At 53.3% G+C, this 67,886-nt stretch overlaps 3 protein-coding genes across 8 annotated transcripts; 2 read left to right on the top strand and 1 right to left on the bottom strand.

Moving 5' to 3' along the window:
• The first annotated feature begins 18,956 nt into the window (after positions 1 to 18,956).
• Positions 18,957 to 41,604, top strand: PDE4C (phosphodiesterase 4C). 4 transcript variants are annotated; one of them, XM_025367217.1, is made up of 15 exons: positions 18,957 to 20,010; positions 30,682 to 30,873; positions 31,679 to 31,715; positions 31,798 to 31,871; positions 32,095 to 32,147; positions 32,507 to 32,619; positions 32,703 to 32,796; positions 33,621 to 33,784; positions 33,964 to 34,062; positions 34,500 to 34,664; positions 34,750 to 34,849; positions 36,156 to 36,310; positions 39,277 to 39,399; positions 40,221 to 40,403; positions 40,887 to 41,604. In XM_025367217.1, the coding sequence occupies exons 1-15, from the start codon at positions 19,769 to 19,771 to the stop codon at positions 41,232 to 41,234; spliced, it is 2,142 nt and encodes a 713-aa protein (XP_025223002.1). In that variant the 5' UTR covers positions 18,957 to 19,768; the 3' UTR covers positions 41,235 to 41,604. The 4 variants fall into 4 exon arrangements, with proteins under 4 accessions (XP_025223002.1, XP_025223003.1, XP_025223006.1 ...); XM_025367218.1 differs by lacking the exon at positions 18,957 to 20,010 and adding an exon at positions 26,821 to 27,020; XM_025367220.1 differs by lacking the exons at positions 18,957 to 20,010; positions 30,682 to 30,873; positions 31,679 to 31,715; positions 32,095 to 32,147 and having other exon boundaries at positions 31,815 to 31,871.
• Positions 41,605 to 47,908: 6,304 nt separating this feature from the next.
• RAB3A (RAB3A, member RAS oncogene family) lies at positions 47,909 to 55,173 on the top strand. Of its 2 annotated transcripts, none has more exons than XM_025368202.1 (5): positions 47,909 to 48,088; positions 49,221 to 49,448; positions 51,492 to 51,610; positions 53,154 to 53,278; positions 54,321 to 55,173. In XM_025368202.1, exons 2-5 carry the CDS (start codon positions 49,221 to 49,223, stop codon positions 54,509 to 54,511), a joined length of 663 nt encoding a protein of 220 aa, XP_025223987.1. In that variant the 5' UTR covers positions 47,909 to 48,088; the 3' UTR covers positions 54,512 to 55,173. The 2 variants fall into 2 exon arrangements, with proteins under 2 accessions (XP_025223987.1, XP_025223989.1); XM_025368204.1 differs by lacking the exon at positions 47,909 to 48,088 and adding an exon at positions 48,341 to 48,506.
• Positions 55,174 to 55,229: 56 nt separating this feature from the next.
• MPV17L2 (MPV17 mitochondrial inner membrane protein like 2) lies at positions 55,230 to 58,709 on the bottom strand. Of its 2 annotated transcripts, none has more exons than XM_025368206.1 (5): positions 58,421 to 58,709; positions 57,861 to 58,031; positions 56,842 to 56,918; positions 56,605 to 56,737; positions 55,230 to 55,976 (listed from the first exon to the last, which is right to left on the bottom strand). In XM_025368206.1, the coding sequence occupies exons 1-5, from the start codon at positions 58,605 to 58,607 to the stop codon at positions 55,963 to 55,965; spliced, it is 582 nt and encodes a 193-aa protein (XP_025223991.1). In that variant the 5' UTR covers positions 58,608 to 58,709; the 3' UTR covers positions 55,230 to 55,962. The 2 variants fall into 2 exon arrangements, with proteins under 2 accessions (XP_025223991.1, XP_025223990.1); XM_025368205.1 differs by having other exon boundaries at positions 55,230 to 55,978; positions 56,609 to 56,737.
• Positions 58,710 to 67,886: the final 9,177 nt, after the last annotated feature.

Genomic DNA, 67,886 nt, shown 5'->3' with positions numbered 1-67,886 from the left:
GGCTCAAGTGATCCTCCTGCCTCAGCCTCCTGAGTAGCTGGGACTACAGGGGGACAGTATGACTGGCTAATTAAAAAAAAAAAAAAGGCCGGGCGCGGTGGCTCAAGCCTGTAATCCCAGCACTTTGGGAGGCCGAGACAGGCGGATCACGAGGTCGGGAGATCGAGACCATCCTGGCTAACACGGTGAAACCCCGTCTCTACTAAAAAAAAAAATACAAAAAACTAGCCGGGCGAGGTGGCGGGCGCCTGTAGTCCCAGCTACTCGGGAGGCTGAGGCAGGAGAATGGCGTGAACCCGGGAGGCGGAGCTTGCAGTGAACCGAGATCCGGCCACTGCACTCCAGCCTGGGCCACAGAGCGAGACTCCGTCTCAAAACAAAAAAACAAAAAAACAAACAAACAAAAAAATTGGGGCCGGGTGTGGTGGCTTATGCCTGTAATCCTGGTACTTTGGAAGGCCAAGGTAGGTGGATCATTTGAGGTCAGGAGTTCAAGACCAGCCTGGCCAACATGGTGAAACCCCATCTTTACTAAAAATACAAAAATTGCCTGGTGTGGTGGTGGGCGCCTGTAATCCTAGCTACTAGGGAGGATGAGGCAGGAGAATTGCTTGAGCCTGGGAGGCAGAGGTTGCGGTGAGCCGAGATTGCACCGCTGCACTCCAGTCGAGGCAACAGAGTAAGACTCTGTCTCAAAACAAACAAACAAAACTTGGAAGCTGGGCATGGTGGCTTACCACTGTAATCCCAGTACTTTGAGAAGCTGAGGTGGGCAAATTGCTTGACCTTGGTAGTATGAGATCAGATGGGGCAATGTGGCAGAACTCGATCTCTTTCTCTTTTTTTCTTTCTTTCTTTTTTTTTTTTTGAGGCGAAGTCTCCCTCTGTCGCCCAGGTTGGAGTGCAGTGGCGCGATCTGGGCTCACTGCAAGCTCCGCCTCCCGGGTTCACGTCATTCTCCTGCCTCAGCCTCCCGAGTAGCTGGGACTACAGGCGCCCGCCACCGCGCCCGGCTAATTTTTTATACTTTTAGTAGAGACGGGGTTTCACCATGTTAGCCAGGATTGTCTCGATCTCCTGACCTTGTGATCCGCCCACCTCGGCCTCCCAAAGTGCTGGGATTACAGGCGTGAGCCACAGCGCCCGGCTTTTTTTTTTTTTTTTTGAGATGGAGTCTCGCTGTCTCATCCAGGCTGGAGTGCAATGGCGCGATCTCAGCTCACTGCAAGCTCCGCCTCCTGGGTTCACGCCATTTTCCTGCCTCAGCTTCCCAAGAAGCTGGGACTACAGGCGCCTGTCACCACACCCAGCTAATTTTTTTGTATTTTTAGTAGAGACGGGGTTTCACCGTGTTCGCCAGGATGGTCTCGATCTCCTGACCTCGTGATCCGCCTGCCTCGGCCTCCCAAAGTGCTGTGATTACAGGCGTGAGCCACCGCGCCCGGCCTCTTTTTTTCTTTTTTGAGACAGTTTCCCTCTGTCACCTAGGCTGGAGTGCAGTAGTGCAATCTTGGCTCACTGTAGCCTCTGACTCCTGGGTTCAAGCCATTCTTTTTTTTTTTTTTTTTTTTTTGTGAGATGGAGTCTCGCTCTGTCGCCCAGGCTGGAGTACAGTGGTGCAATCTCGGCTCACTGCAAGCTCCACCTCCCAGGTTCATGCCATTCCCCTGCCTCAGCCTCCCGAGTAGCTGGGACTACAGGTGCCTGCCACCACTCCCGGCTAATTTTTTGTATTTTTTTTAGTAGAGACGGGGTTTCACCGTGGTCTCGATCTCCTGACCTCGTGATCTGCCCGTCTCGGCCTCCCAAAGTGCTGGGATTACAGGCGTGGGCCACCATGCCCGGCCTTTTTTTCTTTTTTTTTTTTAATGAGACGGAGTCTCACTCTTGTTGCCCACGCTGGAGTGCAGTGGCGCAATCTCGGCTCACTGCAACCTCTGCCTCCCGGGTTCAAACGGTTCTTCTGCCTCAGCCTCCCAAGTAGCTGGGATTACAGGCGCCTGCCACCACACCCAGCTAATTTTTTTGTATTTTTAGTAGAAACGGGGTTTCACCATGTTGGTCAGGCTGGTCTCAAACTCCAGACCTCAGGTGACCCACCCACCTTGGCCTCCCAAAGTGCTGGGATTACAGGCATGAGCCACAGCGCCTGGCCCCAAGTCATTCTTGTGCCTCAGCCCCCTGAGTAGCTGGGACTACAGGTATGCGCCACCATGCCCAGTTAATTTTTGTATTTTTACTGTATTAGCCAGGCTAATATGGTAACGTGGTCTTGAACTCCTGGCCTCAAGTGATTCACCCATCTCAGCCTCCCAAAGTGTTGGGATTACAGGCGTGAGCCACTGTGCCCACGCCCTGTCCAGACTTTTTCATCAGAAGGGGGACACGGAGGCTCAGTGCTGGGTGTCAGTTGTGTGCCTTGTCCTGGGAGGTGCCCCCAAGCCGTCTCCCCGACTCCAGCCTGGAGCTGCCCCCGAAATGGACATTCAGAGAGGCCACGGGGTCCAGGTCACCCAGCACAGAGGGGCAAACGCTGGCTTGAGGCTGGGTCATGCTTTGATATCTTTGGAGGGGAGACGCTGTCGGGGCCTCCTGGGCAGCTGGCGATGCTGGGGAAACATTAACTCACAGCAGCTCTGGAGGCCAACAGTCCCACACATCAGCCCCTTTCCCCTGGCCACAGCCCCCTCCCACCTCCTACCCCACCCATCACCCTCCTGGGGGCCCCATTTCTAGCTGCATCTGCAGCCCCAACAGTTTGTGGATAGGGGGTCAACCAGAGAGGGTCTTTGGTCTGCCTCGGGCGGCACAGTGCAGTGGGCAGCTTTCGTGGAGCCCCCAAGCTCCCTAGGCTACACTCCATGGGCTCTGCTTGGAAGCACATATACTAGACCCTAAGTTGATAAAATCCCCCCATTCCCAGAGCTGCTGGTCCCCTACCACCGTCTTCCTTTGCGCACCCCCCGCCATCATATGCAAACACATGAACAATTAAACTTAACACCTCTCAGGCGGGGCTCACACCTGTAATCCTAGCACTTTGGGAGGCTGAGGCGGGTAGATCACAAAGTCAGGAGTTCGAGACCAGCCTGACCAATATGGTGAAACTCCATCTCTACTAAAAAAAAAAGAAAATACAAAAATTAGCTGGGCGTGGTGGCAGGCACCTGTAATCTCAGCTACTCAGGAGGCTGAGGCAGGAGAATCGCATGAACCTGGGGGGCAGAGCTTGCAGTCAGCCAAGATCATGCCACTACACTCCAGCCTGGGTGACAGAGTGAGACTCTGTCTCAAAATAAATAAATAAATAAACTTAACACCTCTCACCCAGCCTCCTTACTCCTACGCCTCCCTTCCCTCCTTTCCCACCCCCTTCCTCTGCCCTCCCCCACCCCTCCCCCTCCACACCCGGTCACCCTCTTGGCCACTCTCTCTTGCCCCCTCAGGCCCTCTTGGACACTCTGCCCTCCACCCACTGGGAGCCTCACCCAAGGAAAGTGTGTGGGTTATGTCCTGGCCTGGTGCCCAGACAGTTAAGGGGCTCCGCTGAGTGGGTGTTGGGGGAGCCTTGGACCTCCCTCTTGGCCAGGTCAGGTTCTCCTCTCCTTCCCTCACTCCCCGGGAGGTCATGGGACCCAGCAGTGGTGGTGAGTGCCAGACCTACCCGGGCCTTGTGTAGCAAGCTTACGTGAGCTTGAGGGGTTCTCAGGAGAGGGGCCGGGGTCTCGTAATCCCCCTGAAGCCATCAAAGCCGCTCTGGGAGTTGAATGTGTCTCCCATGGGTCTGGGGCCAGGAGACCTTGTTTCGCCGGTCCTGATGCCCCCACCCAGGCTGCTGAACCTGGACGGGTGTGGGGAGGGGCTTTGGGTACCTGGCTGCTGTCCCTGGATAGGGATCACTGCAAGGTCCAGGGGGTTCCTCACACTGGTGCCTGTGGTGTGGTCCATGCCGCCTTGATTTAATGTCCTTGGGATTCAAGGGAGGGTGCAGAGAGTGTGGGAGGGAGCTCCTGTCTAGGGGAGCTAGACTAGGGAATGTCCCACAGGGCCGTACCTGGGCTCCCAGGGGTCTGGAGGTCTCACAACCATCTCCGCAGGGCCAGAGACGCCGGCAGCATGAGGCACAGCCGGACAGCACTCTCCTTCCTGCTGAGCAAGGTGAGTAGTGGGTAGGGGTGGCCCAGGCCATGGGGGAGGAGATCCCACTACTCAGAAACACCCAGAGCTGGCCAGGCGCGGTGGCTCACGCCTGCAATCCTAGCACTTTGGGAGACCAAGGCAGGCAGATAACTTGAGGTCAGGAGTTCAAGACCAACCTGACCAACATGGAGAAACCCCATCTCTACTAGACACACAGAAAGATTAGCCGGGCATGGTGGCTCATGCCTGTAGTCCAGCTACTGGGAGGCTGAGGCAGGAGAATCGCTTGAAGCTGGGAGGTGGAGGTTGCAGTGAGCCAAGATCGTGCCACTGCACTCCAGCCTGGGAGACAGAGCAAGACTCCGTCCCACGCCCCCACCCCACCAAAAAAGGAAACATGTAGAGCTGCCTGGGGACCAACTCACAGGGGCCCACTGAAGCCCAGAGAGGCCACCAGGGAATTGGGGACCTGATCCAAGTGTCCAGCCCAGCGCTGTGGCCACTGCTTTTGGGAGCAGGAGACCCCTTGTGCCTAGACACAAGGTTTTGATTCACCCAAGAAAAGGGGACCTGGCTACCCCCAGGCCAGGGCAGTGGGTTATGAGGCCACAACTTCGGATCACGGCCAATGCCCCTATTCTGGGAAACTGAGCCAAGAGGAAAACCCTGCAGGGGCTGGATTCAAATTCCAGGTCTGTCACCTGAGTGGCTGGTAACCTCTCTAGGACTCTGGTTTCTGTTGTTGTTGTTTTGTTTTGTTTTTTAGATAGGGTCTCACTCTGTTGCCCAGGCTGGAGTGCAGTGATGTGATCTCTGCTCTGCAACCTCTGCTTCCCGGGTTTAAGTGATTTTCCTCCCTCAGCTTCCTGAGTAGCTGGAGTTACAGGCACAAGTCTCCACGCCCAGCTGATTTTTGTAGTTTTAGTAGAGACGGGTTTCTCCATGTTGGCCGGGCTGGTCTTGAACCCTTGACTTTAAGTGATCCACCCACCTCGGCCTCCCAAAGTGCTGGGATTACAGGCATGAGCCACCACACCTGGCCAGAACTCAGCACTTTGTTGTGTTAAAAAACTGGGCTAACATTGTGTGGAATGAGGGTGCTCAGGGTGAGCCTCAGGTAGGGCAGGCATATGCCTTAATGTTTATTTATCCACACTCCAGCCATCTGCAGAAGAGGAGAGGAAAAGGGTAGTCTGGGCGCGGTGGCTCACACCTGTAATCTCAGTGCTTTGGGAGGCTGAGGCAGGCGGATCATTTGGGCCCAGGAGTTCAAGACCATCCTAGGTAACATAGTAAGCCCGTATCGCTACAAAAAAAAAAAAAAAAGAAAAAAAAGAAAAAAAAGAAAAAAAATTAGCCACGCATGGTGGTGTATGCCTGAGGTCCCAGTTACTTGGGAGGCTGAGGTAGGAGGACTGTTTGAGCGTGGGAGGTCGAGGCTGCAGTGAACTGTGATCATGCCACTGCACTCCAGCCTGGGAGACTAAATGAGATCCTGTCTCAAAAACAAACAAACAAACAAAAAAAGGCCAGACGGAGTGGCTCATGCCTGTAATCCCGGCACTTTGGGAGGCCAAGGCAGGCGGATTGCCAGATTGCTTGAGGTCGGGAGTTTGAGACCAGCCTGGCCAACATAGCGAAACCCCATCTCTACTAAAAGTACAAAACTTAGCCAGGTGTGGTAGCAGGTGCCTGCAATCCCAGCTACTCAGGAGGCTGAGGCAGGAGAATTGCTTGAACCTGGGAGGCAGAGAAAGCGACAGGCCCCAAAATGACAGGGCTCATGAGACAGATGTTAAGCCAAGAAAAAAGAGAAAATGTGGGGGTGGGTGAGGGCTCATGAGACTGCCCAGGCTGGGCAGGAAGGACTTCTCTGGGGAGTTGACATTTTAGCTGAAGAATGGATAAAAGCAAGCAACCAGCCATTTCAAGAACTGGGGGAAGGATGTTCCTGGCAGAGGGCACAGCACGTGCAAAGGCCCTGAGGCAGGTTTAAGGAACTGTGAAGGAGGCTGGTGGGTGAGGCATGGTGAGCCAAGGGAAATGGAGGGAGGTGAGAGTTGGTGGTGGGCAGGGGCCAGGACACACTAGGTCCTGGGGGTTGAGCGAAGGGGGTGTGGATTTTGTTCTAGGGGTGCTAGGAGCTACAGGAAGGTTGGGAACAGGCGAGGGACAGATTTAGGGTGTTTCTTAGAGGAGGGACTTGGGGTCAAGGCCAGAGGCAGCATGCTGCGGAGTCCCGCTGATGGTGGAGCTCTAGGCCATGCGCCGTGGCTCACGCTTGTAATCCCAGCACTTTGGAAGGCTGAGGCGGGTGGATCATCTGAGATCAAGAGTTCAAGACCAGCCTGGCCAACGTGGTGAAACCCCATCTCTACTAAAAATACAAAAATTAGCCTGGCGTGGTGGCGGGTGCCTGTAATCCCAGCTACTTGGGAGGCTGAGGCAGGAGGATCACTTGAACCCGGGAGGCAGAGGTTGCAGTGAACCAAGATCACGTCACTGCACTCCAGCCTGATGACAGAATAAGACTCTGTCTCAAAAAAAAAGAAAAGAAAAGAAACTAGCTGGGCATGGTGGCAGGTGCCTGTAATCCCACCTACTCGGGAGGCTGCGGCAGTAGAATCGTTTGAACCTGGGAGGTGAAGTTTGCAGTGAGCTGAAATTGCGCCACTGCACTCCAGCCTGGGCGACAGAGCGAGACTCCGTCTCAAAAAATAATGATAATAATCAATAAATAAAGTAAGGACCTTCCGATGGCCTCTCCCACACTCAGCTCACAGCATCAGTCATTTCGCCTGCACATGGCACCCGCTGTGTGCCAGGCCCCATGCTGAGTGTGTAGGACACAGAACTGAAGTGACAGGTCCCGAAATGACAGGGCTCATGAGGCAAGAAAAGAAGAAAATGTGGGGGTGGGTGAGCGCTCATGAGACTGCTGGAGCTGGGCAGGAGGGCCTTCTCCGGGTAGTTGACATTTTAGCTGAAGTATGAATAAGAACAAGCAGTTAGCCATTTCAACAGTGGGGGGGAAGGGTGTTCCTGGCAGATGGCGCAGCACGTGCAAAGGCCCCGAGGCAGGTTTAAGAAGCAGCAAAGAAGCCAGGCACAGTGGCTCACACATGGAATCCCAGCACTTTGGGAGGCTGAGGTGGGTGGATCACCTGAGGACAGCAGTTAGAGACCAGCCTCGCCAACATGGAGAAACGCTCTCTCTGCTAAAAATACAAAAAATAAGCTGGGTGTTGTGACAGGCACCTGTAATCCTAGCTACTTGGGAGGCTGAAGCAGGAGAATTGGTTGAACCCAGGAGGTGGAGGTTGCAGTGAGCCAAGATTGTGCCCCTGCACTCCAGCCTGGGCAACAAAGCTAGACTCTGTCTCAAACAAACAAACAAAACACCAACAACAGGCTGGGCGCGGTGGCTTATGCCTGTAATCCCAACACTTTGGGAGGCCGAGGCAGGTGGATCATGAGGTCAAGAGATCGAGACCATCCTGGCCAACATGGTGAAACCCTGTCTCTACTACAAATACAAAAAATTAGCAGTGCATGGTGGCGCATGCCTGCAGTCCCAGCTACTCGGGAGGCTGAGTCAGGAAGGTCACCTGAACTTGGGAGGCAGAGGTTGCATTGAGCCAATATCGCGCCACTGCACTCCAGCCTGGGCAACAGAGCGAGACTCCATCTCAACAGAAAAAGAAAAAGAAAAAAAAAGGCTGGTCACTCTGGCTCATGCCTGTAATCCCAGCAGTGTGGGAGGCTGGGCAGGTGGATCACCTGAGGTCGTGAGTTTGAGACCAGCCCAACCAACATGGAGAAACCCCATCTCTACTAACAATACAAAATTACCTGGGTGTGGTAGTGCATGACTGTAATCCCACCTATTCGGGAGGCTGAGGCAGGAGGATCACTTGAATCCGGGAGGTGGAGGTTGTGGTGAGCCAAGATTGCATCATTGTACTCCAGGCTGGGTGACAAGAGCGAAACTCTGTCTCAAAAAACAAAACAAAACAGACAAACAAAAAACCAAAATAACAACGATAAAAAACAACAAAAGGGAGCTCTCAGCTGGGTGTGGTGGCGCCTGCCTATAATCTCAGAACTTTGGGAGGCTGAGGTGGGAGGCTTGCTTGAGCCCAGGGGGCCGAGGCTGCAGTGAGCTGTGACTGCGCCACTGCACTCCAGCGTGGGTGACAGAGTGAGACTTTGTCTCAAAAATAAAAAATGAGGCCCGGCGCGGTGGCTCAAGCCTGTAATCCCAGCACTTTGGGAGGCCGAAACAGGTGGATCACGAGGTCAGGAGATCGAGACCATCCTGGCTAACACGGTGAAACCCCGTCTCTACTAAAAAATACAAAAAAACTAGCTGGGCGAGGTGGTGGGCGCCTGTAGTCCTGGCTACTCGGGAGTCTGAGGCAGGAGAATGGCGTGAACCCGGGAGGCGGAGCTTGCAGTGAGCTGAGATCTGGCCACTGCACTCCAGCCTGGGCGACAGAGCGAGACTCTGTCTCAAAAATAAATAAATAAATAAAAATAAAAATAAAAAATAAAAAAATAAAAAATGAAAAATCAGGAATGGCAGGTTGATGTGTGCTGCAGCCGAGACCAGAGGACAACCCTCTATTCCCCATCCCTGGTTCCTGGGAGACCCATCCTTACCCCCACCCCACTCCAGATGGGGGAGGGATAGCCAGCTGGGTCCCAGGAATCAGGGCTCTCGGGAGCAGCCCCGCATCTCACCAACAGCCAGATGCTGGCAACTGCCCCCAGACCTATTAGGTCTGTTTCACCTTCAAATGAGCCAGGTCCCCCATAATTCCAGATCCAAACATTCAGCTGCCTCCACTGGCTCCCTCTGGGACTCGTGATGCTCCAGCGAAATTGGAACCCACCCACAGCCTGGTGCTTTCCCCTCAATTTTCCCCATGCAAGTAATGGCAGCCCCATTCCCCAGGTAACTGTGTGACTCCTGGCTTTCTGAAAAACAAATAATCATGCTTAATAATCACCAGTCACTGCTGGGTGTGGTGGCTCACGCCTGTAATCCTAGCACTTTCGGAGGCCTAGGTGGGTGGATCACCTGATGTCAGGAGTTTGAGACCAGCCTGGCTAACATAGCAAAATCCCATCTCTACTGAAAATACAAAAATTAATTGGGCATGGTGGTGGGCGCCTGTAATCCCAGCTACTTGGAAGACTGAGGCGGGAGAATTGCTTGAAAATGAGAGGCAGAGGTTGCAGTGAGATTGCGCCATTACTCTCCAGCCTGGACGACAACAGCGAAACTCTGTCTCAAAAAAAAAAAATCACCAGGCACCCTTGAATCTTCTGTTTCTCACACCCTGTGACTATGACCTGTCCTTCAGCCCCCAAAACATATCTCAGATCCACTCACAGGCCCCGCTCTGGTCCATATCTCACCTGGACACTGTTCTAGCCTCTGCCCCAGGGACAGGCCCTGCTCCCCAAGTCCGCCACAGGAGGTTTCCTATAATCCCCAAGTAGATCACATTCCTCAAAGCCTCAACATTCTCCCAGAATCAAATCCCAAGTCCTCACCCAGCCCCTGAAGCAACGAACTTCCCTCCACTCTGGCCCTTGGCTCTCAGCTGCCATTCTTTTTTTTTTTTTTTTTTTTGAGATGAAAGTCTTGCTCTGTGGCCCAGGCTGGAGTGCAGCGGTGCAATCTTGGCTCACTGTAACCTCTACCTCCCTGATTCAAGCAATTCCCCTGCATCAGCCTCCCGAGTAGCTGGGATTACAGCCCCATGCCACCACACCTGGCTACTTTGTATTTTTAGTAGAGACAGGGTTTCACTATGCTAGCCAGGTTGGTCTCGAACTCCTGACCTCAGGCAATCCACCCGCCTCAGCCTCCCAAAATGCTGGGATTACAGATGTGAGCCACTGGGCCTGGCTCTTTTTTTTTTTTTTTTTTTTTTTTTTTTTTTTTGAGATGGAGTCTCCCTTTGTCGCCCAGGCAGGAGTGCAATGGTGCAGTCTCGGCTCACTGTAGCCTCCGCCTCCCAGTCTTAAACAATTATCTTGCCTCAGCCTCCCGAGTAGCTGGGCTTACAGGCACGCACCACCATACCCAGGTAATTTTTGTATTTTTGTAGAGACAGGGGTTTCACCATGTTGGCCAGGCTGGTCTCGAACTCCTGACCTCAGGCAATCCGCCCGCCTCAGCCTCCCAAAGTGCTGGGATTACAGGCGTGAGCCACTGCACCTGGCTTACCAACTCCTGTTCCTTAAACCTACCAACTTTTTGCCACTTCCGGGCCTTCGCAAGTGCTGTTCCTTCTGCCTGTTATTCTTTTCCCCTAACTTTCTCCTGGCAGGCTCATTCTCCTCTTTCAGGTCTTGCCTCAAAGTCACCTGCTCAGAAAATTCCCTAACTCATGCCAGCAACATGATCCACTCCCTCATTCCCAGGCCCTTGTCCAGTTTTCTTTTCTTTCTAACACGAGGTGAATTATTTTTTTACATTTGTTCAATGAATACATGAACAAATAGAAATGTGTGCAGGGAGTTCTCCCATCTGGAACCTTGTTTTCCCAGCAGGAAAATGGGCAGACAAGCTCGGCTTCCATGGCTCGAGCCTGGAATCCCAGCACGTTGGGAGGCTGAGGCTTGTGGATCACTTGAGGCCAGGGTTTCAAGACCAGCCTGGGCAGCATAGTGAGATCCTGTCTCTACAAAAAATACAAAAATTACCTGGGAGTTGTGGTGTGTGCCTGTAGTCTCAGTTACTTGGGAGGCTGAGGTTGGAGGATCCTTGAGCTTGGGAGGTCGAAGCTGCAGTGAGTTAAGACTGCACCACTGCATACTCCAGCCTGGGTGACAGAGAAAGACCCTGTCTTGGCCGGGCGCGGTGGCTCATGCCTGTAATCCCAGCACTTTGGGAGGCCGAGGCGGACGGATCATGAGGTTAGGAGATCGAGACCATCGTGGCTAACACGGTGAAACCATGTCTCTACTAAAAATACAAAAAAATTAGCTGGGTGTGGTGGCGGGCGCCTGTAGTCCCAGCTACTCGGGAGGCTGAGGCAGGAGAATGGTGTGAACCCGGGAGGAGGAGCTTACAGTGAGCTGAGATTGCGCCACTGCCCTCCAGCCTGGGAGACACAGAGACTCCATCTCAAGATAGAAAGAAAGAAAGAAAGAAAAAGAAAGAAAGAAAGAAAGAAAGAAAGAAAGAAAGAAAGAAAGAAAGAAAGAAAGAAAGAAAGAAAGAAAGAAAGAAAAGAGAAAGGAAGGAACGGGAAGGAAGGAAGGAAGGAAGGAAGGAAGGAAGGAAGGAAGGAAGGAAGGAAGGAGAGAGAAAAGAAAATGAGCAGCTGACATCTCAGGGGCCTCCCATCTGGGAGGTGCTCACTGTTCCCTCACACTCCACCCTCTTCCTTCCCGACACACCCTCCCAGCTACCAGGGACTCTCCCGAGGGAGACCTCTTATAGAGCACTTACATTTCTGCCTTCAAATTCAGGTGCCCCTGGGAGAGGGTGGGGACGAATTGTGCTCAGATGTGGGGACCAGTCCTAGAAGGATGAGGTCTGAGCGGGGCTCAAGCCCCCAGCTGTGTGACTCCCAGCAAGCAGGTCATTTTCTCTCCAAGCTTTGATGTCTTCCTCCGCAACACAAGAGTCAGAGGATCCCCTACTCATAGGCAAGGAAATGAGTTATGCTGCATCCCCTACACACACAGAAGTTCAAGTTCAACTCACATCCATTCTCCTCACCCTCTTCCTCCCAACCCGCTTTGCCCTGGCTCTGGTCCTGATTAGTGGCATGGTCTTGGACCTCAGTTTCCCCATTTTTTTTGAGACCTAGTCTTGCTCCGTCACCAGGCTGGAGTGCAGTGGCATGATCTGGGCTCACTGCAACCTCTACCTCCGGGTTTCAAGCAATTCTCCTGCCTCAGTCTCCTGAATAGCTGGGACTACAGGTGTGCACCACCAGCCCAGCTAATTTTTGTATTTTCAGTAGAGATGGGGTTTCAGCATGTTGGCTGGTCTCGATCTCTTGACCTCGTGATCCACCCACCTCAGCCTCCCAAAGTGCTGAAGTTCTGGGATTATAGGCGTGAACCACCGTGCCCAGCCCCATTTTTTTTTTGGATAGAGTTTCCCTCTGTAACCCAGGCTGAAGAGCAGTGGTGCAATCATAGCTCACTGCAGTCTCAACCTCCTGGGCTCAAGCGATCCTTCTGCTTCAGCCTCCTTGGGAGCTGGAACTACAGGCACATGTACCACTACACCTGGCTAATTTTAAAAATGTTTTGTAGGGACAGGGTGCCCAGGCTGGTTTTTGAACTCACTTTTGGCCTCAGCCTCACAAAGTGCTGGGACTATAGGCATTAGCCACCACGTCTGGCAGTTTCCCAGCTTTTTAATTTTAATTTTTACTTTTTTATTTTTTGAGATGGGGATTACGTGCCTGTGGTCCCAGCTACTCGGGAGGCTGAGGCAGGAGAATCACTTGAACCCAGTAGGCAGAGGTTGCAGTGAGTGGAGACCACACCATTGCACTCCAGCCTGAGTGCTGTTGCCCAGATCTGGTGCCCAGATTGTTCCACTGCAACCTCCACCTCCTGGGTTCAAACAATTCTTCCTCAGCCTCCCAAGTAGCTGGGATTACAGGTGCAAAGTGCCATGCTCGGCTAATTTTTGTATTTTTAGTAGAGACAGGGTTTTGCCATGTTGGTCAGGCTGGTCTTGAACTCCTGACCTTAAGCGATCCGCCTGCCTCAGCCTCCCAAAGTGCTGGGTTTACAGGCGTGAGCCACCGCGCCTGGCCAGTTTCCCAGTTTTAATTCTCAGTCTGGTGGTGGAGATAGGCTCATTGGTGAGGCTCAGGAGTACAGCCGGGGAAGGCTGGGCCATCTCTTTGAACCCCAACTCTCCCATCTCCACATTTGTCTTCTCTGATTCCCTTACCCCAAAGCTGTGAGTTCCAGTTTCATGCCCCATTCTGGGGTCAGCACCGCGGACAGCACACAGCCTGTGTCTGGCGCACGTGGGTCCCGTTGTTCTATCATCAACACCTCTGAGGTATCATACCCCTTTCATCTCCATTTCCCAGATGCTCAAACTGAGGCCCCCTTGCCCTAGACCACGTGGCCTGGATTGAACCCAGATCTGTTGCGCTGAAGAGCTCACTCCCAAAGAATCTGTTCAGCCTGATTCTGCCTGTTCTTAAAATGTATCCAGCATTTATCCAGAGCCTGCTGGGAAACAGCATCTCATTTAATTTCTCATTCAGTCCTTCCTTCAAGGAACTCGGCACTGAAGCTCAGAATTGCGTTTATTTATGAATTGCAACCCTGGGCTCTAGTTACTTAACCTCTGAGCCTTCATTTCCTCTTTCGTTAAATGGAAATAATGGTGCTAAATGGCTTCATTATGCCTTCATGAGCCCATCCACGTACTATTGGAACCGCATTTATATAGAGTGATTGTGCAGAAAATGTTAGCCATTAGTACTATCATTATTATTCATTTGCTTATTTACTGCATGTTTTACTGTTTTACTTTTTTTTTTTTTTTTTTGAGACAGAGTCTTGCTCTGTCACCCAGGCTGGAGTGAATGGTGTGGTCTCCGCTCACTGCAACCTCCACCTCCTGGGTTCAAGTGATTCTCCTGCCTCAGCCTCCTGAGTAGCTGGGACTACAGGTACGTGCCACCACACTCAGCTAATTTTCATATTTTTAGTAGAGACAGGGTTTCACTATGTTGGCCAGGCTAGTCTCGAACTCCTGACCTCATGATCCACCTGCCTTGGCCTCCCAAACTGTTGGGATTACAGGCATGAGCCACCGTGCCCAGCCTTACTTTTATATTTTAATAAATAATATATTGGGATCTCAAATGTAAGAAAAAAATAAATGATAGAATATCATTATGGTGCATAGCATTATAATAAATAACATTATATAGCATATGTTATAAAAATAAACATTATTTTATTTATTTTTATTTTTAGAGACAGGGTCTCAGCTGGGCACAGTGGCTTATGCCTGTAATCCCCACACTTTGGGAGTCCGAGGTGGGCAGATCACTTGAGGTCAGGAGTTCAAGACCAGCCTGGCCAACATGGTGAAAACCCCTCTCTACTAAAAATACAAAAAAATTAGCCAGGCCTGGTGGCAGGCACCTGTAATCCCAGCTACTCAGGAGGCTGATGTAGGAGAATCACTTGAACCCGGGAAGCGGAGGTTGCAGTAAGGCAAGATTGTTCCAGTGCACTCCAATGTGGTTGACAGAGTGAGACTCCATCTCAAAGAAAAAGAGAGAGAGAGAGAGAGAGAGAGATACAGGGTCTCACTCTGCCACCCAAACTAAAGTACAGTGGCATGATCTTGTCTCACTACAGCCTTGCCCTTCTGGGCTGAAGCAGCCCTCCCACCTCAGCCTCCTGAGTAGCTGAGGTTACAGGCGCACACCACAATGCCTGGCTAATCTTGTTTATTTTTTGTAGAGATAGGGTCTCAATATGTTACTCAGGCTTGTCGAGGACTCCTGGGGTCAAACGACCCTTTCAAAGTATTGGGATTACGGGCGTGAGCCACCGTGCCCTACTGAGCATGCTATTATTAGTTAATAAATAAATATTTCTGCAATGTCCACTGTGGACCAGGCCCTTTTTTTTTTTTTTTTTTTTTTTTTTTTTTTTTTTTTGAGACGGAGTCTCACTCTGTCACCCAGGCTGGAGTGCAGTGGCCCGATCTCAGCTCACTACAATTTCCACCTCCCGGATTCATGCCATTCTCCTGCGCCCGCCACCACGCCCGGCTAATGTTTTTGTATTTTTAGTAGAGATGGCGTTTCACCGTGTTAGCCACGATGGTCTCAATCTCCTGACCTCGTGATCTACCTGCCTCGGCCTCCCAAAGTGCTGAGATTACAGGCGTGAGCCACCGCGCCCAGCTGGACCAGGCACTATTTATTTATTTATATCTTTTATTTTTATTTTTATTTATTTATTTAGTGTTTTGAGATGGAGTTTCGCTCTTGTTGCCCAGACTGGAGTGCAATGGCATGATCTCGACTCACCGCAACCTCTGCCTCTGAGGTTCAAGCTATTCTCCTGCCTCAGCCTCCCTAGTAGCTGGGATTATAGGCATGTGCCAGCACGCCTAGCCAATTTTGTATTTTTAGTAAAGACAGTATTTCTCCATGTTGGTCAGGCTGGTCTAGAACTCCCAACCTCAGGTGATCCACCCGCCTCGGCCTCCCAAAGTGCTGGGATTACATGTGTGAGCCCACCACGCCTGGCTTATTTTTTTATATTTGAGATGGAATTTCGCTCTTGTTGCCCAGGCTGGAGTGCAATGGCACAGTCTGTGCTCTGCCTCCCAGGTTCAAACAATTCCTCTGCTTCAGCCTCTTGAGTAGCTCGAATTACAGGCATGCACCACCACGCCCAGCTAACGTATTTTTCGCAGAGGTGGGGTTTCTCCATGTTGGTCAAGCTGGTCTCAAACTCCCGAACTCAGGTGATCTACCTGCCTTGGCCTTCCAAAGTGCTGGGATTACAGGCATGAGCCACAGCACCTGGCCTGGACTAGGCACTATTTATATACCCCCACGTTTGAGATCCCTACTTCACGGATGAGGAAACTGAGACTCAGAGACGTAAGTTCCCTCAGGAGAGTGGGATTGAGACACAGCTCTCTAGGCCAGTCCAGGTGTCTGGGTGAGGGCATTTCAGGGTCCTAGAGAGGTCCCGTGACCAAGAACTTGCTCACGTCTTTCTGGTTTCTTCCAGTGGATCTGGGAGTTGGTGGATTCTGGCTTGGCCCCTTTGAGCCTCCCTTGGTGGTGGTATCATCCGGAGAGGCTTCTCGGGGACCCCATTGCTGCCATCGCTGCCGAGTCGCCTTGTGCCACCTGGAGAAGTCGAGCCCAGTACCCATGTGGTGTTCACCACCGAGGCTCAAGGGACAGAGAAAAGACAGAGTGGTCCCAGGTAGGTGAGAAGGCTGATGGGGATTAAAGGGGCCGGCCCCAGGAGAGGAAGAGCAGTTTGTCCATCTGAACCCTTCTTGACCTCATCCAGAAAGCATTTATAAAGTTAGCACCCACTGTGTGCCAGGCCCTGTACTGGGCACACAGTAGGCACACAGCCATGCACAAGGAGGTGCCCATAGGCTGATGGTGGAGACAGATCATACCAGAGACAGGACAAAGTAATCATGCCGTGATGGAGAAGACCAGAGGAGCCCAGAGGAGGCTCCTGACCCCGCATGGAGGGGGCTCAGGGAGGACTACCTGGAGGAAGAGGCATTTAAACTTAGCCTGAGGGCCTGGGTGTGGTGGCTGATGCCTGTAATCCCAGCACTTTGGGAGGCCGAGGCCGGTCTATCACTTGAGGTCAGGAGTTCGAGACCAGCCTGGCCAACATGGTGAAACCCTGTCTCTACTAAAAATACAAAAATTAGTTGTGGTGCACACCTGTAGTCCCAGCTACTCAGGAGCAGAATTGTTTGAACCCGAGAGGTGGAGGTTGCAGTGAGCCAAGATTGCACCACTGCACTCCAGCCTGGGTGACAGAGCAAGACACCATCTTAAAAAAATAAAAACAGACTGGGCGTGGTGACTCACACCTGTAATGCCAGCACTTTGGGAGGCCGAGGCGAGTGGATCATGAAGTCAGGAGATCGAGACCATCCTCGCTAACACGGTGAAACCCCGTTTCTGCTAAAAATACAAAAAAATTAGCCAGGTATGATGGCGGGTGCCTGTAGTCCCAGCTACTCGGGATACTGAGACAGGAGAATGGCATGAACCAGGGAGGCGGAGCTTGCAATGAGCTGAGATCGCACCACTGCACTCCAGCCTGGGCAGCCGAGCAAGACTCTGTCTCAAAACAAAACAAAACAAAACAAACAAACAAACAAAAAACAGTAAAATAAATCCTTAGCCTGAGGGATGAAGAGAAGTCAACCAGTGGGAGTGCAGGGAAGGGCATTCCAAGCAGAAGTAAAGCCTCAGACTCAAGAGGATCAGGTGTGTGAGGAGCTGAAAACAGATCAGTGTGGCTGGAGGGTGGGAGGGGAGGCCCAGGAAGTGGGCAGGAGCTGAAACCACATACAAGACCTCATGGGGTACCCTGGAGAGTAAGAGGTGTGTTTTCCAGAGAGATAGTTGGTCAATATTGGCATTTAAAAAATTCCCTGTGGTTGCTGTTGGGGAGCATTGACTGTCAGGGATAGGAGTGGAAGGAGACCAAGGAGACTAGGAAGGAGCCTTGGGCAGGAGATACTGGTGCTTGGACCAGGGTGGGAGCCATGGGCTGGAGAGAAGTGAGGAGATTTGGATGACATTTACAAAGTAGACACACCACCAGGGCTGGGTGCGGTGGCTCACGCCTGTAATCCCAGCACTTTTGGAGGCCGAGGCGGGTGGATTTCCTGAGGTCAGGAGCTCGAGACCAGCCTGGACAACATGGTGAAACTGCGTCTCTACTAAAAATACAAAAATTAGCTGGGTGTGGTCGTGGGTGCTTGTAATCCCAGCTACTTGGGAGACTGAGGCAGGATAATCACTTGAACCTGGGAGGCAGAGGTTGCAGTGAGCCGAGATTGCACCATTGCACTCCAGCCTGGGCAACACAGACTCTGTGTCAAACAAACCAACCAACTAGACACACCAGTTGTTGGTGGATGCTAGCAGGAGCTGGGGAGAGGGGGCACTGGTATGCACAGCTCCTGGTCTCAGACTCTTTATATCTGGCATCACTTTTAGTCCTCGCAATGATACCGAGAGTCGGAGACACCATTATTATCCCTCTTTTCCAGAATATTAAAAAAAAAAAAAAGGCTTTGGGTGGGGAAGTGACAGAGCCAGCCAGTGACCATGTACCTCACCAGTGAGCCAAGTTGTCTCCCACAGTCAGTTCTTGGGGGTGGTGTAGGGGTGGAGAACAGGGACTGAACCACAGAAGCATAAAACAGAGAGGGAGTCATTTGTCATGCGTCACACAGCAAGACATGATGGTACTGGGCTTGAATTCAGTCTTTCTGACATCCTGGTCTCAACATTTTCCTTTTCTCCAGGCTGGGGACATGGCTGGGGTCACTGGGAGATGGTCTCCATGGGGAAGACCCTGTAGAGTGCTTCTGAGACTTCCAAAAACATCGGGGCTCTTCCCAAATCTGCTGCAGTAAGTGGCACCCTAATGGCCCCAAATTACTCCTTGCCCAAGCCCAGAGCCCACAGGAGGCCTCCACCGAGTCATGACCCTGGGACTATGAAATCTTACCTCTTTCTGCACCACACTCACCGGCCCAGCCCTGCTGCTGTTCGTGCCTACTTCAGTTAACCATGATGGAAAATGTTCTTACCCATCCTTGCACTTCCCAGGAAATTACCCCTGAGACTAAGATGCCTGGTGGGTGGGGACTTGAGTTTCCAGAACTGGGAGGGAGGGGCAGGCCTGGGGTTTGAGGGCAGGAATCGTGGCTGTGAGGTGGGGCCTGGGACTTTCTCAGGGCGAATGAGATCCTGCCATTTCCGCTGAGGGTCTGAGTGTTGCTGCGGCTTTAAAAGCATGAGAGTCTCAGAGATACTCCTCCTGCCTGTCCTGAGCTTCCACAAAAGGTGGGTTTTCTGCCAGTCCTCCCCCAACTGAGCTGCACCATGGCTTTGGGGTGGGGAGGGTCTTAGAAGCAGAACTAGAATGTTTCTTAGAGAGACCTGACTTCCCCTCTTTGCCCTTCCCTACTGGTAGCTGTTTGGAGCTCCAGCCAGAGGTAGCCTCTGTGTGCCCATCCCAGACATGGGAGGCCCCGTCACACCCTTGCCAATTTCCTTGTCCTTCTCAGATCCCTGCCTGGCATGGGTGGGGGTTTTAGGGCTCCAAAGAGACCCCTTCTGGGGCTGAACCGCGGAGCCTACCTTCATGGGCTTGGCAGAAAGACCGCTATTTGTACGTACCTCCAAAGACCAGACCCTTAACTCTGCTTCCAGACTCCTTGTTGCCATTGTTGCTGGGGAAGGTTGAGGGCCCGTCACTGCTCAGGTTTCAGCACCTCCTGGGTGGATGACGCCCTGGTCTGGGGGGTGCTTCTGAACCCCTATCTCCCTCCCCTTCCCTCAGCACCATCAGGTCGCGGACAGCTCCTCGCCGTCTCATCCACCCACAGCCCCTAAAGCTACCTTTTTCTCTTTCAGCACGGTGCGAGGGACAGCGTCTCGGCCCTGGGGGTCTCCTGAGACCCTGTCTCCCTGCTCTCCATTTAGCAGCGATCAGTGGACAATTTCTGTCTTCTCCACTCCAAGTCCTTGTCTTGGTTCTTTCCCATGCAGCGCTAGAGGGAACGGCAGACGGTTCTCAGGGCTGGGGTGGGGGGTCTCTTCAGCCCCTAGCTTCAACACCCCTCGCCACGTTATTTTTCCCTGTTCTACCCTTCAGCACCATCTGGGCATCGACAGCTCCTCGGCTTCGGCCCCACCTTGAGCCCCCGTTCCACCTTCTCCCGCTTCAGCACCTCCGGCGCGGACAGCTCCTCGCTGTCGCCTCCACTCCCGGCCCTGGGCCGGACCCGAGAGCAGACGCTCCTCGGCGCCCGCTCACGGGGACGACTCCTGCTCCCTGCTATCCCAAACCCCTTTCTCTGGCCATGGAGACCCTGGGGGTCAGCGAAGGGGCAGAGGTGTGCAGCAGGTTGAGTCGCTCTCGCGGCCGCCACAGCATGACCAGAGCCCCAAAGCACCTGTGGCGGCAACCCCGGCGCCCCATCCGCATCCAACAGCGCTTCTATTCGGATCCGGACAAGTCCGCGGGCCGCCGCGAGCGGGACCTGAGCCCGCGGCCCGGGCTCGGGAAGTCGCGGCTTTCCTGGCCCATTTCCTCCTGCAGGCGGTAGGTGGCCGGGGCACGGGCCTCCTGCAGCGCGGGGGAGGGGCGCGCGGGGCCTGGCGGGAGTGGGGGAGGGTCCTTGCTTCTCCAGGGGGCGGGGGTCTCTGCTGCTTGGTTGAGGCTGGCGCTTGGAAGGAAAAAGCTATTTCTACGTAGGGGTGGAGCTGAGGGTGCTGGTGTCATCATGGCTTGTGGGTCTGTGTGACCGGGTGTGCCCACGTGCGGTTGGGACCGAAAGACTCTGTGCGTGTGTGTGTGTGTGCGCGCGCTCGTGCGTGAGACTGGGGTGACCAGATGTGTTTGGGGTGCTCCTGTGCCTACATGCTTGGATATGATTTCATGTGTCCCAGGTAGTTGTGGATGTGCCGGTGTGTCTCCCCTTGTGGTGCCTGTTGGTGTGTGACTGACTGTGACTGTCCTTGCGCTAACACGGCTGGGGGTCCGAAGGTTTTCAGGATTGTGGAATGTCCGCAGGCCTGTGGGGGAGGTTTGTGATCACCTCAAGCACCCGAGGTAACCCTAGGGTGCTTGGATATAAATACACACACACACACACACACGTTTTTATTTTTGAGACAGAGTCTCATTCTGTCGCCCAGGTAGAAGTGCAGTGTCTTGATCACGGCTCACTGCAACTTCTGCCTCCCAGGCTCAAGCTATCCTCCCACCTCAGTCTCCAGTAGCTGGGACTACAGGGGCATATTACCACGCCTGGCTAATTTTTGTATTTTTTGCTAGAGATGGGGTTTTGCCACGTTGCCCAGGCTGGTCTTGAATTCTTGGCCTCAAGTGATCCTCCTGCCTTAGTCTCTCAAAGTACTAGGATTACATGTGTAAGCCACTGCACTCAGCCTATTTCATATATTATAGATATATAAGGGCCAGGGCAGGCTGCCATCAGTGTTGCGGGGAGGAGCCTCCTCTTGCTACCTCCTCCGCCCCCGCTCCATCACCCCACCCGGCTCCCCTGTAGGAGGAAGGGAAGTCCCTTGGGAAGCTTGTGCACCGGAGATTTCTTTCGTTTAAGGAGGGGCTGCTTCTCCTGTTTCGTGTAAGCTGAGTGGGGTGGGGTTAGGACAGAGACAGAAGAAGAGACTCATGGAAAAATAATGTGGAATCCTCAGGAGGCCTGACATAAGGGTCTCCAGCTACCAGGTGGAGGCTCCAGGGCCAGGGAGGAGGGTCCAGGAACTCCAAGCCCTCCTTAGGTTGGAGGGAGAACCAAGTCAGCGGGACCAGCATCCCAGGTTTCAGTCCAGGCTGGGTGGCCTTGAAAGTGTTCCTTCCCTACCCTGGAGCTTGGCTTTCTCGCGTTCTGGTGCATAGATCCCCTAGGGGCCACTGGCTTCTGACTCCATCAGCAAGCCTGGCCTCTCGCCCCCAGCCTGGCCCTCCAGCATCTTGGGAGGCATGTCAGGTAGATGGTTCCCACAGCCCAGAGGGGTTGGAGCTGTTCTCAGGTGACCCAGGAGCCCCTTCTCCCGCCCCGGCTTCTAGCTCCTGCTGCCCCATCCCTTCTGGTGACTCATGATTTTCCATTTTCAAGAAAGAACAAACAGAGCCTTGGTATGAGCTCTTCTGGGGGAAGCCCCCGCTTGGCTCTGGGAGGCAGGAGTGGTGGATTGGGTGTCCCTGTGCACGTGTGTGTGTGCACACACATGTCGTTCTGCGCATCATGTGCACTGCAGTCACCCATATGTGGGTGGGCATGCATGTGGCCCACTGTGCTTCTCTGTGCTGATATGAGAAGGGTTCACCCCAGGGGGAAGCCCAGAGAAACTGAGTTCAAGGCCAGGCCCCAAGGCCAACCTGCTGTGTGGTGTTGAGCAAGCGGTGGTGCCTCCCAGAGCCTCAGCGTCCTCATCAGTGAGATGAACATTCTGCGCCTGAGCCTGGTACACATTGGGTCCCCAGCTTGTAGCTCTTTTCACAACCCTAGAAACTGTTGGAGGACTGTGCTTCCCCAGAGCCTCAGATGGATCACAGGGGTATGGGAGGGTCCAAGCATTTGGTTCAGAAGGCATTTAAGCACTTAATGGATGGAAGGCCCTGTGTTGGAGACACAACCATGGACAAGAAGCTGTGTCCCCTAAGGCTTATGGTGGAGACACTCACACCAAGTGGAGAAGGCACAGGGTGATGGAGAAAGATCAGAGAACAAGCACAGAAGAGGCTCCAGACTCAGCAGTGGAGTGGGAGTCAGGGAGGACTGCTTGGGAGAAGTAACATTTAAGCTTAGCCTGCAGGAGAAAAGAGGTCAGCCAGGGTGAGTGCAAGAAGGGCATTCTAAGTAGAAGGAACAGAATGTGCAAAGCCTCAGACTCAAGAGGATCAGGCGTGTGAGGAGCTGAAAACGTATCACTGTGGCTGGAGGATGGAAGGAGAGGCTCTCTGTTTATGCTACAAGCATTTATTTATTTATTATTTTTTAGACGGCGTCTCTCACTCTGTTGCCCAGGCTGGGTGCAGTGGCACAACCTTGCCTCACTGCAACCTCTGCCTCCTGGGTTCGAGCGATTCTCCTACCTCAGCCTCCCCAGTAGCTGGGATTACAGGTGCTCACCACCACACCTGGCTAATATTTGTATTTTTAGTACAGACAACATTTCACCCTGTTGGCCAGACTGGTCTCAAACTCTTGATCTCAAGTGATCCACACACCTTGGCCTCCCAGAGTGTGGGATTACAGGCAAGAGCCACCACATCCGGCCGCTACAAGCGTTTATTGAGCATCTACTAAGTGCCAAGTACTGAGAGAACAGCAGGGAACAAGGCAGACCTGGCCTTGCTCTCCAGGGACTCACAGGCAAATAATCATGACAATAAATGTGAAGTTGTACCTATGGCTGGAGGGTGCTCTGAGGCACTTACCTGGCTAGTCAGGGAGGACTTCTCGGAGGAGGTGACTCTCTGACTGTAACCCAAAAGACAAAGCATCAGCAGGCGGCAAGCATTCAGGTAAGCGCCATGGGGTGGAAATAAGCCTGGCTGATTCAGGCCAACAGTGAGGAGTGGGGAGAGACTGGAACAGCGTAAGCCTAGAGAAGTGAGGCGGGGATGGGCCACATGGGACCTCTGGGGAGGTGTGAATTCAGATCTGAGGGCAATGGGGGGTCATGGGAGGGTCCGGAGCAAAGGAGTGTGTGATTTGACTCATGTGAGCATCTACACATGCGACTTGGCCCCCACCCTCCTCGTTCTGCTTGACTTCTCCATGGGGACTTGGGCAAGTTATCTTCCCTCTCCACGTCTCAGTTTACTTATCTGTAAAATGGGCAAAAACACCCATTTAAAAAAACTCTCTGGGGCCACCTGGTGGCCGTGGGGAAAAGTGCCTGCCCAGAGAAGGGACATTCAAATAGGGGAAATTGAGGCAGTAGCGTGCTAAAGGCATCAGAGTGGGCGTGGTGGCTCACACCTGTAATTCCAGTACTTTGGGAGACTGAGGTGGGCGGATCACCTGAGGTCAGGAGTTCAAGACCAGCCTGGCCAACATGGTGAAACCCTGTCTCTACTATAAATACGAAAATTAGCTCCGCATGGCAGCAGATGCCTGTAATCCCGGCTACTCGGGAAGTTGAGGCAGAAGAATCGCTTGAACCTGGGAGGCGGAGGTTACAGTGAGCCAAGATTGCGCCACTGAACTCCACCCTGGGTGACAGAGTGAAACTGTGTCTCAAAAAAGTAAGGCCAGGGACAGTGGCTCACACCTGTAATCCCAGCACTTTGGGAGTCCGAGGCAGGTGGATCACTTAAAGTCAGGAGTTCAAGATCAGCGTGACCAACATGGTGAACTACTAACTACCAAAAAAAAAAAAAAAAAATTAGCTGGGCATGGTGGCACATGTCTGTAATCCCAGCTACTTGGGAGGCTGAGGCAGGAGAATTGCTTGAGCCCAGGAAGTGGAGGTTTCAGTGAGCCGAGATTGCCCCATTGCACTCCAGCCTGGGCAACAGGAGTAAAACTCTGTCTCAAAAATAATAATAATAATAAATTAAATTAAAAATAAAAATAGGCCGGGCGCGGTGGCTCAAGCCTGTAATCCCAGCACTTTGGGAGGCCGAGACGGGCGAATCACGAGGTCAGGAGATCGAGACCATCCTGGCTAACACAGTGAAACCCCGTCTCTACTAAAAAAATACAAAAAACTAGCCGGGCGCGGTGGCAGGCGCCTGTAGTCCCAGCTACTCGGGAGGCTGAGGCAGGAGAATGGTGTAAACCCGGGAGGCGGAGCTTGCAGTGAGCCGAAATCTGGCCACTGCACTCCAGCCTGGGCGACAGAGCGAGACTCCGTCTCAAAAAAAAAAAAATAAAATAAAATAAAAAAATAAAAAAATAAAAATAAAGGCACCAGAGACTACTGGGCACCTCTACAGGTCATGCAGTCATGCAGGGACGGAGTCAGGGTGGGGGTGCTTCTGTCCAAACCTCTTTCAGCTTTTGTCCCTTACCCAGCGGGGCTTGGAGAGTCTCCCAGGGTCAGGTAGGAGCCAGACTCTGAATGCTGAGTCCTGGCTCTGTGGCCACCCCTTGCTGTGACTCTTTCTCCATCCAAACAGCTATTAATTAACACCTTCTTGTTAGCACTGTTAATAAAATATTTAAAATTAAATCTATGAATGAAACATTAATAGTAAAACTATTGATAAAATATTAATGTGGGAGTCGCCCCTGGGACTACAGAGGGGATGAAGTGAGTTAACACATCCAGTGTGGGAGAACCCAGGCTGGGAAGAACAGCGCCTCTCCGGGTTCAAATGACCCCAGTCTTGCACCTTATGGCTGTGTGTCCTTGGGCAAATGACTGTGCCTCTCTGTGCCTCAGTAGCCCCATCCTCGAAATGGGAACAGTAGTCCACATTTTGCAGGTTTCGTCTGAAAATCCAATGATTTTTCCCTTCACTGCTGTTGGCTGAGTGCTGCATGTTTTTGAGGCACTCAGTTTATATCATTTTGTTTAGTCTTAGCCTCCTATTTTATATCTGTGACTTTGGGGGAGGGGCTGAATCTCTGTGCCTTGGTTTCTCCTTGGGGACATGTAACTATTGTCACGTCTCTCACAGTGGCGGGGAGGTGGTGTCAAGACTGCTCAGACCTTGGCTCCAGTGTCCCCACTAGGACAATCCTAGCAGCCTCTGTCCCCTAGGGATGGCTATAATTAGGTCTGGCCCCAGCAGCCACGATGGTATTTTTGTCTTGGGGACAGTGAGGTCTGGTTCCCACCAGGTGTCTGGTTGCAAAGCTGTGGGGGTTAGGGGGGCTTCCTGGCCAGATACCTGAGGCTCTCTGTCTTTCTGGGCTGTGTGTCTCCTCCTCTGAGCCTCTGTTTTCTCATCTGTAGAATGGGGAGAATCTCATGTATCTGGCCTTAGCATGGTTGCCTCAGGATCTCCTATAGGAGCCCTGATCAATGGGCTTCTCTAGGACTGCCAGAAACGTGGGTACCATGTCTGGGGACACCAAGACTGAGGCAGCCTCCCCAGGGGGAAGGCCCAGGCTGAGAGCCAGAGGTCATTCCACAGCAAGGGCCATGGTCAGGCCTCAGTTGCTGGGAGGTCCCTTGGGCCTCTGCCCGTAACATGGTTGTTTCTAGGTCCCTCCTTCTTGTGTGACACATGCTAAGCCTTGGTTTCCTTTTCTGTAGAGTGGAACAGGGCCAGCCTGACTCCAGCATTCCAACGGTAGAGCACCTGGTACAGACTCTGGGAATCCTCCCAGACACTGACCAGAGGCCCCCCCAAGTCCTGGGACAGTGAGGTCCTCCGAGGGCAGGGGTGGGCGGCTGAGGCTTCACAGGACGGAAGACTTGGCAGAAGTGGTGTGCGGATGTTTGTCTAGGAGGAGACAGCAGGAGAAGCGAAGGCATCCAGAGACAGGGCCTGGGGAATGTCAGAGCAGGTGGGGGATCACGTGGGGACTCGTGTGGAGGGGTGCTGGGAGAGGGGACCTGAGTTTGAGTCTCGCTGCCCTGTAACAAAGACCTATGCCTGTGACCACTTCCATGGAAGCCTCAGTTTCCCCACTTGGCAAAGGATTAAGGGTTTGTAGTTTCTGGTGGGCTGTTGGGTGGCACTGGGCCTCAGTTTCTCCATCTGGAAAATGGGTAGAGGAGGATTAGAAACATTGAGTGGGATCGGACATTGGCAAACTCTATACCTTGGTGACGACCTCATAATGGAAGGTAGGATAGCTGTTTCTCTGGGCACCTTGCTTTCTGACTCCCTCATTCTACACTTTTTAGCAGTTATTGGCCCAGCAAGCTACACTAACCAGGGGCGTGCAGAGGAAGGCTGAGTAAGATCCAGGCTCTGAGATCTTAGGGGCAGCCCCCTAAAGAAGTGCAGTTGGGCCAGGCGCAATGGCTCACACCTGTAAGCCCAGCACTTTGCGAGGCTGAGGCAGAAGGATCACTTGAGTCCAGGAGTTTGAGACCAGCCTGGGCAACATAAGGAGACTCCCCCCAACTCTCCAGAAAATACATTAGCCCGGGCGTAGTGGTGTGCATCTGTAGTCTCAGCTACTGGGGAGGCTGAGGTAGGAGGATCCCTTGAGCCCAGGAGGTTGAGGCTGCAGTGAGCTAGGACTGTGCCACTGCATTCCAACTTAGGCAACACATGGAGATCCTGTCTCAAAAAAAAAAAAAAAAAAAAGAAAAGAAAAAGAAAAGAAAAAGAAAGGAGCGGAGAGTTGCGTCTGACTCTGTGCCTCGGTTTCCCCGTTTGTCTCGGGGGTCGTCAGGGAGCCGCCCGTCGCGAGGCGGGGCGGATGCGCCCTTTGCCCCCTCCCCGCTGGGCCCCGCCCCCGCAGCTGTCCAGAAAAGGTCCCGCGCAGCCGGCGCTCGGTCCAGCCTCCACGCGGTCCTGGCGATGCAGGGCCCCCCCGCGCCCGCCCCGGCCCCGGGGCCCAGCTCCCCTCGGGGATCCCCGCGCGGCTCTCCCGGGCTCTTCAGGAAGCTTTTGGTGAATCAGAGCATCCGCCTGCAGCGGCGCTTCACGGTGGCCCATCCGCTGTGGTGAGGCGGGACAGAGGGCCTGGCGGGGTCACCGGGACGCCCGGTGTGGAGGTGGGAAGGGCAGGGACAGGGACAAGGGCAGGGACAGCTGGGGCCAGGGCCGGAGTCAGGGCATGGACGCTCTGCCTCTCCCTCGCTTTCTCTGTATCTCTCTCCCCCTACCCTACTCTACTTTTGTCTCGCAGTTGGTGACTCTGTCTCTCTCTGTCTCTGTCTGTCTCCACCCGCCGCCTGGATATAGGCCCAGGGGACCAGCCGTCTGTCTCCTTCCAGCTGTGAGGCCCAGAGTGGGACGGGCTGAGGCTCACGTCTCCTCCTGACCCTCGCCGGCCTAGGGCAGGCAGGCTGTGCGTCCTGGCAATGGGAGGAAGGGGAAGGGGCACTTCTCCCCTTGGCGCCCCCTCCCACCACCATTCCGTCCCAGTGCCAGCAAAGAGATGCCCTGGGGGCCTCACAATGAACTCTGGGTGTCCACGGAGGAAGACCTGAATTGAGGGGGTTTTCGAGGCAGGGCGTTCGGGAGTCCCAGGATGAGCGCGCGCCCGTGCCCCGCAGCTGCTTGCGCTGCATCCTCTAAGCACTCGGTCCACCCCTCCTCTGGGTTCGAATCCCTGCCTTTCCAGAAACGACTGTGACCTCGTGGGGAGGGGTGGGGGCGAGGCTGGGGTCCGGAGTGGGGCTTGTGGGCGCCGACTGTGACTGGCATCCTGCGCTCGGTCCGCGCCGAATTGGCACCCGCTTGGTAAGTCTGGCATCCAAAGGCTGAGAGGGGAGGGAGGTCCCTCTGCAAGGTCATAGCTGGGGTTGGAGGGAGAAGGCATGATCGTGGTTCCTGGTGGTTTCATTTCAGCCAGGGAGTGGGGGAGTGGGGGTTCTGTGTCCTGGAGAGCGACCTCGGGGCACCGAACACGAGGGAAGCACGGTCACTTCTGAAGGCGCTGGAAAGAGCGCAAGGACGTCGAGGGCGCGTCACGGGTACCCAGAAGTGAAGATGAACGAGGGCGGGCTCCGCGCAGGCCGGACCCGAACCCAAGTCCGAGCCTCTCAGGCTCAGTTTACCCCCCTGGCCAATGGGCAGCCGCGCCGTTCCCACAGCCGGGGGGCCCTACCCCCGCGCCGCCCGCGTCATGGAACCACAGCCTGACCCCGCCGCTCCTGGCTAAGTTTAGAGCAGAAAGAAAAACAGCCTCCCCCGCCCCAAGAAAACCCGGGCCCAGCTCTTAACCCTCTGCGCCCGGGATCCGGATTTGCACACCCTGTGGCCGCTCCTGGCCTCAGTTTCCCTATTTGTCCATAGACGCGCTTTTCTGGAATCCTTGGGGAGAGGCGAGAGGGGTAGGGGGCCGCAACCCGCATGCCTGCCCCTCGAAGGGCAGATTTGGGGTATCCGCCGTCTCCAGCCCTCCCCTAAGAGCGTCTCCCATTGCGCCACAGCGCCCACGGCGCACCCCAAACCGGCCAGGGAAGGGTTAAGAAGCCCCGCCCCCTCGGCTGGCCGGGGGATCATCCCAGTCCCGCTAAACCCGCTGGAGTCGGACGGAACTGGCCGAGCGCGGCCGGTCTTAGTCGGAGATGCCCGAACTAGCCCCCGTGTAGCCGGACGTGACCGAACATGCCGACCCGGCCCCGAGCGTCACCCGGACTTGTTCGAAGCAGACCGAGCGTAACCGGACTTAGACGAACAAGATCGAATTTATCCGAACTCTCCCGAGCTTAATCGGACGTAGCCGAATTCTCCCGAACTCATCAAACAAACTCTGCGGGACGAAGTCCAATTCGATGTGATCAGACCCAATTCAGACCTGGTCATACTTGACCAAATGCTGCCGAATCCCTCACCTCTACCCAGATCTGAGCCTACGCGGGGGTGCTGACCCAGCCCGTGGACGGGGATAGGGTGACCTTTGACCCAAAAGTCATGGCCGGGACCAGCTGGACACTGGCCCTCGGCCGGGAGCTGCGAGTCTCGGGCGGTCCCCGTTGTCTTCCTGTCGGTGCTGCTTCCGCCCGCCCTTCTTGAAAACCCTACCCCCAGATCACCATCTTTTCTTGGGCCTCAGTACTTGCCCTACGCCCTTTCTCTGACCTGTGACCCCAAAGAGGAGGGGCTAGAGGGTGTGGCCAGAGGGAAAGACAGGGTTTGAGGATAGAACGGGACAAGTAGTGTGGAGAAGGAGGAGAGTGCTCCGGGCAGAGGGCACGGCCTGTGCAAAGACCCGGAGGTGCAAGAGAACAGGCGGAAGGTTCAGGCTGAAGATGAAGTGGAGGAGTGGGGGAGCCTAGGGCAGGACCTGGTTAGCTGGGGGCGTGGTCGACGGCCGTGGGGCGGAGCCTTATGGGCTGAGGGTGGAGCCTGGAACGCTGGGGGCGTGGCAGGTGGCCAAGGGTGTGGTCAAGTTGGCTGGGAGTAGGGTCTCTCTAGACTAAGGCGCACGCAGGAGCTAGGCAGAACCCCGGCCTTCTCCAGGTAGAAGAGTCCAAGAAGCTGTTTCCAGTCCACGTGTTCACCATGTGAGCTAGATCTCAGTTTGTTCCTTTGCAATATGGTCATCCTGTCCCAGTCGTTGGATGTTCGGTTGTAACTCCCTCAAAGAGCTCTTGGGGATGGGCTACATCACGCACATGTTAGAAACAGGGGAGGCCGGGTGCAGTGGCTCATGCCTGTAATCTCAGTACTTTGGAAGGCCCAGGCAGGCAGATCACGAGGTCAGGAGTTCAAGAACAGCCTGGCCAACATGGTGAAACCCCGTGTCTAGTAAAAATACAAAAATTAGCCAGGCGTGGTGGTGTGCACCTGTAATCCCAGCTACTTGGGAGGCTGAGGCAAGAGAATTGCGTGAACCCGGGAGGCGGAGGTTGCAGTGAGCTGCGATTGTGCCCCCACTGCACTCCAGCGTGGACAACTGCACTCCAGCGCCGGCAACAGAGCGATACTTCATCTCAAAAACCCCTCAAAAAACAGAATGAAAAGAAACAGGGGAGGCCTGGTGCAGTGGCTCACTCCTGTAATCCCAGCACTTTGGGAGGCAGAGGTGGCAGGATTATTTGAGGCCAGAAGTTCAAGACCAGCCTGGGCAAAATAGTGAGACCTGGTCTCTACAAAAAATTTAAAAATTACCCGGGTGTTGGGGCGTGCTCCTGTAGTCTCAGCTACTCAGGAGGCTGAGGCTGGAGGATGGCTTGAGCTTAGGAGATTGAGACTGCAGTGAGCTAGGATCATACCACTGCACTGCAGCCTGGGTGACAGAGTGGGGCCCTGTCAAAAAAAAGAAAAGAAAAGAAAGAAAGAAAGAGTGAGAGAGAGAGAGAGAGAGAGAGAGAGAGAGAGAGAAAGAATGAGAAAGAGAAAAAAGAAAGAAAGAGAGAAAAATAAAAGACACAGGGTGGTTGAGGTCCAGAGAAAGTCAGTACCTGTCTATGACCACACAGCCACTTTGAGGAAGATCTGGAACTGAGGTCCTGGAGTCCAGTGTAGACTCAAAGACCAAAGTGTGAGGGGTGCAGTCTCCTGAGGGTGCAGCTGGGGTCAGGTGAACAAGCTGGAAACCACACTTGCCTGACTGCCAAGTAGCCTCAGGGAGGATGCACCAGACAAGGTGGCCACGACCCGGCACCCAATTGTCATGACCCTCGTCTCTGACCATGTCTTCTCTCCTTTCAGCTTCGACCTGGAAAATGGGCTCTCATGCGGGAGGAGGGCCCTGGACCCTCAGTCCAGCCCTGGGCTGGGCCGGGTCATGCAGGCTCCAGTCTCGCACAGCCAGCGGCGCGAGTCCTTCCTGTACCGCTCAGATAGTGACTATGAACTCTCACCCAAGGCCGTGTCTCGGAACTCCTCTGTGGCCAGCGACCTGTGAGTCTGGGGCTGGTGGAATGACACCTCCTCTACGCTCCCTCCTTCCTTTGTTCCTCTATTCAGCAAGTTCCTTCAAGTAGCCATTTAAGGAAGGTTTTGAAGTTCAGGTAGGAGTTTGCCAGGCAGCTCATTTATTCAATCAAGTGTGTAGAGAACTCGGCCTTTTGCTGGGGTGGGGGTGGTAATCCAAAAACATTAAGGTCGGCCGGGCACGGTGGCTCACGCCTGTAATCCCAACACTTTGGGAGGCCGAGGTCGGCGGATCACTTGAGGTCAGGAGTTCAGGACCAGCCTGGCTAACATGGCGAAACCCCGTCACTACTAAAAAATACAAAAATTAGCCAGGTGTGGTGGTGCGTGCCTGTAGTCCCAGCTACTCAGGAGGCTGAGGCACAAGAATCGCTTGAACCCAGGAGGTGAAGGTTGTAGTGAGCCGACATGGTACCACTGCACTCCAGCCTGGGCGAAAGAGCAAGACTATGCCTCAAAAAACAAACACATTAAGGCTAATTAGCAGCAAATGAAGAAATACTTTGACCTTCCTAGTGGGCATAATGAAAAGGGAAATACCTCCTTGCCCCTGGGACTCAGTTTCCCCATTTATGAGATGCCGATAAAGTGAGTGAATGGTTGGAGGGGCTGTGGTGGGTCTCAGGGAGAGTTGCATGAAGGGAGCCCAGGGACTAAGAAGGCGCCCGGAGGAGAAGTCCTGAGAACAGGAACCCCTCAGCTGAGGGTATATGGTGTGGGTAAAAGCTGGAAGATGGGAGAGAACTCTTCCTGATGGCACGTCTCCTCGCAGACATGGAGAGGACATGATTGTGACGCCCTTTGCCCAGGTGGGTGTCCCCCGCCCTCCCTGCCCTGACCCCCTCCGGATCTGGCCTCTCCTTCCCACCGCCTACCACCTCCTCCCAACAGGTCCTGGCCAGTCTGCGGACGGTTCGGAGCAACGTGGCGGCCCTTGCCCGCCTGCAATGCCTAGGAGCAGCCAAGTAGGTAGAGGGCGGGGCGGGGCGGGGGCGGGGCCGGCAGAGACAAGGTGGGCGGGGCGGGGCGGGGCCAGCAGACGACGGAGGCGGGGCCTGGCGGAAAGCGGGCTGCAAATTGAGGCTGGGACTCCGGCGCCTAAGGGTGGGCTTAAGGGGCGGGGCCTGGAGGACTTGGGGGCGGTGCGAGATGGGCGGAGCAGCCACGCCTGAGGCTGCTGTACCGCAGGCAGGGACCCGTCGGAAACCCTTCATCCAGCAATCAGCCCCCTCCGCCTGCAGGTAAAGTACCTGTTCCTTCCCTCCCCTGCTGAGGACAGCTGGGAGCTTCCTTTCCATAGTGACCTCCCCAGTCCATGAGCCCTTAGACTGGGGCTAATTGTAGCCCCGCCCCTGCAAAAACAAACAATAACGCCCTCGGGGATGGACCCCACCACACCCATATTACAGATGAGGAGGCTGAGGCCCAGAGATCTCATGGTCACACAGCCACTCGGGGGACAGATCTGGAACTTGGGTCCAGGAGTCGTGGGTGGCCCCTGTGGGAACAGTTTCAGGGTCCAGATGCAGAGACGAAAGCGTGAGAGGCGTGGGGTCCCTGAGCGGGGGTGGGGCAGGCCCCTGACTGCCTCGGCTCCCAGAGGACACGGGGCAGAAGCTGGCATTGGAGACGCTAGACGAGCTGGACTGGTGCCTGGATCAGTTGGAGACGCTGCAGACCCGGCACTCGGTGGGGGAGATGGCCTCCAACAAGGTGAGGTGGGGCAGATCGCTGAGCTTACCTGCCTCGGCCCACGGTACCCCATCATCACTGTCTTCACGTTCCGTCCGCCCCAGTTCAAGCGGATCCTAAACCGGGAGTTGACCCACCTGTCCGAAACCAGCCGCTCGGGGAACCAGGTGTCCGAGTACATCTCCCGGACCTTCCTGGGTGAGCTTTGTTGAGTCACTGCCTGGACGATATTATAGGAGTACTAAGAAGAAAGACAAATATTTCTATTATAGACCTCAGTCCAGGGGAGATACAGCCTGACACAGACACCTTCAGCCCCATGAGTCAGGGCTGGATCAGAGAGAGGAACAAGGGGAACTTCTAGGGGCAGGGGACATTAAAGCTAGGGTTTTGAAGCATGAGTAGAAATTTGCCTAGGAGGAGATGGAGGGAACCAGACACCAGCTTGGGAGATGGAAAGGACACTAGGCTGTTAGGGGGGAAATGCTGAGCCCTGGGCACCACGGGGCCATGCCTAGCAGAAGAGTTTACTGAAATCAGCTGTGAACAGAGGAGAGGGGTAGGTAGCTACAGGCAAGACGGGATTTTTTTTTTTTTTTGATACAGTTTCACTTTGTTGCCCAGGCAGGAGTGCAGTGGTGCAATCTCAGCCACTGCAACCTCTGCCTCCTGGGTTCAAGCAATTCTCCTGCCTCAGCCTCCCGAGTAGCTGGGGTTACAGGTGCCCGCCACCATACCTGGCTAATTTTTGTATTTTTAGTAGTGATGGGGTTTCACCATATTGCTCAGACTGGTCTTGAACTCCTGACCTCAAGTGATCCGCCCACCTCGACCTCCCAAAGCACTGAGATTACAGGTGTGAGCCACTGCATCCGGCCGACAGGGTCTTTACCCCGAACTTACTTTGGTTCCTGTAGAAAGGGAAATAGGTTGATCCTGGGGTTTGGCAAAGTTCAGGTCCTGAGGCCAGGCCCCAACAGGCGAAATTGGCTTCTGTAAGCCTCACCCTGGCCCATCTGCAGACCAGCAGACTGAGGTGGAGCTGCCCAAGGTGACCGCTGAGGAGGCCCCGCAGCCCATGTCCCGGATCAGTGGCCTACATGGGCTCTGCCATGGTGCCAGCCTCTCCTCAGCCACTGTCCCACGCTTTGGGGTCCAGACTGACCAGGAGGAACAGCTGGCCAAGGTGGGTCCTCAACCACAATGCCAAGATCAAGGTTTGGTCCTTGACTCTGTCTGCCTGTTTGCCCACCTATATACTGGGCAGTTGGGGCTCACTGTGGAACCTGGGGTGGAAGGATGGAGGCTCTAGAGTCTGGGGAAGTTGGGCTGGGGTTAATTAAGCTCCAGTCCTTCACATCTTAGGAGCTAGAAGACACCAACAGGTGGGGACTTGACGTGTTCAAGGTGGCGGAGCTAAGTGGGAACCGGCCCCTTACAGCTATCATATTCAGCATTTTTCAGGTACCTACCCTGCCCTTGGCTTCCAAGGAAAAACTCCTGGGGTTTCCTTCACCACTTCCTACCCTAGACCTCTGGGACACTCATTTTTGAAATCCTTTCTGACATTTCTGAAGGGGATAATTTGAGCAGGGTATTGAAGGATGAATAGGAGTTCACACAGATGAACAGTTCATTGTCCAGAAGCCTCAGCCCTGGCCCCTGGCCCTGAAGAGGAGAGAAATCTGGAGAGAAGAGCTGGACACAGACATCCCCAGTCCTGTAGGGTCAGGGATGGACCACCAAAGAACACAGAGTGGAGGAGTTCAGGAGAGCAGGGAGGGCGTCTCAGAGGAGTGGGTGCTTGAGGCATGGATAGGAGTTCAGAAGAGAGGAGTAGGAACAGCGTGTGCTGCAGCCCCAAGACCAAGGCCCTGAGGCCAGGATCTGTGATGGACCAGGAGCGGGACCTGCTGAAGACATTCCAGATCCCAGCAGACACACTGGCCACCTACCTGCTGATGCTGGAGGGTCACTACCATGCCGATGTGGCCTATCACAACAGCCTACATGCCGCCGATGTGGCCCAGTCCACGCATGTGCTGCTGGCTACACCTGCCCTTGAGGTACTGCGCTACCACTGCAGGCAGGCGGGCGGGTGTAGGGCCCAGAGAACCCGCCCCTCATCACCTGTGCTCTCTGCCTGCTCAGGCTGTGTTCACAGACTTGGAAATCCTGGCTGCCCTCTTCGCAAGCGCCATCCATGATGTGGACCATCCTGGGGTCTCCAACCAGTTTCTGATTAACACCAGTAAGTAGGAGTGGGAAGTGGGTGCAGGAGGTGAGGCAGACCCCGCCTCCACCCTGTCTACCAGGTGATCTCAGGGGGTTCCCATCTATCCTGAGCCCAGTCTCCCTGTCTATGAAATGACTATCACAGTCTTCCCTCCCTTCAGGGGCTTAGAGCAGGTCTGGGTGCACAGTAGGTGCTCAATAAATGACAGAATAATGAGCTGTGGCAGAGCTGATCTGGTTCCACCAAGGTCTTTATTTATTTATTTTTTAAGACAGGGTCTTGCTCTGTCACCCAGGCTGGAGTGCAGTGGTGCGATTTCGGCTCTCTGCAACCTCTACATCCCAGGTTCAAGCGATTCTCTAGCCTCAGACTCCCGGAGTAGCTGGGATTACAGGTGCGCGCTACCATGTCCGGCTAAGTTTTGTATTTTTCATAGATACAAGGTTTCGCTATGTTGCCCAGGCTGGTTTCAAACTCCTGGCATCAAGCGATCTGCCTGCCTCGGCCTCCCAAAGTGCTGGGATTACAGTCATAAGTCACCACGCCTGGCCATTTCCACCAAGATCTTAACGTTTAGGATCGTATGAGGAATCTGAAAAACTCAGTCGACAGGCAATTATTGGGCACCTTCTGTGTATAAGCCCTGGAGTGCTGGGGGTGAGAGTGGAGGCCCCTCACTCAAAGGGCCTAGAGTCCAATAAGACAAAGACTCAGTTGTTTATTTAACCAGCACTGAGAGACTGGGCATCATAGCTCACACCTGTAATCCCAACACTGTGGGAGGCCAAGACGGGAGGATTGCTTGAGTTCAGGAGTTCAAGACCAACCTGGGCAATACAGTGAGACCCTGTCTCTCCAAAAAATTAAAAAAAAAAAATTAGCCAAGTGTGGTGGCACACACCTGTAATCCCAATTACTCAGGAGGCTGAGATGGGAGGATCACTTGAGGCCGGGAGGTTGAGGCTGCAGGGAGCCGTGATTGCACCACTGTGCTCCAGCCTGGGTGACAGCAAGACCCTGTCTCTAAAAAACAAACAAACAAACAAACAAACAAAAAACATTACTGAGTACTCACTGTCTCTGGCCATAGTGGGTCCGTGAGGAGCCTTCCCAGTCTTGGGTAGGCAGAGCCAAACACAGATACCCCTGGCCCTGCAGTCAGGGAAGGGCCAGGGACATGGATGGTTTCTTACAGGAGGGCATGCTGGAGTTGGGCCTTCAATGCATGGGTAGGAGTTTGCTAAGGATTTCCGAAAGCTGCTTTTGGGTAGAGTGGGTGGGGCGGGTGGATCTTGGGGCTCTCAGTCCCATATCCCCGCAGACTCAGAGCTGGCGCTTATGTACAATGATGCCTCCGTGCTGGAGAACCACCACCTGGCTGTGGGCTTCAAGCTGCTGCAGGCAAAGAACTGCGATATCTTCCAGAACCTCAGCACCAAGCAGCGACTGAGTCTGCGCAGGATGGTCATTGACATGGTGAGGCTAGGGCAGTAACAGGGGTGGGAGGGGCAGAGGGGAGGGGGGCATCCTTCTCATCTGCCAACAGCAGGGTGGGGTAATATTAGCATGGCCGGCGGTTCATCCAGACCCAGGCATGTCCTCACTCTGAGTCTGAGCTTCCTCATCTGTGAAATGGAACAGTGGGGCCAGGAGCGGTGGCTCATGCCTGTAATCCTAGCACTTTGGGAAGCAGAGGCAGGCAGGTCACGAGTTTGAGACCAGCCTGGCCAACATGGTGAAACCTCGTCTGTACTAAAAATACAAAAATTAGCTGGGCATGGTGGTGCGCACCTGTAATCCCAGCTACTCGGGAGACTGAGGCAGGAGAATTGCTAGAACCCAGGAGGCAGAGGCTGCAGTGAGCTAGTGAGCTGAGATCGTGCCACTGCACTTCAGTGTCAGCAACAGAGTGAGACTCCATCTCAAAAAAAAAAAAGGGACAGTAACTGCCCAAACCCCAGGCCCTCTGCTGGGCTCAGCAGATCCTGGTGATATGGAAACTGTTTCTGGGGTCTCAAGTGCAACTTTGCTGAGCCTTAAATTTGGCATATATCTGGGTTGGGCACAGGCTCACGCCTGTAATCCCAGCATTTTGGGAGGCTGAAGCGGGCAGATCACTTGAGGTCAAGAGTTCGAGACCAGCCTGACAAACATGGTGAAACCCCCGTCTCTACTAAAAATACCAAAATTAGCCAGGCGTGGTGGTGGGCACCTGTGATCCCAGTTACTTGGGAGGCTAAGGCAGGAGAGTCGCTTGAACCCAGGAGGTGGAGGTCGCAGTGAGCTGAGATTGCACCACGGCACTCCAGCCTCAGTAACAGAGTGAGACTCTGTCTCAAAAAAAGGAAAAATCATTAAGCAGCCAGGCACGGTGGCTCAGGCCTGTAATCCCAGCACTTTGGGAGGCTGAGGCAGGTGGATCATGAGGTCAAGAGATCAAGACCATCCTGGCCAACATGGTGAAACCCCGTCTCTACTAAAAATACAAAAATTAGCCAGGCGTGGTGGCACGCGCCTGTAATCCCAGATACTCAGGAGGCTGAGTCAGGAGAATCACCTGAACTTGGGAGGCAGAGGTTGCAGTGAGTGGAGATAGCGCCACTGCACTCCAGCCTGGCGACACAGCAAGACTCCGTCTCAAAAAAAAAAAAAAAAAAAAAAAAAAAAATTAAGCACATCTGTCCATTTGATTTTTTTTTTTTTTAAGTAGGGGCACATCAGTAGGTTTTGGGGTCTCATGCCTCATTAATGCACTTAACAAGCATTTATTGAGCACCTATTATGTGCTTGATCTGTGCAAAGACAGTTCCGGCCTTTATGAAATTCATGATCTGTAGGGCAGATGGCCACAGAGGTGGTAGCTGTGACTAGGGACCTGCAGGCAGAGCAGTGAGGAGGGAGGTTCAAGGTGCTTTCAGAGCCCAGACCAGCCAAAGAGATCAGAGAGGGGTTCCTGGAGAGGGAACATTAAAGCCAGGATGCGCAGAATGAGGAAGACTACGGGATGGGGAACTGTGTTCCCAGGGGTGGGAACCACATGTGAGGACTACAGGCGCGCACCTCCATGCCCAGCTAATTTTTGTATTTTTAGTAGAGATGAGGTTTCACCATGTTGGCCAGGCTGGTCTCGAACTCCTGACCTCATGATCCACCCACCTCAGCCTCCCAAAGTTCTGGGATTACAGGCGTGAGCCACCGCGCCTGGCGGTCATTCTGGTTTTTAAACATCTGTGCCCAGAGTTAAAAACAGCCCTCCAAGGCTGGGCATGGTGGATCACGCCTGTAATCCCAGCACTTTGGGAGGCCACGGCAGGTAGATCACGAGGTCAGGAGATCGAGACCATCCTGGCTAACATGGTGAAACCCCGTCTCTACCAAAAATACAAAAAATTATCTGGGCACAGTGACACGCACCTGTAATCACAGCTACTCGGGAGGCTGAAGCAGGAGAATCACTTGAACCCAGGAGGCAAAGGTTGCAGTGAGCCGAGATCACAACACTGCACTTCAACCTGGGTGACAGAGCAAGACTCCATCTCACAAAAATAAAATAAAATAAAATAAAAATAAAATATAAAATAAAATAAAATAAAATGGAAAGAAAAAAGAAAGAAATAGCTCTCCAGGGCACACGGCAGCCACATGGAAGTTTGAGGGGTATGAAGTCACATCCCTCCCCACAGTGAGCTGCAAACTCCCTTGCAGCTTTGGACAAGGTCCTCCAGCTGCCAGAGGCCCTCAACCTCCTCGGTCTCACCTCCATCTCTCTTGAGCTCACTTCTTCCAGCCACAACCACCCCTTCTAGGTTCCTCTTATGTACTCAACTCTTCCAGTCCCTTTGCACAGACCTCATCCTCCACGCTGTCCTCAGGTACAACTCACCTTAGCACGTAAGCAGCCCTGTGGGATCAGAATTGGGGTTGGAGGAGGCTGGAAGGGTCAACAGAGGCATCCTAGAGGATGGATTATTTGAAAAGGGTTTTGAGGGATGAGTAGGAGTTGGGAAGTGGCATTCCAGGCAGAGGGAAAAACCTGGCTAAAGATCTGGAGACTGTATTGGTTCTAGGGTTTGCTGTGACACACTGAATGCCTACCTGACCCACTCACCCCACAGGTGGATTTCATTGATTACATTGCCCACCCACTGTGGGAGACCTGGGCTCACAAGTCCCAGACGCACAGGTTTGGTCACCTCCCCCCACACCCTGTCACACATGTAGAATTCATGGCCAACCCAAACAACCTCCCAGAAGGGGCCCCTGACTCAGCCCCTCTTGTGAGCAGGGTTTGCAGTGAATGCAGTTCCATCCTCCCATTTCACAGATGAGTATGCTGAGGCCCAGAAGGCTGATTCTGAGCCGGAGTGGCATCTGGGAGTTGGGAGTGAGGGTCGGGGTGGGCAGGGTCCTTGCACCTGTCACCTTCCCTTGACTGCCCCCAGGTGCTGGCCACAGACATGTCCAAACACATGAACCTCCTGGCCGACCTTAAGACCATGGTGGAGACCAAGAAGGTGACAAGCCTCGGCGTCCTCCTCCTGGACAACTATTCCGACCGAATCCAGGTGTGTAGCTGGGCGGGCCCCGGGGCCTCCTTTTTATATTTTGGTTTTACTTTAAAAACAATTTTAGCTAGGCCTCTTACACATTTAGTTTGAGTGAAGGCTGAGGGCAGTGGCTCACACCTGTAATCCTAACACTTTGGGAGGTTAAGGCGTGAGGATTGCTTGAGGTCAGGAGTTAGAGGCTGCAGTGAAGTGTGATTGCACCATTGTATTCTGGTCTGGGCAACAGAGTGAGACCCTGTCTCTTAAAAGAAAAAAAAAAAAAAGAAATTAAAAAAAGAAGCCTGGCTCAGAGGCTCACACCTGTAATCCTGGCACTTTGAGAGGCTGAGATGGGCGGATCGCTTGAGCTCAGGAGTTCAAGACCAGCCTGGGCAACACCCTGTCTCTACAAAAATACAAAAATTAGCCGGGCATGGTGGCGCATGCCTATAGTTCCAGTTACTCGGGAGGCTGGGGTGGGAGGATCATTTGAGCCTGGGAGGCAGAGGTTGCAGTGAGCCAAGATCTCGCCACTGCACTCCAGCCAGGGTCACAGAGTGAGATCCTATCTCATTTAAAAAAAAAAAAAAAAAATTGGAGGGGCCTCCATTTTCGCAATTCTCATTTAGCTTCATTTATGAAGTGCCGACTGTATGCCAAACTTGAAGAAATGTCAAGAGTCGCATGCCTATGCCTAAACCACTTCTTCAGGTCTCAAGCCTCAGTTTCCCCACCTGTAAGATGAATGTGTCCATGGCACACATGGACTGTCTGTGGGGGTGCCAGGTCCAGATGTGGCTGGGCCCCTCCAGTGCCCTCCCAAGCCTTGCTCTCTGTAGGTTTTGCAGAATCTGGTGCACTGCGCTGACCTGAGCAACCCCACCAAGCCGCTGCCCCTGTACCGCCAGTGGACAGACCGTATCATGGCCGAGTTCTTCCATCAGGGAGACCGCGAGCGTGAGTCGGGCCTGGACATCAGTCCCATGTGTGACAAGCACACGGCCTCAGTGGAGAAGTCCCAGGTTGGCAGGGGACTGGGCTGAGCCGGTAGACACTGGGAGAGAGTAAAAGGGAGGGGCTGAGCCAAACCCATGAGCCCTGGCTTGGCCCTGGCTGGCTAGCCAGAGAGTGTGTCCTAAGGGTGCTGTCTGGGCCGAGTTAGACCTGGGATCCATTCTCTCTGGGCTTCAGGGAGAGGGACATGCACTTCTGGGATTTGGAAACATCTATTCTGGGTGACATGCGGGACCCTGGAGGGGCTTCCAGTCTGGGGGACATGTACATTCAGCCCTGTGGGGTCAGGGTTGGGGTTGGAGGAGACCAGAAGGGTTAAGGGAGGCATTCTAGACAGTGAGTTATTTGAAAAGGGTTTTGAAGGATGGGTAGGAGTTGGGAAGCGGCATTCCAGGCAGAGGGAACAACTTGGCTAAAGATCTGGAGGTTGGATTGAGTCTAGGGTTCACTGTGACTCACCAAATGCCTACCTGCCCAACCCCCCGCCACAGGTGGGTTTCATTGACTACATTGCCCACCCACTGTGGGAGACTTGGGCTGACCTGGTCCACCCAGACGCACAGGACCTGCTGGACACGCTGGAGGACAATCGAGAGTGGTACCAGAGCAAGATCCCCCGAAGTCCCTCAGACCTCACCAACCCTGAATGGGGTGGGCCTGACAGATTCCAGTTTGAGCTGACTCTGGAGGAGGCAGAGGAAGAGGATGAGGAGGAGGAAGAGGACGGGGAAGAGACAGCTTTAGACAAAGAGGCCTTGGAGTTGCCTAACACTGAACTCCTGTCCCCGGAAGCTGGCCCAGACCCTGGGGACTTACCCCTCGACAACCAGAGGACTTAGGGCCAGCCCTGCGTGAACTGCAGGGGCAATGGATGGTGAATCCCTTTGGCTCTTGGCAGGCAGACTTTCCAGGAAGTGGCTCCATGTGGCTTTTGCTTCACTTTCCCACCCATTGAGGGAGACAATCAAGTTCTTAGTCATAGGTGGCTCTCAGGGTCTAATTGGAGGCACCTGGCTGGGGTCCACTCTGACCCCGGACTTGCCTAAAAGAGCTCTCCAAGGGGCAGCCTCTTATAATGCCCTTGGGATCTTTCTCCTGGGCTTCTATCCCTGCGAGGAGAGGTGCTGTCTGCTAGAGCCTCTAGCCCACCCTCTCCAGTGTTCACTCTTGAGCCACATCTGTCACTTAATTATTTCCTTCTTTGTCAAATATGTATTGCCCATCTACTTCATACCAGCTTTATGCCTCTGTAGTAGCCCTGCACAAGGGGTGGGGGAGTCAGGAGACCATCCCAAAGGCATCTCACCGTCTTCCCTTACCAAGCAGCTCTTGCAAGAGCATGGAAATGTGAGTGGGGAAATTTTCAGCACCAAAGCTTCATTCATACCCAATTTTGTTTCTGAAACTGTGGTAGGGGGCAGGAAGAGGAGCAGAAAAGAGGGGCTGGGCAAGGCATGGTGGCTCATGCCTGTAATCCCGGCACTTTGGGAAGCTGAGGTGGGAGGATCACTTGAGCTCAGGAGTTTGAGACCAGCCTGGGCAACATAGCAAGACCCCCATCTCTGAAAAAAAAATTAGCCAGGCATGGCGGTGTGCACCTGTAGTCCCAGCTACTCAGAAGGTTGAGACAAGGAGGATCGCTTGAGCCCAGGAGTTGGAGGCTGAAGAGAGCTATGATTGTATCACTGCACTCCAGCCTGGGCAGCACAACAAGATCCTGTCTAAAAGAAAAAAAAAAGACCGGGCGCAGTGGTTCACGCCTGTAGTCCCAGCACTTTGGGAGGCCGAGGAGGGTGGATCACGCAGTTGGGAGATCAAGACCATCCTGGCTAACACGGTGAAACGCTGTGTCTACTAAAAATATAAAAAATTAGCCGGGCATTGTGGCGGGCGCCTGTAGTCCCAGCTACTGGGAAGGCTGAGGCAGGAGAATGGCATGAACCCCAGAGGCGGAGCTTTCAGTGAGCTGAGATGGCGCCACTGCACTCCAGCCTGGGCGACAGAGTGACACTCTGTCTCAAAAAATAAATATATAAATAAAAATAAAATTAAAAAAAGAAAAGAGAGGCCGGGCGCGGTGGCTCAAGCCTGTAATCCCAGCACTTTGGGAGGCCGAGGCGGGTGGATCACGAGGTCAGGAGATCGAGACCATCCTGGCTAACATGGTGAAACCCCGTCTCTACTAAAAAAAAAAAATACAAAAAACTAGCCGGGCGTGGTGGCGGGCGCCTGTAGTCCCAGCTACTGGGAGGCTGAGGCAGGAGAATGGCGTGAACCTGGGAGGCGGAGCTTGCAGTGAGCCGAGATTGCGCCACTGCACTCCAGCCTGGGTGACACAGCGCGAGACTGCGTCTCAAAAAAAAAAAAAAAAGAAAAGAGAAGGAAAGGAAAGACAGGGGGGCTCTGAGACTGAGCACGGTGGCCCATGCCTGTAATCCCAGCACTTTGGGAGGCTGAGGTGGGTGGATCACCTGAGGTTAGGAGTTCGAGACCAGTCTGGCCAACATGGTGAAACCCCATCTCTACTAAAAATACAAAAATTAGCTGGGCGTGGTGATGGGCACCTGTAATCTCAGCTACTTGGGAGGCTGAGGCAGGAGAATCGCTTGAACTCAGATGGTGGAGGTTGAAGTGAGCCGAGAGCGTGCCACTGCACTCCAGCCTGGGCAACAGAGCAAGACTCTGTCTCAAAAAAAAAAAAAAAGAAAAAGTTGCCAGGGCAGGTGGCTCACGCCTGCCTGTAATCCTAGCACTTTGGGAGGCTGAGTGGGGGTGGATTGCCTGAGGTCAGGAGTTTGAGATCAGCCTGGCCAACATAGTGAAACTCTGTCTCTACTAAAAATACACAAAATTAGAGGCCAGGCGCGGTGGCTCACACCTGTAATCCCAGAACTTTGGGAGGCTGAGGCGGGTGGATCACGAGGTCAGGAGTTCAAGACCAGCCTGGCCAACACGGTGAAACCCCATCTCTACTAAAAATACAAAAATTAGCTGGGCGTGGTGGTGGGCGCCTGTAATCCCAGCTACTTGAGAGGCTGAGGCAGGAGAATCGCTTGAATCTGGGAGGTGGAGGTTGTGGTGAGCCGAGGTCATGTCATTGCACTCCAGCCTGGGCGACAACAACAAAAAGAGGGGGCTCTGTGCCGACATGTCTCTGAAGATTGATTTAACCTATGCACCGGTTGTTGCTTTAAGTTGCTATATTTTCTGTCTTCGGTGTCTCTGGATGTAGGAGCCCCCTGCTTTCTCTGTCCTCAGAACTCCATGCTGGGTCCCCCACATGTTGCTCCTTCCCTAGGACAGCAACAAAAACACACAATTTTCCCCTCCCTAGCGGGTCTCCAAGTCTCCTGATTCCTGAAACTGCCTCAGACTCCCCTTAGAGGGAGAGAGGCCCCTGAGGCTTTCTTGCCATCATAGCCCCTTCTGGGCCTCCGTTTCCCCTCTGTAACCTGATCCTAGTACTTGGATAAACTCCGGTTGGGGGTGGGGAGTTGTTGTCTGTTACCTACCTGAAATATCCTAGACATTTGGGGTACTGAGCATTTATCTGGGGTTAAATAAAATCTTTACATCTTAAGACATTCGATTGACCAAATTGAGCGTCCTGGCCATTTCACTGATGGGGAAACTGAGGCACAGAGCGGTCCTCTTGCCAGCACAAAGTCAAGCATCTGGGCGCCCAATATTAGCCAGCGGCGCCCCCTGGTGGCGCGCGTGGGAGACACGGCGGGGCGCGCTTCTCCGCGGTTGGCGGGTGGGTTGGAGGGGTGGCATCCTCCCGCTCTGATGGTCCCACTTAGGGCACCTCGCCGGGAAGAGCTCGTCCTGCTGGTCGGGACTCCGAGCGTACTGGGAGCACCATGCTCAAGCCTAGGGTTCGATCCCCGCCTCCGGAAGCCTTAGTATCCATCCCTACCCTCTGCCTCCCTCTTCGCGTGCCTGAATATTTATACAAGATGCAGGCGTCATCACAGCCGCCCTCGGCTTCCAGAGCAGCTGGCTTCGTTCGTAAATATTATAACCACTCAGAATTCATCATCATCACAGTTAATGATAAAATTCCACAGTGCCAGAACTAAAAGTCATCCGGGTTCACGAACTTGGTGCATTTCCTTCCAGACTTTTAAAAGGCAGAGATTTAGGGAATTTTTTTTTCCAAGATTTTTCCCCCAGTCCCCTTACAAAGTAGTACGTGTTCATTGTAGAAAATTTGGGAATAATGGAAATGTATAAAGAAGGAAATAAAATTCTGCTGTATCTCCACCCCTAGATTATCTGCAGTATTTTGCCTTATTTCCCTCCATTTTTTCTACGTCTGTTATAAGATATTCATATTTCTTTTCTTTCTTTTCTTTCTTTCTCTCTCTTTTCTTTTTCTTTTTTTATTTTTTTAGGTGGAGTATATTTAGTAGAAACGGGGTTTTAGCATGTTGACCAGGCTGGTCTTGAACTTCTGACCTCAGGTGATCCACCCACCTCGGCCTCCCGAAGTGCTGGGATTACAGGCGTGAGCCACCATGCCTGGCCCCCGACTGGGTTTTAAGTTAGTGTCTTTTTCCCCAAGAAGTCGTCCCTGGACCCGTATCTGGGATACTTTTTTTTTTTTTTAATTTATTTATTTTTTTTTCTTGAGACGGAGTCTCCCTGTTATCACCCAGGCTGGTGTGCAGTGGTGGTGTGATCTCAGCTCACTGCAACCTCCGCCTCCCTGGTTCATGCGATTCTCATGCCTGAGCCTCCCAAGCAGCCTCCTGGGACAGGCACCAGCACACCAGGCTAATTTTTGTATTTTTAGCAGAGATGGGGTTTCACCACGTTGGCCAGGCTGGTCTCGAACTCCTGACCTCAAGGTCAAGAAGTGATCCTCCTGCCTCGGCCTCCCAAGGTGCTGGTATTACAGGTATAAGCCACCGCGCCTGGCCAGATTTTTATTTTTATTTGTCTAGTGTAGACGATAGGGTGGGGCCATAGGGAGGCCTCTGGACTTTCCTCTGAGTGAGGCCGGCCTGGAAGCCCAGCCCCTTCTCCCACCAGCTGTGTCTCTCCTGCCGCACAGAAAATGCCCCAAGCCCGCAGCCCCTCCTCCAGCTCAACCATTTCTAATTCCAGAGCCCAGTGCTGCTCTGGATAATCAAGGGCTTGCATTCTTTTTAAATTTAAATTAAGTAATTAATTTTTTTTCCTCTTTTTTTTTTTTTGAGACAGAGTCTCGCTCTGTCGCCCAGGCTGGAGTGCAGTGGCCGGATTTCAGCTCACTGCAAGCTCCGCCTCCCGGGTTCACGCCATTCTCCTGCCTCAGCCTCCCGAGTAGCCAGGACTACAGGCGCCCGCCACCTCGCCCGGCTAGTTTTTTGTATTTTTTAGTAGAGACGGGGTTTCACCGTGTCAGCCAGGATGGTCTCGATCTCCTGACCTCGTGATCCGCCTGTCTCGGCCTCCCAAAGTGCTGGGATTACAGGCTTGAGCCACCGCTCCCGGCCGTAATTAATTTTTTGAGACAGGGTCTCACTCTGTGGTCCAGGCTGGAGTGCAGTGGCGCGATACGGTTTCCTACAGCCTCGACCTCCTGGGCTCAAGTGATCCTCCTACTTCAGCCTCGGGAGTAGCTGGGACCACAAGCACGCGACACCACACCCAGCTGATTTTTAAATTTTTTGTAGAGACGGGGCCTCCCTGTGTTACCCAGGCTGGTTTCCAATTCCTGGGCTCAAGCGATCCTCCCGCCTTGGTCTCCCAAAGTGGTGGGATTACAGGCGTGAGCCGCCTCACCCGGCTATTTTTACTTTAAAATACTACGTCAGTGACAGAAGCTTTTGCACATTCTCGTGGCTCACTTTTCTCTTCCTGGGGAAAAAAAGGAAGGAGGTATTTCCGAGAGAACCACCCATGTAGGAAGCGTGCCTTTGGGCGATCAGGGAGCTGAGCAGCCTAAAACCTCCTCCCCTCCAACGAGGCCGCAGGCAAGGGCTTGGACCAGCTGCCCTGGAACCCCCCACAGAGCACGGACTACCGCGTGGGCGCGGAGGGCGGGGAGAATGGGAGGTGGATTTCTTTTTATTTTCTTTTTTGTTTTTCTGAATTTTCCCAATCTCTCCGCAGTGGATTCGTGATACTTTTATAGTCCGAGTGGGGGAGGAGGGAGCAAACATGTTACCCTAAAAAGAAAAAAAATAAATTTCCCAAATGCAAACGGTGCGGGGACATGGGGTTGGGCGTCCCAGTACTTCCAGGGCGTTGGGGGCGGGCTGGGGACGGGGTTGGCGGCGGCTGGGCCTCGAGGCGCTAAGTTATTCTGGTCTCTCCGCGCCTCCGCAGCTGGCGAGCTTTTTATAAACAGGACGAGTCACCCCCAACACACACACACTCCAGCCCCGCCTACTGGGAGGTGTGGGGAGAGAATCTAGGGGATCAGGACTCTCCAGGGGGCCACACACCCCTGGAGGGTTTGAAAGCTGGAGTAGAGGGCGCAGGAGACCCAAAGTGGGGGCTGGGGTTTCGGGCTCCTGCCCCCTCCCCAAATTCTGACTTATTTCCCTGAAGATTTGGAGGAATAAACGATGGACCATCTTAGCTCCCAAAAGGCTCCATTTGCTTTCCCAGGATGGAGGGAGGGGCGTCTCCCAGCCCCCGGGTCTTTGAACCCGAGCATTGAAGGGCTGGAGGCTTCGGCTGGTGCCCTCCCTGTTTCCCAGGGCATTTACTGCAGGCTTTAAGGGGTTTCCAGGACAGGTCGCTTCTCTGTCCCTGCTAAACCTTTTCTTCGAATTTTCCTCTTGATGACGGGGATCAGGGAGGGGAGGGGTTCCCAGAGTGTCCGTCAGCCCCTTCCTCCTTTTCTGGGAATGGTGGGGAGAGGTGGCTCTCTTGACCTCTACTTCTTTCTTTTCAAACCTCAGAAACGGGGGAGGGGTGGAGTCTTTGCTAGCCCCTCCCTCAGTGGGGGTCTTACGCCTCGGGAATGGGACAGGGGTCCTTCTTGACCCCTGTTTATTCTTTTGTATTATTTTGAACCCCATTTGTGTGAGGGCATAAAACATCTCTTGGGCCTCGGTTTTTCTTTTCTGCAATTGGGAGTCAGGGGCATTTACCAGGTGTCACAGCACCTTGGACAAGACGGTGGCCTCAAGAGTCCCTACCTGGGGTGGGCGCGGGCGGGTAAGGGAACCGCCCCTCGAAGACCGGGGCTCAGCCAAGGCCTCAGCCTCTCGACCCTTCAATCGCCCAGATGCCACCATTGGACAGGAGGAGGGAGTAGACAATCGTTGACTGGCTACTCCGCCCGTCGCTCGAGGGCTTAAGCCAGTGAGAGAACGCTGAGGGGCCCCGCCTCCCCGAGGCGGACGAGAGGCGGAGTCGGCCGCCGCGCCGCTCCCGCCCCTACTGGATGCAAACTCTAGGCCCCGCCCCATTTGCGCGTCAATCTGCGCAGGAGCCCCGCCCCATCTGGCTCCGCGTGCGTCAATGGGCCACATCTCTACGCGTGGCTCCGCCTCCGGATGGCGTCACGGACTTATCTACATGTGAGGCCCCGCCCCTCCCTTTGCAGGACGTCACCTAGGACTGCAGGGGCCTGAGCCGCTGCCGCCGCCGCCACCGCACAGCCCCACATCAACGCACAGGGGGCCCCGTCACCGCCACCGCCAAAAAAGTCACTGCCGCTAGGGTCGCCGTTGCATCGGTTCAGGGCAAGGTGAGCTCCTGGGCGGCCGGGTGTGCTCAGACTCCAAGCACCTGCATAACCTTCATTTGACTGATGGGTTGACTAGGGTTGAATGAGGGGAAGGATGCGGCTGTCGCGAGGCTAGGAATGGGTAGGGCCTGGGCGCCCCACTCCTGTCTGATCCTCACCACTAACCCCCCCAACCCCCCTGCTCTGCGGCGGAGGGGGAGGGGAGGCGAGCTCCTTGCGGGAAGCTGTGCGCGCGGGAGGCTTTTGCGTGCGCGTGCGCGTGGTGTGCACACGCGTGTGCGCGCCTGCCTGTGTCAGCAGGTCTGTGTGTACCCTTGCGTGTGTACCTGGATATGCTCGTGTGACCCCGCGGGGGTCTGGGCCTAAGTGTGTGCGTGTTGCACGCGCGTGGAGAAAGACGTGTGGACCGCCTGTGCATGTATGGCCCGTGCATGCAAGCACGGGGATCCGTGTCCGTGTGGGTGATGTGCACACTCTGCGTGGGTGGAGGGGCCTGTGCGCACGGGTGGTTTGCACATTTCTATAGGCGAGTCGGTGTGCAAACAGGTGTCTATGTCTTTGTCCTGTGCTCTCCAGTGCGTTCACACACTCCTGTATGTACGGATGAGCGTGTTTGAGGCTGTGTGCACGTGAGCGTGTGCTTGCCCCGCCTGTATCATGTGATGCAGCGGCCTTGGCCGGAGCTCTCCGGCCTGGAGGTTTGGGGGAAGCGGGGGCTGCAGATGCGCGTCCTCCAGGGACCATGCACGCAGTGCACGTGGGGCAGTGCGGCCGGGTTCTGAGGACCATGAAAGATTGATGGGGGGCGGAGCCAGCTGCAGTCATCCCCTCTGGGCTCAGCCCTGGGTTTAGGGTTACAGCCCCACCTGGGGCACAGGCCTTTTGGAGGGGGCTGCTGGAGTGTCCCCATCGGCGACTCTCTGAGCCCCTCCTCCGAAACGTCCAGGATTTCAAGGTCACAGGCTGCCCTCTGCTGGGGGCACCACCAATTAATACTGGGGTTCCTGATGGGATAAGGGTGTTCTCCATATACTGGCCGTTTTCTGGAGCCCTCGCCATCCTCTGCCTGGGCTTGAGCACATGAGGATGGAGAGAGCCCCCCTCACGGCTCTCCTACACCCGGTATCCCCAGATGGCATCCGCCACAGACTCACGCTATGGGCAGAAGGAGTCCTCGGATCAGAACTTCGACTACATGTTCAAGATTCTCATCATCGGCAACAGCAGCGTGGGCAAGACGTCCTTCCTCTTCCGCTATGCTGACGACTCGTTCACGCCTGCCTTCGTCAGCACCGTGGGCATCGACTTCAAGGTCAAGACCATCTATCGCAACGACAAGAGGATCAAGCTGCAGATCTGGGTGGGTCCCAGCTGGAGGGCTCCTGCCCGGCTTGGTCTGATTCCTGTCCTTGGAAAAGCAGCCCCAGCCTTGTCTGTCTCTTTCCTGACTGGAGTCATTCACTTACACACTGGGCATTTATCAGGTGCCCACTATATACCAGGGGCAGAAACAGACAGCAACTGTGTTCTCCCATAAGCGCCTAATCCTTGTCCCTCAGTTTCCCCATCTTCAAGTTCTTCCATGTATGAGGTTTCAGCTGGATCTTGGTCCCCATTCTCTTTTTTTGTTTGTTTTTTGAGACAGGGTGGTCTTACTCTGTCACCTAAGCTGGAATGCAGTTGCGTGATTACAGCTTTTTGCAGCCTCGACTTTCCAGGCTCAAGCCATTCTTCCACCTAAGCCTCTTGAGGAGCTAGGACCACAGGTGCCTACCACCAAGCCTGCTAATTTTTTTCTTTTTTGCAGGGTTTGGCTATGTCTGCCCAGGCTGGTCTTGAACTCCTAGGCTCAAGTGATCCTCCCACCTCAGCCTCTCAAAGTACTAGGATTACAGGCATGAGCCGCCCCACCTGGCCTTGTTAGTTTTAAGAGACAGAGCCTCACTCTGTTGCCCAGGCTGGATTTGAACTCCTGGGCTCAAGCAATCCTCCTGCCTTAGCTTCCCTAGTAGCTGGGAGTACAGGCGAGTGTCACTGAGTCTGGCTTCCTTTAGTTTTTAAACCTACAGCTATATTCTCTCTATCTTCGTTTGGCTTGATTTTTCTCCTTGATCCTTGTCACTTTCCAATATAGGATACATTTACACTGTTCTTTTCTTTCTTTCTTTTTTTTTTTTAAACGGAGTCTTACTCTGTTGCCCAGGCTGGAATGCAATGGCATGATCTCTGCTCACCGCAACCTCCGCCTCCCGGGTTCAAGCAATTCTCCTGCCTCAGCCTCCTGAGTAGCTGAGATTACAGGCGTCTGCTACCATGCCCAACTAATTTTTGTTTTTTTAGTAGAGACGGGGTTTCACCATGTTGGTCAGGCTGGTCTCGAACCCCTGATCTTGTGATCCACCTGCCTCGAACTCCCAGAGTGCCGGGATTACAGGTGTGAGCCACTGTGCCCAGTTTACACCGTTATTTTCTATTTCCCACACTGGGTGTCACTTAGCAAGGGCAGGGATTTCTGCCCATTTTGTTAACAACTGTGTCCCCAGTGTCCAGTTCAGGGTATGGCAAAGATCAGTGCCCAGTCCATGTTTGTTTGTTTGTTTGTTTTTTGAGACAGAGTTTTTGCACTGTCACCCAGGCTGGAGTGCAGTAGCGCAATCTTGGCTCACTGAAACCTCCGCCTCCCGGGTTCAAGCGATTCTCCTGCCTCAGCCTCCTGAGTAGCTGGGATTACAGGGGCTCACCACCATGCCCAGCCATTTTTTTTTTTTTTTTTTCAGTAGAGACAGGGTTTCACCATGTTGGCCAGGCTGGTCTCAATCCCTGACCTCAGGTGATCCACCCACCTTGGCCTCCCAAAGTGCTAGGATTACAGGTGTGAGCCACCGCTGCACCTGGCCCCCTGTTTGTTTTTTTGAGACAGGGTTTTACTCTGTCACCAGGCTGAACTGCAGTGGTGCAATCTCACCTTACTGCAACCTCTGCCTCCTGGGCTCAAGTAACTCTCTCACCTGAGCCTCCTGAGTAGTTCAGACTACAAGTGTGAGCCACCACACCCTGTTCATTTTTGTATTTTTTGTAGAGTTGGGGTCTCGCTATGTTGCCCAGGCTGGTCTGGAACTCCTGGGTTCAAGCCATCTGCCCACCTCAGCCTCCCATAGTGCTGGGATTACAGGTGTGAGCCGCAGCACCTGGCATGGTACATGTTTGTTGAATGACTCTGTAGAATAATGGAGCAATCATATATTCCGAGCACTGGTGACCCAACCTGCTCTTCCTGACACTTTGTGCCCCTGGGCAAGCTCCTACTCCTCTCATGGGGCTGAACTGGATGATATCAGAGCTCATTTCCTCTCCCAGGGCCTTATGTGTGGGTCCTCTCTGACCTTCATCTCTTCCTCCCTAGGACACAGCAGGGCAAGAGCGGTACCGGACCATCACCACCGCCTACTACCGGGGCGCTATGGGCTTCATTCTCATGTATGACATCACCAATGAGGAGTCCTTCAATGCAGTGCAGGACTGGTGAGTGCATCCCACTTGCTCTTTTTTTTTTTTCTTTTCTTTTCTTTTCTTTTCTTTGAGAGAGGGTTTTATTCTGTCACCCAGGCTGGAGTGCAGTGGCATTATCAGGGCTCATTGCAGCCTCGACCTCCTGGGCTCAAGTGATCCTCCTGTCTCAGCCTCCCAAGTAGCTGGGACTACAGGTGCATACCACCACACCTGGCTCATTTTTTGTATTTTTAGTTGAGATGCGATTTCGTTATGTTGCCCAGGCTGGTCTTGAACTCCTTGGCTCAAGTGATCTGCCCATCTTGGCCTCCCAAAGTGCTGGGATGATGGGCATGAGCCATCACTTCTGGCCTTCCACACTCATTCTGGGGCCATTGTCTCTGAGCCAAACTTTCTTCAAAAAATAACAAATAAAAGGTAGGGGTCTGGGAAGGATTTCAAATGGAAAAGTAAAACTATAACCATATAGAAAAAAAATATCTGCAAGTGTAGGGTGGAGAATATAGAGACTATAAGGAGAGTTGGCATGGCCGGGCGCAGTGGCTCACACCTGTAATCCCAGCACTTTGGGAGGCTAAGGCAGGTGGATTACCTGCGGTCAGGAGTTCGAGACCAGCCTGACCAAAATGGAGAAACCCCATCTCTACTAAAAATGCAAAAATTAGCCAGATGTGGTAGCGCATGCCTGTAATCCCAGCTACTTGGGAGCCTGAGGCAGGAGAATCGCTCAAACCCAGGAGGTGGAGGTTGCAGTGAGCCAAGATTGCGCCATTGCACTCACTCCAGCCTGGGCAACAAAAGCAAAACTCTGTCTCAAAAAAAAAAGAAAAAAAAAGAGAGTTGGCATAGGTTAGAGGTTGCAAACATTTCAATTTTCTGCTCAGAAGTAATAACTGTTTTTTTTTTTTTTCCTAGAAATAATAACTTTAAAAAAAATTTCTGGGCTGGGCACAGTGGCTCACACCTGTAATCCCAGCACCTTGGGAGGCCGAGGTGGGTGGATCTTGAGCTCAGGAGTTCTAGACCATCCTGGCCAACATAGTGAAACCCTGTCTCTACTAAAAGCACAAAAAATTACCCAAACGTGGTGGCTGATGCCTGTAGTCCCAGCTATTTGGGAGGGTGAGGCAGGAGAATCACTTGAACCTGGGAGGCAGAGGTTGCAGTGAGCCTAGATCGCACCACTGCACTCCAGCCTGGGCAACAGAGCAAGACTCTATCTCAAAAAAAGAAAATTTCTGGGCTGGGTGGCTCATGCCTATAATTCCAACACTTTGAGAAGTCAAGGCAGACAGATACTCCAGCCTGGGCAACAGAGCCAGACTCTATCTAAAAAAAAAAAAAAAACACAAAACACAAAAGCAATAATGGGTCAATGGGGGCTGGAGTGGGGTGAACGAGGGGCACATGGGGGAAAAGCATGGTGGGGAGGATGGAGGGCCAAGCTTCAGGGTCTTTCTCCCTCGGACAAGGACACGGGCTCCACACCAGCCTGTCAGGGTGGAGCTGGGATCCTCCAAGCAATAACCTGTCCCCCTCTCGCTGCATCCTATAGGTCCACCCAGATCAAGACCTACTCGTGGGACAATGCCCAGGTGCTGCTGGTAGGAAACAAGTGTGACATGGAGGATGAGCGGGTGGTGTCATCAGAACGTGGCCGGCAGCTAGCTGACCACCTTGGTGAGTGCCCAGCTGGGCCAGAGACCCACAAGGCTAGAAAAAGGACACTAAGAGAGGGGAGGGCTCACACCCAAGGTCTTACAGCTAAGCCAGGTAATTCACACTTTCTGCAAACTAGCCTTCATCCAGGAGCCATTTGTGTCGGATCTTGAGGGATGTGTAGGAGTTCACCATGCAGAAAGTTTAAGGATTGATTCTGACACTCATCGTCCAACGCTTTGTTGGGTGTTACTGGGCTCGAGAGGCATCTAGGGAGGCCTCAAGGGACCCCTGAGGTGGAGGGAGGGACCTGGATGAGAGGAGCCCATGAGAGGAGCCAGGCTTCCTGGAGTGGTGGGCAGTGGACTCTAGAGCTTGTAAGAAGGGTCTTTCAGGCAGAGGAAGTAGCTTGGGCAAAGGCTTGCGGTGAGAAAGATCCTGTGTGTTTTGGTGATAATTTCACAAGACTGAAACATGAGGGTCAGCTGGAGGAAATGTAGCCGATCAGAGAGGGCCTCAACCATATGCTGAGAGGCTGGGACTCTTTGGAGGGCAATAGGGAGCCACAGAGGGTGTGTGAGCAGGGGGGAGGTCACGGCTGGATTTGAGTGTCTGAGGCTTCCAGGGCCAGTATATGGTGCTGGGCTGGACGCTGCAGGGCATGTCTTGCCAGGTCCTAAGGACAACGAGACACAGTTTTAGGAAGGAAGGGCAGGAGACCAGGTGCACTGGCTCACGCCTATAATCCCAGCACTTTGAGAGGTGGACGTGGAAGATTACTTGAGCCCAGGAGGTCGAAACTGCAGTGAGCTATGATCACGCCACCATACTCCATCCTGGGCAACACAGCAAGTCCCTGTCTCAAAAAAAAAAAAAAAAAAAAAAAAAGCAGGAAATGCAGAGCTGACCCAGTTCAACGTTGCTTCTCTGCGGGATTTGTCAGTACCTTCAATAAGCTGCTTGGCACTGGGAATCTCCAGTGTTTCCTTTCCTCAGAGAAGCATCTCTGGGAGTTGGCATAGGGCGTGGCCAGGGTCCTCATCTCTGCCTTCCCTGACCACAGGGTTCGAGTTCTTTGAGGCCAGCGCCAAGGACAACATCAACGTCAAGCAGACCTTTGAGCGCCTGGTGGACGTCATCTGCGAGAAGATGTCCGAGTCGTTGGACACGGCAGACCCTGCGGTCACAGGCGCCAAGCAGGGCCCACAGCTCAGTGACCAGCAGGTGCCACCTCACCAGGACTGCGCCTGCTGAGAGCCACCCCACCCCCTTTCCCCTCTTCCCCGTCTTCCCCACCTTCCCCCAACTACCCGGGCCTGACCTGGCCCCTACCAGCCATGGGCACAAGACCCCTACTCCTGACTTAGCCCGTCACCCTTATTTATTATTGTAGCTATTTATTTATTTATCGAAGATGTCCCCCAGGGGCCCGGGCTCCCCTGCCCACCCCAAGCCCTGCCCATCCTGTACATATAGCCCTTTCCCCACTCAGCCGTGGTGTCTCGTGGCCCTGTGAACTCACCACTCACCCTCCTGAACCCCCTCGCCTTTTTTTTAAATTCACCCCCAACCACAGTTGTCAGTTGTGAAGAGGGGGCCAGATGACACCCTAGAGCAGGCTGATCGGGCAATGGGAGGTGGCCAGGCCTGCCAGTCCCTCGGCTCTGCCGCGGTGGGCTGAGGCCGCTGTTGGGGGTTTCCCTGTGCGGACCATGGGGGTCAGAGTCTGGCCTGCCGGGCTCCTCTCCCCCAGTTTTCTCTTTTGGTGGGGGGCTGTGCTGTGGGTATTCACCACCCTGGGACCCCTCCCCCTACCCACCAGACCTGTTCTGACCTCATGAGTGTCAAACGTGCCCCCCAGTTCCTTAGGAGATGTCAAGACAACACTACACACACCCAATAAAGCAAATGGACCACGTGTGTTCCTGTGAGCACCGGGCCCTGCCCACCCTGGTTTTGACCATCCACAGCATTTTCTTTTGTTATTTTTATTTTTCAATATAAATAGACACAGGGTCTTGCTATGTTGCCCAGGCTGGTCTCGAACACCTGGCCTCAAGCAATCCTTCCACCTCAGCCTCGCGAAGGGCTGAGATTACAGGTGTGAGCCACTGCGCCCAGCCAGCAGTTTCAATTACATTACAGAGATAAATTAATGGCATTTCCACAGTTCACAACCAGGGAAGGAAACACAGAGGCGGCCCGGCCCTGCCTGAAACTTTTGAGGGCCGACTCCAGGCCTGAGCCTGCTCTGAGGGGATCGGCCACATCCCCGCCTTAGTCCCAGGACCTGAGGGAGCTCTGGATCGGTGGCTTGGCCCAGAGCCAGGTGGACGGCAGTGTTGAGGGGTTGGGGCTTAGGACTGGTTGGCAGGGTGAGCCCCGTGCTGAGTCCCAAGTGGGACATCTTGGTCACAGGTCGTATGAGGTTCCTGCTGAGAAGGGCTAGGGGATGATCATCCATCTTCATGGGTGTGTTCCAGTTGGGGAAACTGAGTCCCAGAAGTGCGCTTGGGAAGGGCGGCTCAGCCCAATGCCCGCGAGCTGGAGTGGCGCTGGGACGTGGCCCAGGACCCGAGCTCGCTGCAGGGGCCCATTCCCCTTCTGGTAGAGGGGATGGTCTGCCAGGAGTCAGTCTTGCATCTGGTCCCGGAGGTGGACAGTTCAGTCTGCTCGGGTGTCCAGGGCCACACAGCCTGGGGATGTCAGAGGAACTGGGCTCTGTCCACACAAGACAAGGCATCTGGTCAGAAGCCTGGCTCATCCCTCCTGGTCCCTCCTAACTGAGCCCTATCCTACCTGCCCTCGGGCCAGACGTCAGCCCTGCTCAACAGACATGGCAGGGACCTGGCTGAGGTCGCATCAGACAGCACAGAAGGGATGGGTCTTTTTTTTTTTTTTGAAACGGAGTCTCGCTCTGTCACCTAGGCTGGAGTGCAGTGGCATGATCTCAGCTCACTGCAGCCTCTGCCTCCTGGGTTCAAGCGATTCTCCTGCCTAAGCCTCTCAAGTAACTGGGATTACAGGTGGGTACCACTAATTTTTTGTATTTTTAGTAGAGAAGGGGTTTCACCAGATTGCCCAGGCTGCTCTCGAACTCCCAATCTCAGGCAATCCACCCGCTTGGGCCTCCCAAAGTGCTGGGATTACAGGCATGAGCCATGGCGCCCAGCCGGGGCTGGGTCTTAACGGCCAGTGAGGAGCTCTCCGCCAGCCCACTGTTGGGTAAAGGTTGCCTGGAGCACAGGGGACTCCCACTCTCCAGGGTGGCTGGCTACACTGCCACTTGGAGCTCACACGTGTAGCCCCCTGGGGAGTCCCCTGGGTGCCTGGTATGCCCTCCACACTCACCCGGTACTTCAAGTACGACAGGTACGTGTCCCAGCCCAGCGTCAGGCCATTTATGTAGGTGACTCGAAATTGGGGAGGCACGAAGAGGAAGTTCACGAACTGTGCAGCAGGCCACACGCACCAGTCTGCCTGCGGGGAGAGGCGGGGAATGAGGGGCGGAGCCGGAGCTGGGTGGGGGCGGAGCGTCCATGAGGGGGCGAGGCCGGACAGGGGCAAGGGGCGGGTGCTCCCACCTTGTAGAATTCCCAGAACTTCTCTCGCAGCTCCTGGCAGCTCTCACCCACTGTCTGACCCTCCAGGCAGCCAAGCCCTGGGAAGGAAACCAAGAAATCAGAGTGTTAGAGGCCAGGAAGTACTGTTGAGATGACAAGATGGGCTGACGATGGAGGGCGCGGGGTTGGGCCCCTGAGAGCCCGCGCCCCCCACCCCGGGCAGAGGCACAGGGACTTTCAGATGGGATGGACAGAGAATTAGGGTAGCTGGTGTAGGGACAAAACAGAGCAAGTCAGTCCCAGTGAGAGACAGAAGTCATAAACATATAAACACTGCCCCAAAGGAGACACACCCTGTAGTTGAGTCAGTTGTATTACTTTTCCATCACAGACCAGGAAGCTGGCCTGGGAGGTGGAGAATGAGAGGCTCCTCTATTAATACTGCTGTCTTTACCGAGCCTAGGGCTGGCACCGTTGCACCTCATGAAGTCCAGCCTCAATTTCTCTTCGTTCAGGTCTCAGGGCCTTTGCATTAGCTGTTCCCTCTGCCCGCTGGTTCCCTCTTCACGTCTCAACTGAGTGTCGTCCCCTTCTTTGTCTTTTTTTTTTCCCCCTTTTTTTTTGTGGAGAACGGGGTCTCGCTATATTACCCAGGCAGGTCTCGAACTCCTGGGCTCAAGCTATCCTCCCGCCTCTGCCTCCCTGAGAGCTGGGATTACAGGCGTGAGCCACCGCGCCCGGCGTTTCTTTTTTTTTCTTTTTTTTTTTTTTTTTGTCGTCCCCTTCTTTGGGAAATGCTCTCAACCTCCCGCCCAGGACGGCCCCAGCAGATACTGTAGGAGGGACGAGGTCCCTCTTACACTTGCCAGTGTTCACATCGGCCGAATCTGTCCCGTCCCCGCTGTGACCTGGCTCCTAGTTCGGGACCACCCAAACAGGGGGCACATTGGAAATGCACCTCTGCATCCTTCTTAACACAAAGCTGGCTCCACCCCTCGCCACCTATGAGAGGCAAAGCCTAGGCTTAGGAGGCTCCTTACCCAAGAAGTACCAGACGCCCAGCAAGGGAGAGGCTACCAGCTGATCCACGAGGACCTTCTTGAGGACATTTGGGAAACCTCGGAGGCCAGACGCAGGGAATAGACGGTCCAGCGACAAGTACCAGTAGTGCAGGAAGGGACCCATGCTGCAGCCCACCGCAAACATGCTCGCTATAAGAGTGTAAGTCAGGGGGCTGGGTTGGGCCGGCAAATTCTCCAGTCCACTCCCTCCCTCCCTGGCTAAGGCCTGGGTAAGCCCAATGCCATCCCGGAGCCTCAGCCTCACCGAGAAAACCGGAAGAGCCCACCCGTGCATTCTTCCACTACAAGCCCCACCAGCAGGCGCGGCTCCAGAGGCTCCTAGGTAGTGGGTAGAGACCCCCGGGGGTTGGGAGGTGATGAAGACCCAGGGCTGCGGGAGACAGACACCCGGAAGAGGCGCGGTCAGGGCAAGGGTCCTGCGCCGGACTGAGGCCACGGGTCAGGGGTCACGGCCAGCAGTCGGGTATCGGGATCAAAGGTCGCCCGGGGTGAAGGGCTAAGTAGCGTGGCGTCCTTACCGGAGCGCCGCGGGTCGAAAACCTGGCCGGGCCGGGCACGGATCTCCCATGACTGGCGCATGCCATCACCGGCCGCCATGAGCGCGCCGCAGCCCAGCGTGTTGGTGACGAGCAGCGCGCGGCCCTGGAATAGAAGCTGCCCCGCGGATAACAGGCGGCGCAGGCGGCGCCAGCCACCCCGCGCCATAGCCCTCGGGAGCCAAGGAATCCGCGCGCCGCTCTGCTCTCGCCGCGCCCACCAGTCGCGAGTCACAGTTGATCCCAAATTGCCCGCCCCTCCGGCATCCCGACCAATGCATAGGGATCTTCAGTCCGCAGGTCCGCCCTGAGCCGCGCCGCGTCCACCAATCGCAGGCAGCCTCGGAGCGCCACATTGCCCGCCCCGAAGCGTATTGACCAATAAAAGGCAGGCGTTCTATCCCAAGGTCGATCTCCCAGTGACCGCCCGAGCTTCACGGACCAATCGGAAAAAAGAATTGCGTTACTTCCCGCATGCCGATTGGTAACGCTGCACTCTTGTTGCCCCGCCCCTTTCTGTGCCAGCCTATGGGAAACCGTCGCAGCTACCGAACAGCCCAGTATGGCACTGGCCAATCGTAGACCGTGTCACGCGGGCAAATCAGTGACCGTCGTCCCGCCTCTCGCTTTGAGGTTGGACAATCTTAGGAAGTTACAACGCCTTCTGGCCTGGTTGCCTTCCGTATTTCCAGATTCTCCTGGACTTAACCAGAAGGGATGTGATCTGTCACCACGACAGCTACCGAGGTGGACTCCAATCCTGTAAAACACATTCATGGAACTTGGGGTGGGGTACAGTTCTGCTGCGGCTCAGCCCAGTTGGAGCCCGGTCCAGAAAATGACCTTGGGCCTGACCTTGACTGGTTCTCTTATCTCAGGTTCCCAAGAATGATAGTAATTGAAGTGTTAGTCACTGTTCTGGGCATACGATTCACGTTGACTCCTTCCAAGCGAATTTGTGCTCTTGCAGAAACAGTTGTATCCTAATTATACCGTTCCGTAGGGAAAAATGATTTTTTTCTTTTCTTTTCTTTTTTTTTTTTTTTTGAGACGGAGTCTGGCTCTGTCGTCCAGGCTGGAGTGCAGTCAGTGGCCAGATCTCAGCTCACTGCAAGCTCCGCCTCCCGGGTTTACGCCATTCTCCTGCCTCAGCCTCCCGAGTAGCTGGGACTACAGGCGCCCGCCACCTCGCCTGGCTAGTTTTTTGTATTTTTTAGTAGAGACGGGGTTTCACCATGTTAGCCAGGATGGTCTCGATCTCCTGACCTCGTGATTCGCCCGTCTCGGCCTCCCAAAGTGCTGGGATTACAGGCTTGAGCCACCGCGCCTGGCCCATTTTTTTCTTTTCTTCTTTTTTTGAAATGGAATCTTGCTCTGTCACCCAGGCTGGAGTGCAGTGGCGCGATCTCCGCTCACTGCAACCTCCGCCTCCCGGGTTCAAGTGATTCTCGTGTCTCAGCCTCCCAAGCAGCTGAGATTACAGGTGTCATGCGTGTCCGTGTGAAGAGCCCACCAAACAGGCTTTGTGTGAGCAACCTGCCTGTTTATTTCACCTGGGTGCAGGCGGGCTGAGTCCGAAAAGAGAGTCAGTGAAGGGAGATAAGGGTGGGGAGGTTTTATAGGATTTGGGTAGGTAAAGGAAAATTACAGTCAAAGGGGGTTTGTTCTCTGGTGGGCAGGAGTGGGGGTCACAAGGTGCTCAGTGGGGGAGCTTTTTGAACCAGGATGAGCCAGGAAAAGGAATTTCATAAGATAATATCATTGCTTAAGGCAAGGACCGGCCATTTTCACTTCTTTTGTGGTGGAATATCACCAGTTAAGTTGAGGCAGGGCATTTACACTTCTTTTGTGATCTTCAGTTACTTCAGGCCATCTGGGTGTAGACGTGCAAGACACAGGGAATGCGATGGCTTGGCTTGGGCTCAGAGGCCTGACAACAGGCACGGGCCACCACGACCAGCTAATTTTGTATTTTTGGTCTAGACAGCGGTTTTACCATGTTAGCCAGGCTGGTCTCGAACTCCTGACCTCAAGTGATCCACCCGCCTTAGCCTCCCAAAGTACTGGGATGACAGGCGTGAGCCACCGCAAGTGGCTTGAAAAATGATTTTCAATGGAAACCCCTATGCATTCCCTACTAGAGTAGCAAACTACTGCCTGTGGGTTGTTACCTGTTGAAGGTGTCCAGGTTCTTGGCATCTTGAACAAAGAATTGAACAAAGTGCACAAACAAAGCAAGGAAAGAATGAAGCTTAACAAAAGCAGAGATTTATTGAAAACAAAAGTACACTCCACAGGGTGGGAGCCAGTGGAACATAGGGACTCAAGAACTGTTTAGGAATTTTCTGGGGTTTGGCCGGGCGCTGTGGCTCACGCCTATAATCCCAGCACTTTGGGAGGCTGAGGCGGGTGGATCACAAGGTCAGGAGATCTAGACCATCCTGGCTAATACGGTGAAACTCTGTCTCTACTGAAAATACAAAAAAAAAAAAAAATTAGCCGGGCGAGGTGGCGGACACCTGTGGTCCCAGCTACTCAAGAGGCTGAGGCAGGAGAATGGCGTGAACCCAGGAGGCGGAGGTTGCAGTGAGCCGAGATCATGCCACTGCACTCCAGCCTGGGCAACAGAGTGAGACTCCAACTCAAAAAAAAAACAAGGCTGGCACGGTGGCTCATGCCTGTAATCCCAGCACTTTGGGAGGCCGAGGTGGGCGGATCACAAGGTCAGGAGATTGAGACCATCCTGGCCAACATGGTGAAACCCTTGTCTCTACTATAAATACAAAAATTAGCTGGCTATGGCATCAGATGCCTGTAATCCCAGCTACTCGGGAGGCTGAGGCAGGAGAATCACTTGAACCTCAGGAGGTGGAAGTTGCAATGAGTCGAGATCACACCACTGCACTCCAGCCTGGTGACAGAGCTAGACTCCATCTCAAAAAAAAAAAAAAAAAAAAAGTCAGAAAAAGAAAAAACCTGATTAACTTCAGGTTACTTTTTTTGGTAAGTGTTAAAGCAGAGGGGATTTCCTTATTGGGCTAACTCAGGTAGACTAAAATCAATTTTTAGGAAAGACAGCCGGGCACAGTGGACCATGCCTATAATACCAGCACCTTGGGAGGCTAAGGCAGGAGGATTGCTTGAGGCCAGGAGTTCAAGACTAGCCTGGGCAACTGGGCAGAACCTCATCTCTACAAAACAAATATTTTTTTAAAAAATAAAAAACTGATCTGTTTGGGATATGTCTGCTTCCTCAAAGTTTCAGTTTGATTATGTGGCACTTAGCACAAGTGACTCCATTCTTGTTTCATCTGGTCTGTTGGTGCCTAGTGCAGGAGCTCAGTCCAAAACAGTGGTCTCCCATAGTTTTGTTTGACATTGATCTGAGCATTTGGTAATCTATAAATGGATTACTGGTTGCTGAGAGACAATGGTGGATAAATTAAGAATTTATTGCCTGGGCACGGTGGCTCATGCCTGTAATCCCAGCACTTTGGGAGGCTGAGGCAGGTGGATCACTTGAGGTCAGGAATTTGAGGCCAGTCTGGCCAACATGGCAAAAACCTATCTCTACGAAAAATACAAAAATTAGCTAGGTGTGGTGGTGCATGTCTGTAATCTGAGCTACTTGGAGGCTGAGGCAGGAGAGTCGCTTGAACCTGGGAGGCAGAGGTTGCACTGAGCCGAGATCATGCCATTGCACTCCAGCCTGGGCAACAGAGCAAGATTTCATCTCAAAAAAAAAAAAAAAAAAAAAAAAAATTTATTGCTTGGCTGGGCTCAGTGCCTTATGCCTGTAATCCTACCATTTGGGACCTGGACGCGGGAGGATCACTTGAGGTTAGGAGTTGGAGATCAGCCTGGGCAACATGGTAAGACCAGGTAACATGGTAAGACCGGATAACAAAATCATCTGGGTACGGTGGCGCACACCTGTAGTCCCAGCTACTTGGGAGGCTGATGTGGAAGGATCGCTTGAGTCCCAGAGGCTGAGGCTTCAGCTGGCTGAGATGGTGACACTGCACTCTGGCCTGGATGACAGAGCGAGACCCTGCCTCAAAAAGTAAAATAAAAAATAAAATTAAGAGAATTTATGGTGCTGGGTGCAGTGAGTCATGGCTGTAATTCCACCACTTTGGGAGGCCGAGGCAGGCGGATCACCTGATGTCAGTAGTTCGAGACCAGCCTGGCCAACAAAGTGAAACCCTGTCTCTACTAAAAATACAAAAATCAGCCAGGCATGATGGCAGGTGCCTGTAATCCCAGCTACTTGGGAGGCTGAGGCGGGAGAATCACTTGAGCCCGGGTGGCAAAGATTGCAGTGAGCCAAGTGTTAGGCAGGGATCTAGACCCGACATGGCAGCGCCACCCGGCATAGCAGGCCCTTTGTTCGAGACTTCCCTTCCTCTTTGAACACACCCGCAGACTTGCATACGTCAGAGGTTCCAGCTGGGCAACCATACTCCCCCATGACCTGCAGCTCACCTGCATTTCACAAGTTCGTAAACAGCAGTTTCGGTTAACAGTTTCCGAAGACCCCTTCCTCATGACCCTTACTCGACTCCTGCCCTAGTAGTTTCAAGACCCCCCAGGCTCTGTTTGTACAACCAGCTTCCCTACCTCTCGGGCTATAAAAAGCCCCTACCCTCCTCCCTCAGCGCGACTTCCTCGGCCCGCACCTTTGGACCGAGGAACCTCGCCCGCGAGTCCTAATAAAGGACTGCCATTTGCCTTGTGTCTTTGTTCCGGGTTCGGCTCCAGCCTCAGTTTACCTTTACACCAAGATCTTGCCGTTACACTCCAGCCTGGGTGACAGAGCCGGGCTCCGTCTCAAAAACAAAAAAAAAAAGAGACTTTATTGCTTTCCAGGAAGAACACCTTTTGATACCTGGCTGTGATTTTTATATGTTTCTGTTGATGGTGCTCAGGACATGTCACCCATAACATGCCAACCTACAACTTTGGCATATTGATATGGAGAATTTTGAATTAAACACATTTGCAAACAGCAGATGCAAGAAGGGCTCTTATTTATTTATTTATTTATTTATTTATTTATTTATTTGAGATGGAGTCTCACTCTGTTGCCCAGGCTAGAGTGCAGGGGCACGATCTTGGCTCACTGCAACCTCCACCTCCTGGGTTCAAGTGATTCTCTTGCCTCAGCCTTCCAAGTAGCTGAGATTACAGCCTTGCAACACCATGGCTGGCTAAATTTTGTATTTCTAGTAGAGACGGAGTTTCACCATGTTGGCCTGGCTGGTCTTGATCCCCTGACCTCAGTTATCTGCCCACCTTAGCCTCCCAAAATTCTAGGATTACAGGCGTGAACCACTGTGGCCGGCCCAGAAGGACTCTGTGATCTTCCCTTTTATTTTCTCTTTATTTTTGAGAAGGAATCTCACTCTGTTGCCCAGGCTGGAGTGCAGTGGCATGATCTCGGCTCACTGCAACCTCCACCTCCTGGGTTGAAGTGATTCTCCTGCCTCAGCCTCCCAAGTAGCTAGGATTATGGGTGCCCGCCACTATGCCTGGCTAATTTTTGTATTTTTACTAGAGACGGGGTTTCACCATGTTGGCCAGGCTGGTCTTGAACTCCTGACCTCAGGTGATCCCCCAGCCTCCGCTTCACAAAGTACTGGGATTACAGGCATGAGCTACTGTGCCTGGCCAAAATTTTTAAAAAATTAGCCAGACGTGGTGGTGTGCAACTGTAGTCCCAACTACTTGGAAGGCTGAGACAGGAGGATTGCTTGGGCCTAAGAAGTCAAGGCTTCAGTGAGCTGTGATCACGTTACTGCACTCCAGCCTGGGTGACACAGCAAGACCCTGTCTCAAAACAAACACTTCGGTCTAGTTACTTTTTTGGGTCTCCATTTTTCTCATGAGGGCTCCCATCTACAATGAATAAGCTTTGTGTGCTATTGTTTTGTTAATCTGTCTGTCAGTCTGAGCCAGACACCAGAGAGAGGAGGAAAACTCTAGCCCTGCTACCGTTTCTGGTGACAAGGATGGGTTACAATTGGCTGGGAAAATCTGCTCCCTCTGAGGTCTGCAGGGGAGAAATCCTGGGACCTGACTAAGCCAATGCAAAGTAAGAATTCAACTGAACCCGGTGGCTCATGCCTGTAATCCCAGCTTTTTGGGAGGCTGAGGTCGGTGGATTACTTGAGGTCAGGAGATCAAGACCAGTCTGGACAACATGGTGAAACCCCATCTCTACCAAAAAATAGCAAAATTAGCTGGGTGTGGTAGTGTGTGCCTGTAGTCCCAGTTACTCAGGAGGCTGAGGCACGAGAATCACTTGAACCTGTGAGGCTGGGGTTGCAGTGAGCTGAGATAGCGCCACTCTACTCCAGCGTGGGCAACAGAGTGAGACTTTGTCTGGAAAAAAAAAAAAAAAAAAAGGCCACGTGGTGGCTCACACCTGTAATCCCAGCACTTTGGGAGGCTGAGGCAGGCAGATCACGAAGTCAGGAGTTCGAGACCAGCCTGGCCAACATGGTGAAGCCCTGTTTCTATGACACAGGTGAATCGCTTGAATCTGGGAAACGGCTGCAGTGAGCCGAGAAAGCGCCACTGCACTCCAGCCTGGGCAACAGAGCGAGATTCCATCTCAAAAAAAAAAAAGTACGAATTTTTACTAGGCTGGGATTATGGCTTACGCCTGTGATCCTGGCACTTTGGGAGACTGAAGCAGGAGAATCTCTTGAGCTCAGGAGTTTGAGACTAGCCTGGGCAACATAGCAAGACCCTATCTCCACAAAAACTAAAAAAATTAGCTCGGCTTGGTGGTTCATGTCTGTAGTCCCAGCTACTCAGAAGTTTGAGGCAAAGAGGCTTCTTGAGCCCAGGATTTGGAGACTGCAGTGATCTATGATTACATCACTGCACTCCAAGCTGGGCAACAGAACACGACTCTGTCTTTCAGGAAAAAGAAAAAAAAAAGGTGCTGTATAACACCACCAGCTCACCCTTGGATTCTTTCCTAGAAGAAGCCAAGAGCCCTCCTGGGCTAAGCCCAAAATTTGGGGCTCCCCTGCAATGGACTGAAACTGTGTTCTCAGAGGGCAATTTGGAAACCAACTGGCAAGTGAAAAATTTTAATAGTCTTCACAAATGTTAGCACAAAGCTTTCATGATCTGAGTAGGTAATCGTAACTCGTTTCATCTGCAGAGACAAATTGGATCTCACTTATTTATTTATTTATTTTTATTTTATTTTATTTTATTTGAGACTGAGTCTCTCTCTGTCCCCCAGGCTGGAGTGCAGTGGTGTGATCTCGGCTCACTGCAAGCTCCACCTCCCAGGTTCACGCCATTCTCCTGCCTCAGCCTCCCGAGTAGCTAGGACTACAGGTGCCCGCCACCACACCTGGCCAATTTTTTGTATTTTTAGTAGAGACGGGGTTTCACCGTGTTAGCCAGGATAGTCTCGATCTCCTGACCCTGTGATCCACCCACCTCGTCCTCCCAAAGTGCTGGGATTACAGGCATGAGCCACCGTGCCCGGCCTTATTTATTTATTTATTTATTTATTTATTTATTTATATTTTTTGAGATTAAGTCTCACTCGGTTACCCAGACTGAGTGCAGTGGCAAGATCTTGGCTCCCTGCAACCTCTGCCTCCCGTGTTCAAGTGATTCTCCTGCCTCAGCCTCCCGAATAGCTGGGTTTACAGGCATGTGCCACGACACCTGGCTAATTTTGTGTTTTTGGTAGCAACAAGTTTTCTCTATGTTGGTCAGGCTGGTCTCGAACTCCCAACCTCAGGTGATCAGCCTTCCTTGACCTCCCAAAGTACTGGGATTATGGGCGTGAACCAATGTGCCTGGCTAATTTTTGTATTTTTAGTAGAGATGGGGCTTCTCCTTGTTGCCAAGGCTGCTCTCGAACTCCCTGGCCTCAAATGATCTGCCCGCCTCAGCCTCTCAAAGTGCTAGGATTACAGGCGTGAGCCACCGTGCCCGGCTCCACCGTTTTTTTTAAACTAGTGAGTTTTGTATTATCACACCTGTCTCACAGCTATAATTTTAAAATGAAAGCTCTAAGATCTCTGACTGCACCTGTCTATTTATGTTCATATGTGTATGTTATAGGTATGTAACACTTTCTCCCTCTTGATGGAATGCCTAAAGATTAACTTGTGAAGGAGCTCTATTTCATTGACTTTAGAAAACCACATTTGCTTATGTAATTTAAGACTAGTCAAACAGGCTTATGTTATTTTTAGACGTTGAAGATTATAAAAGTGTAAACTGTAAAACTGTAAATTAAACCTAAGAACAATATATGCAATAAAAGTGAATTGCTTGGCCAGGTGGTGGCTCAGATACGTCATCCCAGCACTTTGGGAGGCTGCTGGAGGTGGGTCATTTGAAGCCAGGAGTTCAGAAACAGCCTGGGCAACATGGCAAAACTCCATCTCTGCAAAAAAAGCCAAAAAACAAAAAACAAAACAAAAAACAAAAAAAAAAAACTCAAAAATTTACCATGCGTGCTGGCTCGTGGCTCTCGCCTATAGTCCCAGCTATTCGGGAGGCTGAGGCGGGAGGATCGCCTGAGCCTTGGAGGCGGAGGTTGCAATGAGCCGTGATCACATTACTGCACTCTAGCCTGGGTGACAGAACAAGACCCTGTCTCAAAAAATAAATAAATTTTTACAAAGTGAATTGAGGGTGGGCACGGTGGCTCATGCCTGTAATCCCAGCACTCTGGGAGGCCAAGGTGGGCGGATTGCTTGAGTCCAGGAGTTTGAGACCAGCCTGGGTAACACAGTGAAAACCTGTCTCTACTAAAAATATAGAAAATTAGCTGAGTGTTGTGGCTCGCACCTGTTGTTCCAGCTACTCGGGAGGCTGAGGTGGGAGGATCACTTGAGCCATGGAGGCAGAGGTTGCAGTGAGCTGTGATGTTACCCCACTGCACTCCAGTCTGGGTGACAGAGTGAGACCCTGTCTGAAAAAAATAAATAAATAAATAAATAAAAAAAGGGTGACTTGCTTAATGGATGTCAAGCCTGACAGTAAATTAATTTTAAAAAGTAAAGGAGAGACCCATATGTGGGTTTGTTTTTTTTCTTTTTTGGTTGCTTGGATGGTTATTTTTTGAGACAAGGTTTTACTCTGTTGCCCAGGCTGGAGTGCAGTGGCATGATCTCAGCTCACTGCAGCCTCCCAGATTCAAGTGGTTCTCACGCCTCAGTCTCCCAAGTAGCTAGGATTACAGGTGTGAGCCACCATGCTCGGCTAATTTTTTTTTTTTTTTTTTTTTTGGAGATGGAGTTTTGCTCTTGTTGCCCAGGCTCAAGTGCACTGGCGTGATCTCGGCTCACTGCAACCTCTGCCTCCCAAATTCAAGCGATTCTGCTGCCTCAGCCTCCCGAGTAGCTGGGATTAGAGGCACTCGCCACCACATCTGGCGAATGTTGTATTTTTTTTTTTTTTT

This window comes from Theropithecus gelada, chromosome 19 (assembly GCF_003255815.1).
Source record: "Theropithecus gelada isolate Dixy chromosome 19, Tgel_1.0, whole genome shotgun sequence".
Lineage (NCBI taxonomy): Eukaryota > Metazoa > Chordata > Mammalia > Primates > Cercopithecidae > Theropithecus > Theropithecus gelada.
Note: the sequence above shows the minus strand (reverse complement) of the source record. Positions and strands in the feature narration are given on the sequence as shown.

Excerpts from the sequence above, each read along its gene's own strand:
- PDE4C (XM_025367217.1), top strand. The coding sequence starts at position 19,769 with ATGGAGACCCTGGGGGTCAGCGAAGGGGCAGAGGTGTGCAGCAGGTTG. Across the intron at positions 33,785-33,963 it reads AGGAGGAACAGCTGGCCAAG|GAGCTAGAAGACACCAACAG; the intron begins GTGGGTCCTCAA and ends TTCACATCTTAG. Across the intron at positions 34,665-34,749 it reads TGGCTACACCTGCCCTTGAG|GCTGTGTTCACAGACTTGGA; the intron begins GTACTGCGCTAC and ends CTGCCTGCTCAG.
- RAB3A (XM_025368202.1), top strand. The coding sequence starts at position 49,221 with ATGGCATCCGCCACAGACTCACGCTATGGGCAGAAGGAGTCCTCGGAT. Across the intron at positions 49,449-51,491 it reads GGATCAAGCTGCAGATCTGG|GACACAGCAGGGCAAGAGCG; the intron begins GTGGGTCCCAGC and ends CTTCCTCCCTAG. Across the intron at positions 53,279-54,320 it reads GCAGCTAGCTGACCACCTTG|GGTTCGAGTTCTTTGAGGCC; the intron begins GTGAGTGCCCAG and ends CCCTGACCACAG.
- MPV17L2 (XM_025368205.1), bottom strand. The coding sequence starts at position 58,607 with ATGGCGCGGGGTGGCTGGCGCCGCCTGCGCCGCCTGTTATCCGCGGGG. Across the intron at positions 56,919-57,860 it reads GGGCGTCTGGTACTTCTTGG|GGCTTGGCTGCCTGGAGGGT; the intron begins GTAAGGAGCCTC and ends TTTCCTTCCCAG. Across the intron at positions 56,738-56,841 it reads AGTTCTGGGAATTCTACAAG|GCAGACTGGTGCGTGTGGCC; the intron begins GTGGGAGCACCC and ends CTCTCCCCGCAG.